The sequence below is a fragment of the Coffea arabica genome, chromosome 9e (assembly GCF_036785885.1).
Source record: "Coffea arabica cultivar ET-39 chromosome 9e, Coffea Arabica ET-39 HiFi, whole genome shotgun sequence".
Classification (NCBI taxonomy): Eukaryota; Viridiplantae; Streptophyta; class Magnoliopsida; order Gentianales; family Rubiaceae; genus Coffea; species Coffea arabica.
In genome coordinates, this window is record NC_092327.1 from 167,073 (window position 1) to 239,161 (window position 72,089).

A 72,089-nucleotide genomic window follows, 5' to 3' on the forward strand; every position below is an offset into this window, starting at 1 on the left:
GTGCATTGAGAATATAATTTGATAATTGATGATGGATTAAAATGATAAAAATAGAATATGAAGTGTGAAAGAAGAAATGCAATTAAAGTCAAAAGGAAGAAAGATGTTCAGCTTTGACACGTTTTTGTATTTTGACTATATCTTGAACCATTTTTGAAGCTAAGAGACAGATCTACATTTGGTATGAAGACATTAAAGTCCAATTCGGCTGTTTTCCTGGTCAAAATGTTGAAATACAGAAGCAAAAGTCTGCTGCTGAGAGCTGAAAATGCGGAATTGACCAGTCAGTGGTATTTTTATCATATCCAGGTCCTCAGAACTCCAAATTGGATGATTCTTGATGCATTGGAAAGCTAAGTCAAAGAACTACAATTTTTGTGTTTTACACAAGAGCTATTTCGGATTCCAACATCATGAAAATATCAGTTGAAAAAGTGCATGATAGCTGTAATTTGCTGGCCAACTTGCCTTGGTTTCACACAACCTTTCCAACTCAATTCCAACCATCAATTTTGATTGTATTTGACTGAAAAAACGTTGGAGAGTTGGAAAGACAGCTCAAGAGAGTTTCGAGAGTCAATTTTGTCAACTAGAAATAACTCCTTTTGAATTCTCTATAAATAGCAGCCTTGGAGAACTATTTTCATAACTTGGGAAGACTAGAGAAACTCACCAGAAATGTAGCTTTCACTAGTTTTTAGTTCATTAGTTAGGGTAGTGCTTCATTCTTGTATTCGTAGCTAAACTTAGATGAAGATAGAGAGCATGGAGTTCAAGTGACATGGGTGACATTCCACCCATCACTTTATTTCTTGTATTGCATCTTATGTTTAGTTATAATATAAGTATGGATCTTTCTTTTATTTTCTTCATGTTTAGTTAAAGTTTATGCCTAGAGTTATGGTTGAACTTGCTATATTTTGTTTGTGATGTTTACTTGGCTATTTGGTGATATTATTTTGAGAAAGTTATTTATCACTTTTGATTTTCTAATCATAATTAACTGGCCATTAATTGTGATTATCCAAAGGTGTTAAATTTGCAATGAAAATTGAAATTTAACACTAGTTCAAAGAAGTGATAAACCTAGGGAGTACACTCACGAGAGTAGAGGTGCACCTATGTGGCTTAAGTGACTTGTTCATGTAATTTCATAGAAGAAATGAGCTTGTATTTAATTCATGACCACGAAAGTAAGTATGACTTATTTACAAGTATAGATGATTCACTACGAGAGTTGGTTTCACATACATGAGAAAATTACGCCATAACTAGCCAAGATAATAGCATTCACTTAACCGGTAACTTCATTTGCATGAGTAGTAAGGAATTCCATATCTCTAGGAGCTTTTTAGTGTTATTTTCATTAATTTTATATTTATGGTAGTCTAGATAATAAAGGAGTTCGAAAAACACCGATAATTGCAATCTTCTCTGTGGGATCGACCCTTAATATCCTATACTCGCTCACGATTCGTATGCTTACGATAAATCGCGTGTGGGGTATTTAGAAATTGTAAATATAAAACTTGATTGTGGATGAACTTATTGTACATGTATACCCCGCGCACGTCAAGTTTTTGGCACCGTTGCCGGGGAAGATTTGTCAATATCGGTACTAAGAGCAACTTTATTAATTTAGACATTTTTTTTCTTGTGTTTGTTGTGTCTATTGTCTCAATTTTTATTTTTAGTGTCTTTGTGAGTTTTTGTGTTTTTTTTATTATTTTTTTTAATTTTTTTATGTTAGAGTTATCTATTCTTCTTGACTAAACTTTATTTTTGAATTATTTTAAAGACATGTTTAGAGGATCGAGGAGAGTAGAAAATATGAGGAGACAATGCATGAGAAGTGGAAGATCGGCAATGGATGGTTACCAAGTGCAAAACTCCTTCAATAGAGGTAACCAAGAAATTACCGAAGGTATGTCTTTCGAAAATGGTTTAAAGTGTTTAAAGGCTAAATTTGATGTTATAATGTTAAAAGTGCAAATGGACACCATGATGCATGAGATTGAGGAAAAGAGGAATGTTAATGCTTTTAATTCTAATCAAATGATTTGTGACTTGTGTGGAGGTTATCATGCTATTCATACATGTAGACAAGCACAAAATATGAATTATTATGATGAATTTGGGCATTGCAATCCTTATCTTGATCAATATGGTCCTAATTGGGACAATTCTTGTGCTTATGGTTGGGATAATCAATGTGCTAATAGTGCTTCTTTTTGTTTATATGATTACCAATCCGAATGTGTCCACTATGAATCAAAACCATCTTGGAAATTGGCAATAGAGAAGTTAGCTAATGCACCTCTACCTTGGGAATTAGAAAGTGAACCATTAGCTAATGATTCTAATGCATCTTGGGAGCTAGCTGTAGAAAATGCTTCTAATCAATTTGATTTAGCCATAGAAAAGCTAGCTAATGTGACTTCCGATCGTCTTGATAGGATTGAGGAAAGATTAGATGAATTAACCTCTCACTTTTGTAGAATACAAGAACAATTACATGTATTGTGTGAAGTTATTTCTTCTAATAATATGCAAAATGACCCTATTATGAATGGTGGGAATATTGTAAGTGAAAATGGATTATATTTTGATCAAAATGATGAATCCAATTTGTGTTTCAATGGGAAAATGTCCATTTCACAAGATAGTACCTTTGGAGTTAACATTGAATCTCAAGAGATGAGCCTTAACGACTCATTTTTCACCCTCTCTTGAGAAATTTGTTGATTGTATAGGTTCTAAAGGTATTATAACCCAAGAAAGCTATGTAGATGTTTCTTTGGTGAGTACTCAAGTGGTGCATGTTCAAGATAATATGTATGATTCACTTGAGATAAGCAAACTTCTTCCACCTCTCATATCATTTGAACATGTAGCTTTTGCTATTAAACCATCTTTTAATGATCCACCACGACCAAAAGTGGTGGATTATTCATTAACAAAGCCTCCTTGAGAAATGAGGTGCAAAAGTCGAGCCAACGACTATAAATAAAAGCGCTTATTGGGTGGCAACCCAATGTTTTGACTATTTTATTTTGTGTGATTTCATGTTTAAATTATATGTTGAGTTATTTTTTTGTTTTTCATTTGTTTCTCATTTTCCATCTTTAGGTTAATATTACTAATGGTTATCAAATGGAATGCATGAAGCATTGGAGATAAGTAGACAATGGTTTGTGAACTTCATGCTTTGACATTTCGATCGCAACAATAGGGGAGTATTACTTTTCTTTATCTTGATTTTTCTGTTTACAAATTGAGGACAATGTGCATGTTAAGTGTGGGGGGAAGAATTGAGATTATATACATTTTATGTGATTGACTTGTTGGTTGCAAATATTGAACTTGTGTTTAAATTCAAATTTTTTTGATTTTATACTTTTCTTGGAAATATTAAATTTTCTATGCATTTTTACAAGCAAGTACAGTTTTAAATTCATTTTTCTAGTATGAGTTAGTGTACGTTAAATTTGAAATGCATTATCGATGTGAGGACCCGTAAAATTCCTTATATTTTTCTTAAAATACCATTTTATTTGGAAATTATTACTTTATAATGGCCCTACTACCCAATCACCCCACTTGACTACCACTTTCTTATCATAAAATATCCTTGATAGTAATACAAAATATCAGCCCTTAAACCAGCTCAAGTCAGTCGAAATTGTAGACCAAAATAAGGGAGAAAAGGAAAAAAATTTGACTTCCAATCCAAGGGTGACATTTGTCCACTTTGACCCAAATCAATTCCTATCCTTTTAACCTTCTTGAAGCTTTAATTGCACTTTATTTCAGCCTCCATTTCTGCCATATGAACCATGAGAAAGAGAGGGAAAAGCCAAGAGAAAGAAACCATAATCCATCTTGAGTTTGATCCACTTAAATGAGAAAACAAGAAATCTAAACCGATTAATCAATTGTTTGAGAGCTTGGAAAGCTTAAGGAACCAAAAATTTCAAGGAGTAGAGGAGAATCACTCTTGCAAGGCCTTGTCTTGAGGTATAGTGGCTGATCACCCTTTCTTTTCCATTAATCATGATTGAGTTGGGTATTAATGTTAGAATTGTGCTTGTGATGCTTGTTTGAAATGATTTTGATGATTGGAGGGATGAATTTTGAGTTAGGGTTTCGATTTATTCACTTATAATTCTTGTTGGTTAGGTGTTATATGGTGTATAAATATGGTATCTAATCTTGTAAAGGAGAAAGTAGTGGTGGTTTTAAGGTAAAAATGTGAATTATAGCTCGATATAGCAAAATTCCAGATTTCTGGAAATTGAAGCTTCAGTTCTGCCCGGTTCTAGTTCCCTATGTTAGAGGCCGAATTAGGCTTAGTATAAAACATAAAAATTGTAGAAAATGATGTTTTACAGTTTCCTGCAAAATTTCAGCTCAATCAGAGCAACGTATCCTATGAAAAGACCGAAATACCCTTGACTACCATAGGTTTAGTCCAATGGACAGTTTTGACATTTCATCAATCTGATAATGTCTTTTCACCTTGATACATACTGAACTAGCATTTAGCCAAAACACGAAAGTTGTAGTGCTATGTCTTAAATTTCCAACACCCCTAGAATCACCTTGTTTGGACTTCGGTAACCTGAGTTATGGTTGTTTACGTATAGTACGATTAACTAGCCTGAATGTGAGATTCTGGTTCTGTTATTTGAGATTTTGACTTAGATACACTACAAACTGGACTGAGTGGTCTTCATCAAAGTTGTAGGCCTTTGTCTTAGCTTCGAAATGGTATAAATTTTACCCAAATCCGATAAGCGTAGTTTCGGTTGTGTTCGTTATGTAAAATAACGTCAAATCTGTCTTTTGTTTCTTGACTCAACCTTCATTTCCGCACATGCTCCTAGCTTAATTTTGTACTTGTATGACTTGGAGTCTATGGAATGGCTATTGAAATGAGATGATTTTGTATATGACTTTGGATTTGATTGAGGAAAAGAATGAAGCCATAAATGGCTGAAAAATAGATAAATACAAAGGGCGTGCTGCCCAAATTTACGCTCGAGAACTAGGTCGATATACTTGCGACTTGAGTAAGGCTTGAGAGCGAATACCACGTGAATCATCTAGGGTATTTACGTTTTCTTTGCCACTTCAACTCAAATAGCGATTTTAAAGTTTTACAAGTGAGTCTAAGTTTTACAAATATTTTACTTATGTTATTTGGTTTCAATGTACTCTTTTCACTACCAAAACCATATTTATACTTTGTACTAGTACGTATTCGACTTGTCTTTGACTCACCTACATCTTTGATTGTTGAAGCATAATGTGTTCGTTTGATTATTAGGGTTCCTTGGTGATTGAGAGTATTATCCGGAAGGAAACTTTGGACGTTATTTTGCTTAAATAGGTGAGTGTTCCTTGTTTGTTATATTTTCATTGACTATGTGGCTTGTTCTTGATTATATGACTTGTTATGAACGAATGACAACATGTTAAATGTTTTCAATGATTGTTTCAAATGAGTTTTCTAGGCGAGTGTGTACTTTATCGCACTCGACCTAAATGAATGTGAAATTTTCAATGATTAAATAATGAAATGCTAGTTGCGCATGATGTAAGCCTTTTGGCTGAATTGGGCCCTGCCCTTCGTTACCGATCGACTCGAGTCAGAAGCGGACTCGGTCGGGCGATATAGTGACCCTGGGTGTGAACGTTTGGTATACTCGAGTATTACCTTGTTGTCGGGTGGAGCCTGGCCAACGTCCAGGAGGGGGTGAATGAAATGAACGAACGAATGTCAATGCAAACGAGGGTTTTACTTACAAAAATGTATTTTTAAATGATTGGAGGAATAAGGGGAATGACAAGAGAATGAACAAACGAACGAACGAACGAATAGCTCCCTGTGAGCCCGTATCCTTTTAATGAATGTGTTATTATCGCTTTCCATTGTAAATGTTTCTTGAACTATTGATACTCTATGATTAATGAATTGGATTGAATGTTTGATTATGTGTTTGGAACCTCACTGAGCTTTTAACTCATTCCTTTAGTTTTGTTTTCCTTAACAGGGACGGCGAGCCAGGATGAGAGTTCCGTATAGACTAGCCTAGTCGAGTTCTTTGATTTTGTAATGGTTCTCGCCCTAGTGCTTGGCACGGGTTGGTTGTATGGTGAATTGAGAACCTTTGTATATTTGATGTTTGTACTCCCTTTTGAGATAGTAATGTACATAAGTTTTGCTTTAAGTTTTGGATTGTTATTTCGTTTGATCTTGTGGTTTTATTTCAGATTTGATTGAGGTTTGACTGAGTCCCGACGAGAGCAGGGCAGGCGGTCCACCGAACCCTTTGGTTCGCCTTAGGGTGAGGTAGGGCTGTCACACAAAATCTTGTCCAAATTTGTGAATTTGCCCCAAAATGTTTCAACTTTTTTTTAATTTTATCCAAAGGGGTAACAAGTTTCATACCATTAGTAGTTCAAATTCCTTCTATATTTGAGATAAATATATGTGATTTGGAAACTTCTTTTCTCATTTAATTTGGAAATAACTATTATGTGATTATAATTTATGCATTTACAGGAAAGTATATCTTGTAAAGTGGAGAAAATTATGCCTATTTTTTTGCATATTTAATGAAATTTCTTTTCTTTATTTGATTTTACAAGTTAAATGATAAATATGGTCAATAAATGCAATACTCTTCTCATGATTATTCTTTTGAGAAAATTATTATTATCTTTGTTGTTACAAAAAAAAAAGTGGAAAAAAAAGAGAAAAAATAAAAAAAAGAAGAAAAAAGAAAATAAGATTTGTTCTACTCCAATGATTCTTGTACTTAGTAACCGGGAGTCTTCATCTACAAATGTCGACTTTCACGTAAAACGGTACTTGAATTAAGAATATGCAAAGCAATTTGAGTATATGAAATATTGAATAACCGGTGATCTTCATCTAAAAATGTCGATTCTCGCGTCAAAAAGCATTCTCACGTCTGAAGTAATATTTAGATATGCTATATGAATAAATATCTTTTTAAACAGAATAAAAAGATGATCATGAGTTTAGGAAGCATTATGATCGATCATATGAGCTGCTTGCTTGTGAAATTAAGTAAGGATGAGAAATTGAATTAAACTTGTTATAATTATGGTTTAATTGGCTCTCCTTTACTTAGTATTATGAGTACTTGAGTTTAATTGAATGATTGCATAATAGTTGTTTACCTTGTTTTTAGAAAATGAAGTGGAATAGTACACATATTTATTTTCAAAAATTGAATCATTGTTAGTTTGTATTTTTTATTACTTGAGGACAAGCAATGATTCAAGTGTGAGGGTATTTGATAAGAGTATATTTTACGTATTTTTAGTGTGTTTTATTGGTTAGTTTTGGTGTGTTTTATTTAATTTTATAAACAATTAACTAAGATTCTAGTGAAAATGTGTATTTTGTGGTTTAAAGTGTGAAAATTGCATTTCTATGAATTTTTATGATAAAAATTTCGTATTTTACAGGTTTATTGATTCAATCATCAAATAGAGTGCATTGAGAATAAAATTTGATGATTGATGATGGATTAAAGTGATAAAAATAGAATATAAAGTGTGAAAGAAGAAATGCAATTAAAGTCAAAAGGAAGCAAGATGTTCAGCTTTGACACGTTTTTGTATTTTGGCTATATCTTGAACCATTTTTGAAGTTAAGAGACCGATCTACATTTGGTATGAAGACATCAAAGTCCAATTCGGCTGTTTTTCTGGTCAAAATGTCAAAATACAGAAGCAAAAGTCTGCTGCTGAGAGCTGAAAACGCAGAATTGACCAGTCAGTGGTATTTTTATCATATCTTGATCCTCAGAATTTCAAATTGGATGATTCTTGATGCATTGGAAAGCTAAGTCAAAGAACTACAACTTTTGTGTTTTACAGAAGAGCTATTTCGGATTCCAACATCATGAAAATATCAGTTGAAAACGTGCATGATAGCTGTAATTTGCTGGCCAACTTGCCTTGGTTTCACACAACCTTTCTAACTCAATTCCAGCCATCAATTTTGATTGTATTTGACTGAAAAAATGTTGGAGAGTTGGAAAGACAGCTCAAGAGAGTTTCAAGAGTCAATTTTGCCAACTAGAAATAACTCCTCTTGAATTCTCTATAAATAGCAGCCTTGGAGAACTATTTTCGTAACTTGGGAAGGCTAGAGAAACTCACCAGAAATGTAACTTTCACTAGTTTTTAGTTCATTAGTTAGGGTAGTGCTTCATTCTTGTATTTGCAACTAAACTTAGATGAAGTTGAGGATGAAGATGGAGAGCATGGAGTTCAAGTGACATGGGTGACATTTCTCCCATCACTTTATTTCTTGTATTGCATCTTATGTTTAGTTATAATATAAGTATGGATCTTTCTTTTATTTTCTTCATGTTTAGTTAAAGTTTATGCCTAAAGTTATGGTTGAATTTGCTATATTTTGTTTGTGATGTTTACTTGGCTATTTGGTGATATTATTTTGAGAAATTTATTTATCACTTTTGATTTTCTAATCATAATTAACTGGCCATTAATTGTGATTATCTAAAGGTGTTAAATTTGCAATGAGAATTGGAATTTAACACCAGTTCAAAGAAGTGATAAACCTAGGGAGTACACTCACGAGAGTAGAGGTGCACCTATGTGGCTTAAGTGACTTGTTCATATAATTTCATAGAAGAAATGAACTTGTATTTAATTCATAACCACGAGAGTAGGTATGACTTATTTACAAGTATAGATGATTCACTATGAGAGTAGGTTTCACATACATAAGGAAATTACGCCATAACTAACCAAGATAATAGCATTCACTTAACCGGTAACTTCATTTGCAAGAGTAGTAAGAAATTCCATATCTTTAGGAGATTTCTAGTGTCATTTTCATTAATTTTATATTTATGGTAGTCTAGATAATAAAGGAGTTCGAAAAACACCGGTAATTACAATCTTCTCTGTGGGATCGACCCTTAATACCCTATACTCACTCACGATTCATATACTTGCGATAAATCGCGTGTGGGGTATTTAGGAATTGTAAATGTAAAACTTGATTGTGGATGAATTTGTTGTACATGTATACCCCGCGTACGTCAAGTTTTCGGCACCGTTGCCGGGGAAGATTTGTTAATATCGGTGCTAAGAGCAACTTTATTAATTTAGACATTTTTTTTCTTGTGTTTGTTGTGTCTATTGTCTCAATTTTTGTTTTTAGTGTCTATGTGAGTTTTTGTGTTTTTTTATTATTTTTATAATTTTTTTATGTTAGAGTTATCTATTCTTCTTGACTAAACTTGTTTTTGAATTATTTTAAAAACATGTTTAGAGGATCGAGGAGAGTAGAAAATATGAGGAGACAATGCATGAGAATTGGAAGATCGGCAATGGATGGTTATCAAGTGCAAAACTCCTTCAATAGAGGTAACCAAGAAATTACCGAAGGTATATCTTTCGAAAATGGTTTAAAGTGTTTAAAGTCTAAATTTGATGTTATAATGTTAAAAGTGCAAATGGACACCATGATGCATGAGATTGAGGAAAAGAGGAATGTTAATGCTTTTAATTCTAATCAAATGATTTGTGACTTGTGTGAAGGTTATCATGCTATTCATACATGTAGACAAGCACAAAATGTGAATTATTATGATGAATTTGGGCATTGCAATCCTTATCTTGATCAATATGGTCCTAATTGGGACAATTCTTGTGCTTATGGTTGGGATAATCAATGTGCTAATAGTGCTTCTTTTTGTTTATATGATTACCAATCCGAATGTGTCCACTATGAATCAAAACCATCTTGGAAATTGGCAATAGAGAAGTTAGCTAATGCACCTCTACCTTGGGAATTAGAAAGTGAACCATTAGCTAATGATTCTAATGCATCTTGGGAGCTAGCTGTAGAAAATGCTTCTAATCAATTTGATTTAGCCATAGAAAAGCTAGCTAATGTGACTTCCGATCGTCTTGATAGGATTGAGGAAAGATTAGATGAATTAACCTCTCACTTTTGTAGAATACAAGAACAATTACATGTATTGTGTGAAGTTATTTCTTCTAATAATATGCAAAATGACCCTATTATGAATGGTGGGAATATTGTAAGTGAAAATGGATTATATTTTGATCAAAATGATGAATCCAATTTGTGTTTCAATGGGAAAATGTCCATTTCACAAGATAGTACCTTTGGAGTTAACATTGAATCTCAAGAGATGAGCCTTAACGACTCATTTTTCACCCCTCTTGAGAAATGTGTTGATTGTATAGGTTCTAAAGGTATTATAACCCAAGAAAGCTATGTAGATGTTTCTTTGGTGAGTATTCAAGTGGTGCATGTTCAAGGTAATGTCTATGATTCACTTGAGATAAGGAAACTTCTTCCACCTCTCATATCATTTGAACATGTGGCTTTTGCTATTAAACCATCTTTTAATAATCCACCACGACCAAAATTGGTGGATTATTCATTAACAAAGCCTCCTTGAGAAATGAGGTGCAAAAGTCGAGCCAACGACTATAAACAAAAGCGCTTATTGGGTGGCAACCCAATGTTTTGACTATTTTATTTTATGTAATTTCATGTTTAAATTATGTGTTGAGTTATTTTGTTGTTTTTAATTTTCCATCTTTAGGTTAATATTACTAATGGTTATCAAATGGAATGCATGAAGCATTGCAGATAAGTAGACAATGGTTCGTGAACTTCATGCTTTGACATTTCGATTGCAACAATAGGGGAGTATTACTTTTCTTTATCTTGATTTTCCTGTTTAAACATTGAGGACAATGTGCATGTTAAGTGTGGGGGGAAGAATTGAGATTATATACATTGTATGTGATTGACTTGTTGGTTGCAAATATTGGACTTGTGTTTAAATTCAAAATTTTTTCAAAATCTTGTCCAAATTTGTGAATTTGCCCCAAAAAGTTTCAACTTTTTTTAAATTTTATCAAAAGGGGTAACAAATTTCATACCATTAGTAGTTCAAATTCCTTCTACATTTGAGATAAATATATGTGATTTGGAAACTTTTTTTCTCATTTAATTTGGAAATAACTATTATGTGATTATAATTTATGCATTTACAGGAAAGTATATCTTATATATAAAGTGGAGAAAATTATACCTATTTTTTTGCATATTTAATGAAATTTCTTTTCTTTATTTGATTTTATGAGTTAAATGATAAATATGGTCAATAAATGCAATACTCTTCTCATGATTATTCTTTTGAGAAAATTATTATTATTTTTGTTGTTACAAAAAAAAAAGTGGAAAGAAAAAAAGAGAAAAAATGAAAAAAAAAAGAAGAAAAAAGAAAATAAGATTTGTTCTATTCCAATGATTCTTGTACTTAGTAACCGGGAGTCTTCATCTATAAATATGAAGTGTTGAATAACCGGTGATTTTCATCTAAAAATATCGATTCTCGCGTCAAAAGCATTCTTACGTTTGAAGTAATATTTAGATATGTTATATGAATAAATATCTTTTTAAGTAGAATAAAAGGATGATAATGAGTTTAGGACGCATTATTATTGATCATATGAGCTGCTTGCTTGTGAAATTAAGTAAGGATGAGAAATTGAATTAAACTTGTTATAATTATGGTTTAATTGGCTCTCCTTTACTTGGTATTATGAGTACTTGAGTTTAATTGAATGATTGCATAATAGTTGTTTACCTTGTTTTTAGAAAATGAAGTGGAATAGTACACATATATTTATTTTCAAAAATTGAATCATTATTGGTTTGTATTTTTTATTGCTTGTGGACAAGCAATGGTTCAAGTGTGAGGGTATTTGATAAGAGTATATTTTACGTATTTTTAGTGTGCTTTATTGGTTAGTTTTGGTGTGTTTTATTTAATTTTATAAATAATTAACTAAGATAAATTGAAAAGATAAAAAATGATGTAAATTAAATCTAATAAATAACAATGTTATTAAAATTGAAAAGATAAAAAATGATGTACATTAATGATAATGTATCGTTTTGTTCTAACCGTGATTTCTTGACTTATTTTGACTGATTTTAGCACATGTTCACTAACTTGTATGGCTCGAATCACTAATATTGTTAGCAAATTAATGAAATAAAGGATGATACAAATTAATGACAATGTATTATTTTGTTTTGCAAATCTCTTGGCTCGTTTTGACCACTTTCAACATATTGTCATTGATTTGTAGATCCTTTATTCTGTTAATTTTGCTAATATTGTCATTGATTAGGCTTAAATGGAACACATTAGAGAGTTTAGGTGTAAAGTATTTAAAATTAAAATTTATAATGCAAAATGAAAAAGTGGTACAAGTTCGGGGATGTAAAGTGGAGTTAGTCCTAGTAACTAACTATGCATAGGAAATGTGCCCGTTGAGTGAAAATATCGTAAAACATAATTAAAAATTCCTTAAAAGACTTTGTCCAATCGAACAAAATCATTGGAGAAAATATCATGCAAAAAGTTGAACGACACGAAAGGGAATGCTCTCACAAAAACCACGAGGGATTAAAAACACCCGTGAAAGAGGTTGAAAGAGGAACACAACACACAAAGGGACACGAAAGCATTGAAAATTTATTAAGAAATTGAAACCTCTGAACCATGGTACAGCAAACAATCGAGTTTAGAAGAGTTAGTGTATATCGATAAAATGGTATTCAAATATACTTGTTTTTAAAGGTATAGAGCGAATTGAGAACCAAAAAAGAAAAAATAAACTATTAAACAAAGTACAGAAAACCATCCATCCATGGAATAATAAACACAACAAATGAACTAGCGGGCTCAATACCTATTCAAATATTTAACTTGTATGTTCAATAAAATCCTCTTACTGACATGGTTATGGTCGGGAGCTAAAGCATTATTAGTGGATGTATCAATATTTAGGTCTGCAAAGAAATCATCTCTAACTGCATCAAGGTCCTCAAAACATGCCCACGTTGAGTTCAGTTTACAGCTTTTGAATTGTAAAGGCAAGAACAGCGCCAGCCTCACGATTTCACACTGCTAAACAAAAGTAATTTCAAGTTGATATCGCATGTGGTTCGGATATGAATTAGTCAAGAACGAAAATCTAATCCTCATTTTCTATTCAAAAGTTTCTAAACCTTTCACCATCTGCCGGAATAGAAAATGTTCACCTTGCACCTGATACAATAGTATATTCTCTGAGAATAATTTACTATATATCAACTTGTATGATCCTTGAATGCTTCAACATAGTATATATCTTAAGCATTGAACTTGACGAGAAGACATTAAACGCTAAACTAAGATTTATCTTTTGAGAAATAAATGAAAGTTAAATTATCAACAGTCGCAAGGTTATATATAGATTATTAAACCAACTACGAATATTTTTCCCCGTAACTAAAGACTACAGATCAGTTTGGTGGAGTAAACATCCTAGTTTATGCAGATATATAAGAGTACTATATATGAATGTACCTTTCTATTCTGATTAGTAAAACTCTTTTTTTTAGCCCCAGTGGTATCATGAACTTATTGACAATAAGAAATCCTTCTCATGTCACTGTTATGCTTTTGTCTTCTTGATCAATTTCCAATTGCAAGTTGATATAGTGACGAGCTGCTGCAACTCCATTAAACGATGCATGGTCAACCAGTTGTATTAAAGGCAAACTAATACGTTTTAGGAATTGATTATTTGGTTAGTTAACTCAATATGGAATTATAGTATTGAAAATTGGCTCATCTATATCCATAGGCCAGCTAATTATGTTAAGTAACTTTTTGTTTTGTATCAATGTTAATTAACCAAAATTCTGAAGTACTGATTTAGCAACATAGGTTCTCCCTTTCGACACCAGCCCTTCCACATCTTTTTGCCTCGTTTTCAGCTTTGTGGTCGAATAACAGTTATCTACTATAAGTCAAAAAAAATTACTAATTGTTTAAGAGTAAATCTTATATATATATATATACACTATCACTATTTGATTCATGACATATGTGCAAAAGTTGAATTTCAAATTTAAATTTTACATAATTGTTATTCATCCAACGCTGATAGTGTATGCACTGTCAGTGTAGGAATGGTTAATTCATTGTTAAATTCTCTGAAATAACTTTTCATGATTCTTAATAACTTTTATCTAGAAGACGTTTTAACAGTGACACTTTCGCGATATTTGACAAAAGAAAAAGGATAAAGGCAATATATGCAAAATACTGAGTATGTGCATTTTATATTTGGCCCTAAACAGTTTGAGTGGGTTCGGTTCATATACTACCACTAGTAAGGGCATGCTAAAGTTTTAAATTTCAAAGTCACTAGAGAAATTCTTGCTATGTTCTTATTGAATATATTAAAAGGAGTGAAATTTTTTTTTCTATTTTCAACTTTTACTACTAATAAAGCACATTAGAGTTTTCGGTTAATTGATTTCTTTTGTAATGTTAAATAAATATACTATCAAAGTTTGTATTTGAACAATAATAGAAGGGAAAAAATGTCATTACAATCAGTCTTGTGGATGGAGTTAACTATTCTAATGTTTGACCAGTTCACATGTAGGGAGTGAAGTGCTTATTTTTAAAGTTGATGTGATAAAAGGTGACTACCTTCAAAACTTAGGGGGCAAAGTATTATTAACCTTTCTTGCTACGTAAGGGTGGCGAAGCACAACAGTCATGAAATTACGAGGAAAAGAAAAGAAATGTACCGTTCCTTTCAAAATTTGAATGTCCCAATCACAGCAGAACTATTAGGCAGTTGCTGATGTTTATGTAAAATTAAACTGTATATATAAAGGGAAATGTTATTTGTACTCATTTTTTGGTTAATAACACTCTCACTATTATTTTTATCATATGATTTTTATTTATTAGACCATATAATAATACAAATGGTGGGAGTGTAATTAACAAAAAATGGAGTATAAATAACATTTTCCTATACAAATACTGGTTGAAAATTCTTGACATTGACTTAATCATGCTTCCTACTTAGTCATGGCCAACCGTTAACATACATGTTTTTGTTAATTTGGGAGAAGACTTTCAGCCCAAGTTTTTATCTCTTGGTGAACTTTGAATTGGCCAATTCCATGGACGTATGTTATGGAAAAATGAAGTTCCATATGAGAATAAAAATAGTAAATCGAGGGCATACTGCCGATTCTTACCCTTTAAATATAATGATGGAATAGGCAAAGTTCATCATCACGAGTTGCAATTTCAACAAAAGATTCATGGAGAAATATTTGGCTGTTTTATGCTTTCTTTTCATTAGTCTTCATATGAAAGCCTTATGTGAAGAACGGCAGGTGAAGTCTTCACTTCATATCTCCTGAATTATCAACTTATTGATTGGCTCTCTCTGTAGTTTAATTAATCACTCCATTATTGCAATTCTTGCAGGTGTATATAGTGTACCTTGGAGAGCACAGTGGGAACAGAAACTTTGAAGAAATAGAGGAACACCATCGCTCATTTCTACGTTCTGTTAAGGGTTCAAAACAAGAAGCTGAGACATGTCTTATTCATAGCTACAGACACATAATCAATGGCTTCTCGGCATTCCTTACACCACAAGAAGCCTCCACGGTATCAGGTTAGTAGGGAAATTAAAAAAAAAGGGAAAAAAAGAAGAAAAGGGTGTCCAAAACCAATATAGGGCCTCGTAATCAGGGAAAAGAGGAAAACTGTTAGCCACAATAATCAGGGAAAGCTACCTAAAGGGCCATAACTCTTCACATAACTCACCATGGGCGATTGAACTATTTTTTCCCTGTGTCCCATGCTGAACTTTTCCAGCAATATAGTAGTAATCATTTCTTTTAATTTCAGCAGACACCAACCAGCACACATTTAAGAATCACTAGTGGGTTGTGTGCATATTTTAGAAAAAAATAATAAAAAAGATATAGAATAAAGAGATTTTTGAGAGGTGATGCAATGTACATTAATGGATTAGTTAATCAGTTAATGAGGGAGTGCAGTGATAGTTATGTATGAGTGGGAGGTTTTTCAAATAAGATGGGTATAGATAATAGTAAATGTTGGAAGGGTATTTTTGCAAAGGTAAATGTTAACACTCTCTATTAACACCAAACCCCTGCTAGTGAAATGCTGGTTAACCTCCTATTGATTTTAACCGCCAAATTAGAGCGAGTGACCAAACACATTATTCTAAATTTTGATGGTGTGATTTGAGAATATATGTACAGGGAAACAAACTAATAATCCCCTCAGGTTTTGCATATTAGTACATCACTCTCTTAACATTTCAAAATATACTCATAATTCAAGAGAAGTTTCTTATAAAGTGAAAAACCGATTGAAAACATAGTCAATTATGAAGATGGGCTCAGTTATGCTCCAAAACGCATTTGATGAAATTATAATATCCACTTAAATTTCCTATAATTTTGCATGTATCAACATAATCTTCCATGATTTTATGCTAAGTGGTTAGATCCTCTTTCCATTTAGTAGTTAAGAAAGAGTATTATTGGTATTTAAATTAAAAAATTATAACGGCTTCTATCCATCAGAATTCCACTTTACATAAAATCACAGGAGTCACCTTGATATTTTGAAATATCATAATACATGAAATCATAGGAGTTTCTAGCATTTACCCTAAATGAGTACAATTTAGTTGCGAAAAGTGAACTATGCGGATAGTTCGAGGGCCATCACAAGTTATCACCATAGTTGATGGCGTATAGGCTGTATCAGCAAGTGTCCTTGGATAAGACATTTCAGCGTCTTATCATTTTGGGTTTGAATTCTACCCAGAGGCGGATTTAGACTGGGGCACTGGGGCACATGCTCCCATTGACCCTTAAAAATAGTGCAACTGCCCTTGTAGTTTCTATTATATTGTATTTTTGTACCCACTTAGTTATTAAGAAATGAAAATTCATGTATTCTGGTTTTGTAGTTCAATGGAAATAGAGTGTAAAAATCCAAAATCCTCTTGTTTCAATTATTTAGCTCCCTTGTAACTTGTTGTAGTTTATTTCTTATAAGCCAAAAAGGTTTTGTTGGACTCATTCAATAAAACAAATCTTAAATTTCTTATAAATAGGTGTGTTATTTATAAAAGTTAATCAATAATTGTGATACTTAGTTTATGAAACTTATGTGCACAAAAAAAAGTAAGTACTATCTATTTTCTCACTAACTCTTCTTCCCCTCTGATCAATTCCTTCACTTCGCCGCCTTCTTGTGGAGTTGTAAACAAAAAGGTTATAAAACATAAAATTTTGAAAATTTATCTTGACCAATTGTGAAAGGTTATACTATGTAATTTTTGAAACAAAATGAATATTATATTAGTGAATCCCATTATGTAATTTTTTGTAACATTATTCATTCAATAGTTTTATTTTCTTTTAAAATAGTTATATCATTTTCATTTATTACATGAATATTGTTGTTATGTCTTTATTTTTAGGGGCAAAAAAAGTAAATATATTCTATATTATCTTTGCTCCCAGTAAAAGTTATTTCTGGCTCCGCAACTGATTCTACCATTCATAAAACAAAAAATATGGTACTATATCCTAGACATCTAATGTTTAGGAGTATTTTAATGCCAATAGCTAAACATTCTGTTGCCAAATGGTCTTGTACCGTGCTTATGGAAAACAACCTACTCTTGTCTTGGCAGAAATGGATGGAGTGATTTCGGTTTTCCGTAGCCAAACAAGAAGATTGCGGCTACAAACTACAAGATCGTGGGATTTTACCAATTTACTTGAAGCAAATGGTGACTTAAGTCGTGTGAATGGAGAAAAATTACTTCAGAGAGCTAGCTATGGCAAAGATGTTATCGTTGGAGTCTTTGACAGCGGTAACTTTACCTAATAATTTTGGTGAATTCTAGTGTCAGTATACGTGCATACACACATACATATGAAACCGATTCAGTTTTCAGTATTAAGTTCAAAATTTGAATTTTTCTATTTTCAACTTGCACGCAAACACAATGATTTTGGCTAACATGAATAATAAAAAAAATGTTTTTTGACAAAGATACGTCGACGGGGTCAACATTACAAGAGAAAGCAAGAGAAAAAAAAAGGTGATAGCGTGCATGCTAATTTAACAGGAATGGTTGATTGTGGAACATATTTGACTTAGCACATCACATTTTTGGAATTGGTTGTGCATAAAATAGGATTGTTTTATCTATCTATACTTAATTTTGACCAGGTATATGGCCAGAGTCTCGAAGTTTTAACGATGAAGGGATGGAACCTGTTCCAAAATCTTGGAAAGGTACTTGTCAACAAGGGATTGCCTTTAACTCTTCCCATTGCAATAGGTGAGATCCCCTTTTCTTCATTCAATTCAATGGTTCCTTTCCATGATTAAATCATGCGAAAGAAGGCAGGCTAGGAGTTAATACATTATTAGAAGGGCTAAACGCACTAAACCCCCTAAAGTTTGGCGCCATTTGCACTTTCACCTGTAACATTATTTTTGTTACATTCCCCCCTTTGACCAACACTTTCGCAAAAAAAAAAAAAAACTAATGATTTTAAAATAATAATTAGTAGAAACAATACTTGAAAATAAGATCTCATTTTTTGTTTTTGGAGAATGTCCTTAAAAGTAAATTCTAACCAATTAAAAAAGTCACATGCCTTTCGAATCTATTTTAGAGTTTAAAATAAAATCATTTCATGTACAAAAAATAAAAAAATATTATTAAAATAATAATACCATGTAATTTTAACAATACAAAAATTTTCTATCAAAAGTTTCAAATATTCATGACATGCATATGAGAGCTATTTTATCACATTGGTATCTCACCTCCGCTTGTTAATGTTACTCTGAGGAGGAATATTTTTAACAATAACAAAGGTTTTGAATTTAGTTACGACGGTGAATTTTTTTGTTTTCCAATAAAAGTGGAATATATTTGGAACTTAGTTCTTGATTTTCTCAAAAGAAAAACTTGCACTGCTAAATATGGTGATATGAGAAGCTTGGACAAGAAAAAGAAGAATGGAGAAAAATGGAGATGAGGGTAAATTTGAAACATGGTAATAGCTGATATGGCTAAACAGAAGGGGTAAAGTGCAGCAAAAATAATTGAGAAAGTACAAGGGACATCAAATGTTAGGAGCCTTAGTGTCTTTAACCCTTGCAGAAATTCAATCATATTCATGAACACTTGTGTGAAGTATCTCGTAAAAGAAGATATCTAGGCTCCTTTAACATTGTTTTTTGAGCAAAAGGATCCCTAGGGCATTAATTTACTCTTCACAATTTGTGTTTCCTCACTACAATTCAGTGAGAGAAACATGAAAGAATATTAATTAAAAATGAATACCTTCAGTGCATTGGCTAATCACATCAGTTAATTTCTAGGGACTTCATTTTTTTCCTTTTGCAAGATGAGTTTTTGCTTGATTTTCTGGTGACTTCAAATTTTTGATTGAGATGTGATCATTGCCAATTAATAGATGGTTCCTTTTATTCCTTTATTTTTTATGGTTGGGTGGGGGATTGGGTGGAATTGTTCTAATATTGCCTGATGAAGAGATGAAATAATCTTGCAAAAAAAAAAAAATTCATTACATGTTGTAGGAAAATAATTGGGGCTCGATACTACCTAAAGCATTATGAGGCTGAACATGGCCCTGTTAAGGAAAAAATGGAATTCCGTTCACCTAGAGACAAAAATGGTCATGGAACTCATACAGCATCAACTATCGGAGGACGAAGAGTTCCTAATGCTTCTTCCTTGGGTGGATTCGCCAATGGTACTGCCTCTGGTGGCGCTCCTCTTGTTCGCCTAGCCATCTACAAAGTCTGTTGGCAACCTGATCCTCTAGATGAACCAGTATGCCCAGACGGTGATACGCTTGCTGCCTTCGACGATGCCATCAAGGATGGTGTTCATGTTATTAGCCTCTCCATTGGTAGCTACACTAGCTCTCCGTATGCTGAAGATGGCACTGCAATTGGATCATTGCATGCCCTGAAGAGAGATATCATCGTGGTATGTAGTGCTGGTAATTCAGGGCCAACTCCATCATCTGTGTCAAATGTAGCTCCATGGCTCATCTCCGTTGGTGCTAGTAGCATTGATCGAATATTTCAATCAACAATTGTGCTGGGAAATGGCCTGATTGTTCAGGTACTAAAAGATAATCCAACAATCTTAAGATTAAACATTAAGATTGCAAATGAACACTTAGATCTTTACCTTTCCTCAAAATATGATTTTGCCACACACAGAGAACACTTACTGTATATGTTAACAAAAGGATCACTAACTGTAAAAGAAATGGTGACAAGTGTACTATATCGTTTGCTATATAGTACTTGCCATTCATTACTTTTGCCAAAAAACTTTTCTTTAATCAGAAGAGTCATTGTCCATCAATTGCAACATGCATGGTAATTTATTTTTGTTTATATGATACTAAAAGTTGTTTTTAATCTTGACAACAGGGGCGTACAGTAACGCCATTTAGGAAGACCAAGAAGTATCCTTTGGTGTATGCCGTTGATGTGGAAATCCCAGGCAAAACCACCAATCTGACTACCGGGTTTGCATTTTCACCCTTTCTTCAGTTTCTTTACTCTTTTTTTTTTTTTTTTTAAGATTTCACCTTGGATAATATACACCCTTTCTACTCACTTACGAGCAAACCTTATAGGCGGTGCTTTCCTGGTACGCTTTCCAAAAAGCTTGTCAAAGGCAAAGTTGTTTTCTGCTGGGTAGGATTCATTTCTCAGGCATTGGAAGTAAGAAGAGCTGGGGGAGTGGCTGCCATTTTTGGCAACCCTTACGGCGGAAAAGGAGTAGATGAAACCCCTTTCCTACTCCCTGGAACAACTGTGCTTCAGAATGATAGAGCAACAATAGTGAGTTATATATTGAATAATGAAAATCCAACAGCAACGCTTTTCCCAGGAAGAACTATTATTGGTACTGGACCAGCTCCATTTATGGCTCCTTTCACAGCGCTAGGTCCAAATGGAATTGAACCAAATATTCTCAAGGTAATATTATTGTTTAACATGAAAATTCTCAAGGTAATTAGTTTGGTAACGAAACAATATTCTTGCACTCGGGGGAAGAATTCCAAAGATTCAAAACAATACTCGTTTTAACTCTTTCCTTCTTCTCTCAAATTTCGTAGCTTGGCAAGTGGGATATTCAGCATCCAAAGTTCTGGATTTCTCTACATTCATCAAAACACCGTTTCTCTACACTTCTTCTCTACAAAAGCAGACAGACATACTAAAAGGAAGAAACCGAGAGAATAACACTAGAGTAGAACAAACCAGTAGCGATAACTCATGATAAAAAAAAAAAAAAAAATCCTCTGTTAATAAGATTCCTGGAGAGCAATCAGTTGTCTTTGTGTCGTTAAAAGTTTCATGTCTATTACATAGAAAATGATATATTATCATTTGGAATAAGCTAACATACCGTGCTCTAAAAAAGTATTTCTCATCCAAATTTGGTATTCAGTTATCTTCTTTTTTTTTTCATCTCCAGATGCATAATAGAAAGAATTGTAGCTATTTTCTTGAACTCAATTCCTTAAAACTTATAACTCAACAAGTTTAACTCGTCCAGCACTTTTGACAAACATCCACGAGATTAGCCATTTAAGCTTATGATAGAAATACCCATTTCATTTTATTTTTTTCCAATCTAGTTTTGCTCAGTTCTCTCATGGATTTTAAAATTCAAATATTTAAATTGATTAGTTTTCTTTTCCACAAAATATTCATATTATTAACAATAGTTGGTTGAATTCTTTCATTCTACCAGCCAGATATCACTGCTCCAGGACTAAACATATTGGCCGCGTGGACTGAGGCATCGCCTCCAACTCAGCTTCTTCAAGATCATCGAGTTGTTAAGTATAACATTGCGTCAGGAACTTCTATGTCTTGCCCACATGTTTCTGCCGTAGCTGCATTGCTAAAAGCTATACATCCTGATTGGAGTAGTGCTGCAATAAGATCTTCTCTAATGACCACAGGTTGTACATTTTTATTACTTTTTACTCCTGTTCAATATAATCTCTAGTTGACATATAGGTTAGTATGTTATTTTCTTCTTCGCCTCATCTGTACAATTTTTTTTTAACTTTCTTTACACAGCAAGAAGGGTCAACAATGTACAGATACCAATAACAGATGCAGTTGGAAATATAGCAACTCCTTTTCACTACGGGGCTGGCCATTTTCAACCATCAAAAGCAGCAGATCCTGGACTTGTTTATGATGCAAGTTACACTGATTACCTTCTCTTCCTTTGTAGTAGTGGCACAGCTTTTCTTGATCCATCATTCAAATGTCCAAAGCATGTACCTCCTCCCAGTGATCTTAATTATCCTTCACTTGCAATTGCAAAACTCAATGGCACCATGACTGTGAGTAGAACTGTCACAAATGTTGGTACGGGTAATAGTAGTTACACGGTAAGCATTGTATCACCCCCGGGCTATACTGTTGAAATCCTTCCAACAAAACTCTACTTTAGTAAAATAGGGGAAAAACAAAGCTTCGGTATTACAGTAAAAGTTGCTGCAAGTATAAAGGAGACAAAGTTTGAATTTGGAAGGTATGCATGGAGTGATGGAGCTGGTCATGTTGTTAGAAGTCCTATTGTAGTCTCAGCAGCATAACTTTCTTGAAAATTCCAATTGTACTTGTGTTACTTGACCAATATAAGATGTCATTCATGTTTCTCTTGTTCTAAGTATTCAGGTATTGTAATTTCTTCTTGCATAATAAAATGAGAAGGAAATTATGTATCGGTTTGGATTGTGAATTATTTGAGATATTTTTACTGTAACACTTTTTGTGATGTGATGTATGTGAGATAAAAAGCTGTATCGGAAATTGTAATGGTGATATAAGAAAATATATTAGGGGAAATAACGTACTATCCAAACAAACGAGTTGCTTGCATCTCATTTGCAACATATATATATATACATATATATATAGTATTATTGACTATAGATGTTTACCTATCTCAGCATCCATCATATTGAATTGAATTCTAATGCTACTCGCCATCATAATTATCGACTATGTGTATCAGTTAGGTTATAGACAAGCCATTTGCATCTCATCCATCTTCAAGCCATTCTATTTTTTTTTTAAATTTCTTTTTTATTTATTACTTATGAAGAAAAACCATAGCAAAGTTACAGAATGTCCCCCACCCGGTCTGGCTGCTCCGCCTCCCTTACTATCCTTCTAACAGATGACATGTCTAGCTTATCTAACTGGATCTCCCCCTTTGCTAACTTTGGAATTATGCTGGTGCTGTCATACATAATGCAACCCTACTGTGGGTGAGAGACACCCACATTGGCCAGAATATCCGCCACACGGTTGGTTTCCCTGTAGCAGTGAGAAACTCTTGCCACGGCCACTGTCAGGTCCCAGATTTGCTCTATCTCAGTCCGAATCTGCCACGGGCACCGCAAACGACGCTGGATAATCCCCACTAACACCTGAGAATCCGATTGAAGGTCCACTTTTACAAACCCTTGTTTCACACACAACCGAAGGCCGGTTAGCATTGCGAGGGCTTCCGCGTGTAAGCTCGATCGTATGCCAAAAAAAGCCGAGAAAGCCAGTATAGGCCCTCCTAAAGCGTCACGTAAGATACCACCACCCCCACTGCAACCTGGGTTACCCTTGGAACACCCGTCCGTATTCATAGTTAAAAAGCCTGGCCTTGCCGTTCACCGCACTATCTGAAAGCTAATTCTGCTGCTTGGATGACCCGACCACTCGTAGAGCTGAGGGAATGAGAGCAAACCAAGCCTCGTATGAAAATGAATCTCCACCGCTGACCTTATATCGGAAGCAACGGCTTGGTAAATGGTTGTCGGGTGCATCCGGCTCCCTTCAAACATCGATGCGTTCCTCGCCCTCCAAATGTGCCAGCAAATGAAACTCGGCATCAACCTGAAGATAAGCCGCCTGTATGCTGAATGCGGAGACGACATCCACCAATCCACTACCCTAGCCCGCCAAGAAGGCCCTCCATACATAATACCACACATGCTAGTAAAATAAGTCCACACTTCCTTAGCGACCTACCCCTCAGAAAATGCATGTTCCACCGTCTCGCTTGCTCCCTCAGGGCAGCACCAACATTTTGATGGTCTCATCTGAAACCCCATCTTACACAAAACATCAGGGAATGGCAACCTCCCCAACACCAAACGCAGCATGAAGAATGAGATTTTCAACGGGATGCGAGGATGCCAAAGGTGAGAATGGACGAAAGAAGGGCTGCGAGCCTGTCGAACCTCCTCGAAAGCCGATGCCACTGAAAAATCACCAGACGTAGTCAACCTCCATATGGGCTCATCAGCTCGAGCACCGTAAGGAATCGGGAGTGATACAACAAAAGAAATTAAGTCAGGGGGGAGGGTTAGGGAGAGTAAACTTGAGCTCTACCTCCCGTTTTCAATGAAGTCATTAAAGGAAAGGGTTGGGGCCACCGTAGCCTTAAGAAACAAAGCGCCAGTCCCAAGCCAGTTGTCATACCAAAAATGACATGAACCCCCCTAAATCCGCTAGCTCACAGAAAGTTCTGCTTGCCTACTAATGTTTATCATTCTCCGCCATGTGCCGGAGGCGTGACGACTCAGTTCCACCTCACACGGATGGAGGTCCCGACAATATTTAGCACGCATAAAACTCGCCCAGAGTGATGAACCGGTCCTAAACTACCACCACAATTTACAAGGAAAAGCCATATAAATGTCACGCAACCATCTGAGGCCCACTCCTCCCTCCTCAACCGGGTAGCATAATTGAGATCACCCAATCCAGTGATACCTCGTGCCTTCCTCCAAGACACCTCATAGGAAGTTCGCGCACACCTTTTCTACCAATCTGAAAGCCGAAGGCAACACCGCAGCCGAGAGCAAGTGAACCGGAACAGACAGCAGCACATGCCTAATCAAAGTTAGCTTTCCCCCTGTGGACCAAAACCTCGATTTCCAGGACAGTATTTTGTTCAAGAGCACCTGAGCTACGTCCCCAAAATATGCTGTCTTACACCGTCCAATATATAAGGGGAAACCAAGATATCGAAAAGGGAATTCCTAATGTGTGAACTGCGTGACCCTTTCAATAGCCCTTCTGCGACCAGGGAGCAACGACGGATGAACTAAATAGCCGCTCTTTTGAGCATTCACCAGTTGCCCCGAGGACTGCTGGTATGCCCCTAGTATGTGCATGACGCCTGTTAACCCCGCAGTAGCCCCATTTGTAAATATCATTACATCATCTGCAAAGGCTAGGTGCGTGATAGTGGGGCAATCCCGTGGAACCCGAAACCCACAAAACCCTTCTGTTGAGCAAGGTTATTCAAACCCCTGGATAACATCTCTGCTCCAATAACAAACAATACAGGGGACAGAGGGTCCCCTTGCCTGAGACCCCTGCCAGACTTAAAAAACCCGTGTGACGCCCCATTGATGATCACTGAGAACCAAACGTTTGCCAGCAGACGCCATACCATGTCAATAATCCTTTCCCCAAACCCAAACTGCAGCAGAACAGTAGTAATATGTACCTAAGACATTCGATCATAAGCTTTTGTCATGTCCAACTTTAGCACTACATTTCCTCCCCTTGTCTTTTTACCCATGCCCGAGATCAGCTCCTGGGCCAGCAGATGATTTTCCGTGATACTACGCCCTTGGATAAAACCCGTTTGTTGGGGAGAGATGATTCTTGGTAAAATCGGAGCGATCCATTCCACCAGGATCCTGGAAATCACCTTATTGAAGAAATTGCACAGACTGATGGGCTGAAACTTCAAGAAATCATGGGGATTAGGAACCTTGGGAATTAGAACTATGGAAGTAGAAGTAATAAAGCGAGGCAACTCCGCCCCACAAAAGAAACTCCCGACCGCCCTGTAGATATCCTGAGCAATGATGTCCTAAGCAAAGGTGAAGAACTTCGCTATAAATCCATCCGGGCCCGCAGCACTATCCCATTGAGAACACCACTCGTTTAATTTCTTCCATGGTGGGAACCTCTTCTAAGACCAAATTGTCCTCCTCCGTAATCAACGATGGGATCAAATTGAGCAACCTATCCGATTGAGACGTTGCCTCACCCGAGAACAAACTAGTGAAATATGCAACTGCCTCGGTTGCAATGTCAGCATCATTCTCCACCCATGTTCCATCATATTTCTTAACCCTATGTATCATTCCTTGCACCCGCTTCTGCTTTACTACCGCATGAAAATACTTGGAGTTCTGGTCTCCATGCTGCAGCCATTTTACTCTGGCCTTCTGATGCTAGAACTGCTCCTCCACTGCTAGAACCCGTCTAAGTTCAGCTTGGGCCCCTTGAAGCTCCATCTGTGCCTCCTCAGAGGCGTCAGTCTCAACAACTTTCTCGGCTCTTTGGAGCCCTGCCTCCGCTCTCTTGACCGCATCAAAGATATTCCCAAAGACCTGCCTATTCCATCTCTGGATATTCCTCCGCACCGCCATCAATTTTGCACAAAAAATTCGCAAGGGGGAACCTTGAACGTCCCTATTCCAGGCCTCTCGAATCACCTCCATCAAGTCCGGCCTTGCTGTCCACATATTCAAGAACCGAAATGGCCGTGGTTTATTGTCAAGCCTAGATCGAAATGAGATCTTCAGAGGAGAATGATCTGACGGGTGCCTAGCAAGATGAACAACAGATACGGCCGAGGCTACCCCAAGACATTCCTCATTCATTACTAACCTATCAAGCCGCTTCCAAATCCGCGACCGTCCCCTCCTATTGTTGCACCACGTAAAACTTGGACTCGAGAAGCCAGCGTCAAAGACCCCTGCCTCCTCCATAAATGACAAAAACTCCACCCCTTCAGTCATGGCAAAGGGCCGGCCTCCATGCTTTTCGTGAGGGGCCGTTATGACGTTGAAATCCCCCCCAATACGCCACGGAGATGCCCGGGGTTTATCCCTTAGTAAACTAGCCCACAGCTCCCGCCGTTCCTCCATCGAGCACCTCGCATGGACGAAAGAAAATATCAGGGGACCTAGTAACCACGGGTGGTGCACAGATAATGAAATATGCTGATTAGAATCCCTCACAATTGACATACCACATGGAGCATTAAAGAAAATCCAGAGATCCCCCGATTGGTTGACAACAGTAAAATCAAATGCTAGTCGCAAGCGGATGCCCTCGATACGGGAAACATTCATTTTAGGTTCAGATATAGCTACCACTGAAATGCCATGCGTTCTCACTAAGCGAAGTAATCTACGTAGGTTAGGGCTTCTAGAAACCCCTCTGATATTCCACATAAGGACATTAATCATGATGGAGATAATGAGAAGAGTTTGAAGCACATGTTGCTGACCTGAGCTGCCTGTCTGACGGGATCCGGACCCGAGCTCCCCGTCCCTTTGACGTTCTGAGCCCCTTCCCTGCATCACCTGGGTGTTCAATATTCAGCTCCACAAACAGTGATGCCGAGCTGGGCTCTGGCACTACAACCATCCTTGGCGATAGATCGCCCGCAACCTGGGAAATTTCAATGGTCCTCCCTTCAACCGCTTCTACATCCCTTTGCTCACCCGACCTGCCCGTAGATACCATTAATGGTTGCTGGAGAGGCTCGGCCTCGCAGTGACCCAGCTGTAGTTCCCTCTGTTGCCCGTTGCGTTCCACTGTCGCCGTTTCCTCTACCACGACACGCTCAGCCACGGCCTGCATGACACTATCAGCAGCTCTCTCAATTGCCTCCTCCACCAACATCTCCATCACCGAGAGATTAACGTCAGTCAACTCCCGGGGGCCAGCGTGTCCCCTCTCCCCATTACTCAACACCCCCACCATGCCCCTTGCTGGTTCGGCAACCGTGGCCTCCACTTCCGCCTCCAGCGTTGCCTGGTGTTGCCCAACCCCAACAACTGTCCCGGCCACCCCCTCAGGAGCGCCCCCAACAGCGGACCTAATCCCTCCGTGCCCATTGCCTGGTCTGTGACCACACGTCTCCGTGCCCTCGCTCTTCTACGCCTCAGTAGATGGTTGAGCCACTGACGTCGCTGTTGCCTGCTTACTCACCAGCACTTGCGACTGACCCACAAGTTTCTTAGCCGCCTCCCTGCCAAGGCCCTCCAACGCCACTCTAGCGCCACCGTCACACTTTCCAGCCTTGCCCAACGCCGTGCAAGTCCCATGCCCAGCCATGGGATCCTTCTTCTGCTGGTACCGCTGCATTGTCCTCTCCACCTGCAGGCGACCCATCTGCTCAAGACGTGGCCCAGGATGCTTAAGTCGGCAGTCGTCCTCATTATGTCCCTGGTGTAGGCACAAACCGCAATATTTTGGGAGATTTTCCGCCATCAAAACCTGCCAAAAACCCATCCTATCCCCCACTGAAATCCAGACCCTTTCTGGAAGCTCCCTCTGCAGATCCACCTCAACACATACCCTTGCTACGCTTGGCCGCGAGCCCATAGCAGTAGCTGTATCCACGCACAGCGGCCAACCCAGGCATGCCACGATGGAGAATAGACACTCTTTGTGAAAGAGGTGGATCGGCAGCTTGGGCAGGGAAAACCAAACTGGCACAACCGAGGATTCTCTATCGACATGAAAATCCGTCGACCACTTAAAAATTCTCATCGAAACATCCTGAACATACCAGATATTACGCGACCAAATACGATAAAAATCTGCCTCATTTGATAACCGGATAAGAATATGCCGACGATCCATCAAACCCAGCGAAAAATCGTCTTTCAAGTCTAGCGCACGGAAGAATTTTTGCAGGTCCTCCATCGCTGGACGACCCCTGGAGAACTTTCCCACCAATGAAAACTAGAAAGAAACCGCAACTCTTTCGATGTCTTCCACGGAGAAACACACTGCTGGCTCCCCTCTATGAGTGGACGTAACAGCCTGTACCCTTGTTTCTCCAGCGGCAGGAGACATAAGGGAAGCGAAGGACTTGGACTGAAACCCCAGATTCTGCTTTGCCAAGACCACCTCTGCAAACGACCGAGGGGCAGCCTTCGTGCCTGTCGTAGGGGGAACCCCCTCCCCCACAGCGGAGGAGGGACATGCAGCCATAGTGCGCGGCAGCCGTATGGACCCTAATGGCGGCGCTGATGGTACCAATAGAGAGAGAATTAGGTAAAATGTTTTTTTTTTTACAAAATAATCAGCATATTATTAGTTTAGGTTCTTCAAGCCATTCTATTACATTGACAAATGGGCGATATATAAAGAAACCAAAAACTGCTCGAACTGGTTTAGTCCGAGTTGACTGAATACTGAGGCTTTTACTATACATATTTGACCGTTTTTCTAGTCATGTAAGATTGAGCTATGAAACCTACCTGCAGTTGTCTGGTTCCAGTGGAATCGGCTAACTGGCTACAATTGGTCCAATTTTAAAAGGAGAAATAATTAACTGAAAAAAAAAAAGAATAGCAGTAACTGTGAATAGATAGGACAAAAAAACTGAGGCCATTCCTTCTCTTTTTCTTTCATTCCCTATATATGTGGTATAAAATTCGTTATGTCCTTTATAACTGAACCCATTCATTGACTCAAAAAATAATCAGGACAAGGATCATTGGTTCAATTATTGGGTCAACCAAAAGTAGCTAGTCTGTAATTTGACCCGTGACGTCATATATACATTAAAGTATTATGTTGAACATATTGCACACACAAATTATGGCTTAGTTATAGAAATTTCCACTTGTTTAAAGTAATAATATGACTTTTCATTCCACTTTTATAATTGATACGGTTTTGGCTAACCTGCGACCAATGAACAATTGCTAAGAGAGGTCGTCTTCCATGTTAGTTTTTTAAAAAAAAAGTGTAATCAATTTGGAAAAGTGTCTAATCAAATAGAGTTGCAATAGTTGTGATTGTGTTCATTCATATGGCAATTTAAGTATATTAATGGAGAAAAGTTCTAATTGATATCATTTGAAATTTAACCAAAAGTTCTATGGATTAAGATGAAAACGGATTAAAGTATCATGCATATTATGTTTATATATTTTGGTCACTTAAGCCATTTTAGTTTTTAAACAATGGTGATTTTGACATTTTCATAGGCTCCATTACGGATGATCATTTCAGTTATTTTAACACTTTAATCTAAACTATGAGAGAGTTATATATAGTTTTTAAAATCAGGGGGATTATATGAAAATTAGCTATATCACAGGGGGTAAAGTGTAATTTATCCTATTTTTAAAGGTGTAAATACAAGGAGTGTTATTTTAGAAATTTTGGTCAAGTACATTATGCATTTTAGAGATTTGATTTATAGAAAGAAATCAAAACTTGACAATACGTAAGTAGGTTGTGTAATTGTGTACAAAAAAGACAAGTAGAGTTGAAGTATAGAGATATATTGATTAATATGTGTCTGCTTAATCGCCTTATATATATGAAAGAGGGAATGTGTGTCTATGTGTAAATTTAAGGACAATAAATGTTAATTACTAGTTTATTGGAGATAAATATGAATTTGTAATCAAATATAGTTTTGGCATTACTTTTTAAAATTTTTAAAAATTTTTTGGCATTACTTTGTAATGTTGACATTCATATAACCCAGTATTCTTTAAACCAAATCGAATGTTCAACAGCCGAATAGTTCACTTTTTACAGGTTCTAAGAAACTGATTCATATTTTGACCGTTGCGTGTTTAAACCTAAAAGTGGCAAACTGAATATATGATTGATAAATAGTCTTAGTTAAATGAATAATGGGCCAAAATGATCCAATCCTATTTAAACCATTTAACAAATGGATCTAAATGGATGCCATTTAAATGGATAGTGTAAAATTGTGATACATTCATTTATCCATTTACATTCCCATGTCTTAAATTTAAGATCCAAAGATTTTTTTTTCGGAAGTTCTATCTTTAAATCACCTAAAAACCTTTTTGATAATAACAAATGCTTGTGCTATTACTTTACTTCAATTTCTTCATAAAGCAGCTTCAAATTACTATTTTTAAAAAATCTAGCTACTGTGATCAATTTAGCCTTTCATTATTAGTTTAAGTATCATCTTGTAAAGTAATGAAAAATTAAGAACTTGGCTACATTATTACAACTTTTGGGGTGAATGAATGCTACTTTACAATGGAAAGAAGTTTACTTTTCCAATTTTTGTACTCTTGTACAATAGGGATAACTTGAATAAAAATGGAGTTCCAATAAGAGGTCTTGTGTTATTTGACAAGTAAAATATTTTCATCACATGAGCACACATTACCTAGAAATGTATGAAGCTCCTTATTATACCATTGATATACAAGCTAGCTTATTCTGTTTAACATAAATTCTTTACATAACCAATTTTTAATATCGCAATGACGTGTAATTTGCAATATCGATAAGCATCAAACTTTATGAATTAAAACGCATGAATTGAATGGCATCTATCAAGGCACCTGTTTGTTGATAGAAACTTTTTGTGCCTAATAATGATGATAAAACATCTAACACAACGCAGAGAAAAGTAATCCAAGAAAATATTCAAGCCAATGTAAACAATAATTATTTTTTACAAGCGAGTTCATAGACTTTTGTTCTTTTTGTTACTAGTGGTTCCAAAGTGATAGTGACAAGAATATATTTTACGTGTTTTAAGTGTGTTTTATGAGTTAGTTTTGGTGTGTTTTAATTAGTTTTATAACTAATAAACTAAGATTCTAGTAAAAATATATATTTTGTGGTCTAAGTGGGAAACATTACATTTTTATGGATTTTAACAGTAAAAACTTCATGTTCTTTCAGGATTAATGATTTAATCATCAAAGAGTGTGAATTGAGAAGAAAATTTGATGATTGGTGATGATTTGAGGTATTTAAAGAAGAAATGAAATGCAAAATAATCAAATGAAGAATTGCAAGAGAAGGCAATTTTGACATATTTCTGTATTTCGGCGATATCTTGAACTACACACATTGGATTAAGATGATTCTAGAACCATTTTGAAGCTAAGAGATAGATATACATTTGGTATGAAGACATCAAAGTCCAATTCAGCCGTTTTCCTGGTCAAAAAGTCAAAACACAGAAGCTTATCTGTATGGTCGAGAGCTGAAACACAGAATTGACCAGTCTATGGTATTTTGATCATATCTCCATCCACTGAGCTCCAAATTAGATGATTCTTGAAGCATTGAAACGCTAAGTCAAAGGGTTACAACTTTCATGTTTTGTATTACAGCCAGTTTGGTGGCTATCATAGAGAAAATTGCAGTTGAAGCGAGGTCAAAAGTGAATACGCGTATGGCAGCCGAATTTCTGCAATTTGCTCAGCCATTTTTCTCATTTTCATACTACTTTCTAGCTGTAGCTGGAGAGAAAACTTGGGCTGCACATGTTTCTGATGCACAAAAGAAGAAAAATAGCTTATTGTCAAGTCAAAAAGATACGGTAGAATCAAGAGGCTGAACACTGTTTTGTTGATTTTGTTAACACCTTAGATTTGGAGAATCAAGGGGGAGAAGAAAAATACGGTAGGAGAGGGAAGGGACATCAGATTTTAGCATAAAAATTGAGGTTGGTCATATTCTCTGGATAACTTGGGAAGGCCAGAGAGAAACTCACCATAAATGTAGCTTTCACTAGTTTTTCTTAGTTCAGTAGTTAGGATAGTGTTTCTTTCTTGTATTTGTAGCTAAACTTAGATGAAGTCGAGGATGAAGATGGAGAGCATGGAGTTCAAGTGACATGGGTGACATTTCTCCTATCACTTTATTTCTTGTATTGCATCTTATGTTTAGTTATAATACAAGTATGGATCTGTCTTTTATTTTCTTCATGTTTAGTTAAAGTTTATGCCTAGAGTTATGGTTGAACTTGTTATATCTTGTTTGTGATGTTTACTTGGCTACTTGGTGGTATTATTTTGAACAAGTTATTTATCACTTTTGCTTATCTAATCATGATTAACCGGCCATTAGTTGTGATTATCTAAAGGTGTTAAGTTTGCAATGAAAATTGGAATTTAACACTAGTTCAAGGAAGTGATAAACCTAGGTAGTTCACTCACGAGAGTAGAGGAGCACCTATGTGGCTTTAAGTGACTTGTTTCATGTAATTTCATAGAAGAAATGAGTTTGTAATTAATTTCATAACCACGAGAGTAGGTATGGTTTAGCTATAAGTATAGTTGATTCACTACGAGAGTAGGTTTCACATACATTAGGAAATTACGCCATAACTAACCAAGATAATAGCATTCAATTAATTGGTAATCTCATTTGCAAGAGTAGTAAGGAATTCCATACCTCTAGGAGCTTTCTAGTGTTATTTTATTACTTTTATATTTATGATAGTCTAGATAATAAAGGAGTTCGAAAATCACCGATAATTGCAATCTTTCCTGTGGGATCGATTCTTAATACCCTATACTCGCTCACGATTCGTATACTTGCGATAAATCACGTGTGGGGTATTTAGGAATTATAAATGTAAAACTTGATTGTGGATGAGCTAATTGAATATGTATACCCCGCACACGTCAAGTTTTTGGCGCCGTTGCCGGGGAAGATTTATCAATATCGGTGCTAAGAGCAACTTTATTAATTTAGACATTTTTACTTGTTTTTCTTATGTTTGTTGTGCCTATTGTCTCAATTTTGTTTTTAGTATCTTTGTGAGTTTTTTTTTTTGTATTTTTTTTATGTTAGAGTTATATATTCTTTTTTACTAAACTTGTTTTTGAGTTATTTTAAAGACATGTTTAGGGGATCAAGGAGAGTAGAAAATATGGGGAGACAATGCATGAGAAGTGAAAGATCGGCAATGAATGGTTACCAAGTGCAAAACTCCTTCAATAGAGATAACCAAGAAATTACCGAAGGTATGTCTTTTGAAGATGGTTTGAAGTGCTTAAAGGCTAAATTTGATGTTATAATGTTACAAGTTCAAAACGACACCATTATGCATGAAATTGAGCAAAGGAGGAATACTAATGCTTTTAATTTTATGATTTGTGACTTGTGTAGAGATTATCATGCTACTAATATATGTAAGCAAGCACAAAATGTGGACTATTTTGATGAATTTAGGCATTGCAATTCTGGTTTTGATCAATATGGATATAATTGGAGTAATTCATATGCTCATGATTGGAATAATCAATGTGCATATAATGTTTCTTCATGTTCTTATGATTTCCAATCCGAAAGTGTCCAACATGAATCAAAATCATCTTGGGAGTTGGCAATAAAAAAAGTAATTAATGATCCTAAGCCAACTTGGGCGTTAGCTTTAGAAAAATTAGCTAATACAACTTCTGACCGTTTTGATAGGGTTGAGGAAAGAATAGATGAATTAACTTCTCACTTTGGTAGAATACAAGAGCAATTGCATGCATTGCGTGAAGTTATTTCTTCTAATGATATGCAAAATAACCCTAGCATGAATGGAGGGAATGTTATATGTGAAAATGGATTGCATTTTGATGAAAATGATGAATCTCAATTGTGTTTCAATGAACAAATATTCATTTCACATGATAGTACCTTTGGAGCTAATTTTAAATCTCAAGAGGTGAGTTTTAATGATTCATTTTTCACCCCTCTTGAGGAGTGTCTTGAAAGTATAGGTTTGAAAGGTATTATTGCCCAAGAAACCCATATGACATCTCCTTTGGTGAGTTCTCAAGTGGAGCATATTCAAGATAATATCTATGAAACACTTGAGATAGGTAAGTTACTTCCGCATCTCACATCATTAGAATATGTGGTTTTTGCTATTAAGCCACCTTTTAATGATCCACCACGACCAAAATTGATGGATTATTCATTAACAAAGCCTCCTTGAGAAATGAGGTGAAAAAGTCGAGCCAACGATTATAAACAAAAGTGCTTATTGGGAGGCAATCCAATGTTTTGGCTATTTTATTTTGGTGTGATTTCATGTTTAAATTATGTGTTGAGTTATTTTGTTGTTTTTCATTTGTTTCTCATTTGCCATCTTTAGGTTAATATTACTAATGGTTATCAAATGGAACGCATGAAGCATTGGAGATAAGTAGACAATGGTTCGTGCATTTCATGCTTTGACATTTCGATCGCAACAATATGGGAGTATTACTTTTCTTTATCTTGATTTTCCTTTTTACACATTGAGAACAATGTGCATGTTAAGAATGTGGGGAAGAATTGAGATTATATACATTGTATGTGATTGACTTGTTGGTTGCAAATATTGGACTTGTGTTTAATTTCAAAATTTTTTCAAAATCTTGTCCAAATCTGCGAATTTGCCCCAAAAAATTTCAAATTTTTTCAATTTTATCCAAAGGGGTAACAAGTTTTATACCATTAATAGTTCAAATTCCTTCTACATTTGATATAAATATATGTGATTTGAAAACTTCTTTTCTCATTTAATTTGGAAATAACTATTATGTGATTATAATTTGTGCATTTGTAGGAAAGTATATCTTGTAAAGTGGAGAAAAGTATGCCTATTTTTTTTTTGCATATTTAATGAAATTTCTTCTCTTTATTTGATTTTATAAGTTAAGTGATAAATATGGTCAATAAGTGCAATACTCTTTTCATGATTATTCTTTTGAGGAAATTATTATTATCTTTGCTGTTAAAAAAAAAAGAAAAAGAAAAAAAGTGGAAAGAAAAAAGAGAAAAAAAGAAAAAAAAAAAGAAAATAAGATTTGTTCTACTCCAATGATTCTTATACTTAGTAACCGGGAGTCTTCATCTACAAATGTCGACTTTCGCGTAAAATGGTACTTGAATTAAGAGTATGCAAAGCAACTTGAGTATGTGAAGTGTTGAGTAACCGGTGATCTTCATCTAAAAGTGTCGATCCTTGCGTCAAAAGGCATTCTCACATTTTAAGTAATATTTAGATATGTTATATGAATAAATATCTTTTTAAGTAGAATAAAAAGATGATCATGAGTTTAGGAAGCATTATTATTGACCATATGAGCTGCTTACTTGTGAAATTGGGTAAGGATGAAAAATCGATTTGAATTTGTTATAATAGTGGTATAATTGGTTCTCCTTTACTTGATATTATGAGTACTTAGGATTAATGAAAGATTGCATAATGATTATTTACCTTGTTTGGAGAAAATGAAGTTGAATAGTGCACATATATTTATTTTCAAAATGTTAGATCATTGTTGGTTTGTATTTCTAATTGCTTGAGGACAAGCAATGGTTCAAGTGTGGGGGTATTTGACAAGTAGACATTTTACATATTTTTAGTGTGTTTTATTGGTTAGTTTTGGTGTGTTTTTTTGAATTTTATAGTTAATAAACTAAGATTCTAGTGAAAATATACATTTTATGGTTAAAGTGTAAAAATTGCATGTTATGGATTTTTATGGTAAAAACTTCATATTTTGTAGGTTTAATGATTCAATCATCAAATGGAATGCATTGAGAAGATAATTGGATGATTGATGATGGTTTAAAGTGATAAAAATAAAATATGAAGTGTAAAAGAGAAAATGTAATTTAAGAACAAAAGAATGCAAGACGTGTAATTTATACCATTGATATACAAGCTAGCTTATTTTGTTTATCATAAATTCTTTACATAACCAATTTTTAACATCGCAATGACGTGTAATTTGCAATATCGATAAGCCTCAAACTTTATGAATTAAAACGCATGAATTGAATGGCATCTATCAAGGCACCTGTTTGCTGATAGAAACTTTTTGTGCCTAATAATGATGATAAAACATCTAACACAACGCAGAGAAAAGTAATCCAAGAAAATATTCAAGCCAATGTAAACAATAATTATTTTTTACAAGCGAGTTCACAGACTTTTGTTCTTTTTGTTACCAGTGGTTCCAAAGTGATAGCACCATTTTTGTGTTTGCAAAAATTCATAACTTTTCAGCAAAATTTCAAATTGAATTAATAGTTTCCTACCATACTATGTTGACCTGGATTCTAACATTATAGCCCAATCGAACTAAGAGTTTTTTATTCACTGTGTACCTTGATTCTAACATCAGCCAGCTTCAAATTTTTTTTAAAAAAATTTTTTTAAGAGTGAAACTATATTCGAGAAAGTATTTAAATACAAGGGGGAATAAATACGAATGCATGTATTTGCTTGGTAAATTAGGTGTCCTTTTTTTTTAAAAGGGTTGGGTTGGATGGTAAAAGAACAGTGATTGTAATAGGAGATCATTGATTTAAAACCTTTCACTTATATATAAAAAAAAGGTATCATTTATTCATCTTAATCAGTGTCGTGGGGACACTCATTAGAAAAATCCTTTATATAAAGTAAAAGATAAAAAATAAATAATTACTTTGATACTGTATGATGCATTCTTGCACCTTCCTTACTTAAGAATGTGCAAGTTTACTGCCATTACTGTAGAAGTTTAATTTAAAAAAATTGAGAAAAGAATAAAGCCTAAAATATAATTTTGAAAAAGACAAAAAAAAACTCTAAAATCTAGAAATGAAGAAAATGTAATTGATGCTATTGGGAATTTGGCATGAGAAAGATATGAAGGAAAGAATTGGTGGTCTCACAAAATTTCATTCCACTTTTCTATAAATATTTGCAACCACAATGTGTGTTTTCTCTTTTTTAAATTAAGTGGATATATATGAATGACATGGATAATCCATTTAAATCCACCAGCATGATTGGGTATAGATGATTATACATTTAAAACCATTAAATATATATGGGTCATCCAAATCCATTTAAAGTTGGTTTATATGGATGGATTGATGGATATGAATCCATTTTGCCGCTACTTGACGTTAAAAGTACAAGTTTTATTCCAAAATATATTCATTTGACTGTAAGTATACACGTCAAATAATAGTTTAGGGCGTATATCGAGTTGATCCCAAAAGAAGCAACTAAAGCAAGTACTAGGTCCTTACTTACTGTATTATTTAAACTTACTATTAAATATAACAATAGAAATCACAATACTTATTAACTAACTTAATTCTATAACTTGCAAGATAACAATGGAGAAATATCTAACAAGTGTCAGGCCTGTGCAATAATAAAATCCTACTCACAAGAATATAAATGAGCATAGCGGCAAGTAGGATCGTCTACACAGGGATTAGGGGAAATTTGTTTCTTTTCAAGTGAAAATTAGTTGAGGGTTTTGGAAAATTGAAATTAAAAATAAACAATAACGCAAATTAAAAATAACTAAACTAAAGCAAATTAAATTCAAATCAAGGATAAACGAGCTCTAGCCAAAGATATAACTTTGAAAGTGGTTCATACAACTGATTATCGCTGCAAGAATTATTTCATCTATTCGTTAATAAGCAGGTTATAGTTGCCAAACAAGCAATGATAACCAGCTTTTTCTTGCCGCCTCAGTAGTTAAGGTACGCCCATTAACTACTTCCTTAGCCAAGAAATTACCTTACGTAAGCTCGTAGAATTTAATTTCTTGATTGTATTAGAAACTAGAAAAGCCCTGTTCTAATCAATAAACACACTACCAAGGTTTATTTAAATTAGATCATATGTCTCTCTAACATAAAATCAATCACATTAGTTGCCACTAATTTAAAACAATTAAACAGTTACAGATTTAACTGTCCTAACTGGCAATAGTTTGTTAAGTTGAATTAAATATCGAATGCCCATGATATCCAAATAACAAAACAACCATAAGAAATTAAATCAGAAAACATATGAATACTAACGAATAAAAGAAATTAATAAAATAATTAGATCTCACAAACGTAGATGAACCATATCATTGTTATTCCTCGGCTAGAAAAGAGAATTAACTATTCATCGCGTGGGAAATCTCCAACGCAGAAGTATAGAAAAAAATGAAAGACATGCGGCTACGGGAGAGAACCAAAGAATCGTTGAGGACGTCGTTTTCTTCTTTTTCTAGCAAAGAGTCCCGACCCCCCCCCCCCCCCCCCCCCCCACCCCTTCGATTTCACTTTGGCTTCAAAGTACCAATCAAGTGAAAAACCAGCCAACCAAAGACTTCACTCCCTTCACGTTTCTTTTCTTTCCTAAACTATTAATATTTCCTAATTTTCCTAAGGAAAAAAAGCTATTTCCTAAATCGACAAAAGACAGCTATTGTTTCCAAATACAAAATGGAAAACTGAATATTTTGGAAAAGGACTTCAGTTTAAATTGGGAAACCACCATGCGCGTAAATTCCGAATCGTCTGGATTTGACAGTAATTCTTGAAAAATCACTCCTTTTATCAGCTTTTGATCCACCTCCCTATAATTAGCACCATTAACTAAATATAAATAGAATTTATCAATTAAAACAATATTTGGTCCAAAATAAAGGAAAAAATATCCACAAATATACCAACAAAATACACCCTATCAATTTTTCCACACCTAAATCATGCTTCTTCTCAAGCATGAGAACAACTAATCAGCAATTAAGCGAGAACAATGGCTATCGCTCCAAATAATCCATTGCCAATATACAATTAAAATACATGTCAAATATTATTGACTAAATTCTAAGAAATATCTCTTTGGTTAGTTTTCAAAATCAAAGATTCTTCCAATTTCTAACTAACTAATTTAAGGATATAAAATATTCAACTAGCATTTGACTGCAAATGGTTCGACTATTAAGCAAAATCTCGACATTAAAATCCATGGATCAGTAGGCTAACATAATGATTCACACTCTCGTACATTTTTTTCATTATTAGTACAAATTTTTTTCTTTCCTCCAATTTTTTTTCACTTTTTTTTTAAAAAAAATGCTTAGTCTTTAGCCATTCAAGCCTTTGACACGAACTGCGACATCTACTAAATGAAGAAGTCTGGTTACTCAACTTTTCATCGCTTTAGGGCCACATACTCATAGCTATCACCACTTTTTGATACGAAAGTCGATACTTTTGATGAAGACCCCCCGGTTACTAGGCAACGATAATTAGCGGATTACAGCTAAATATTATTCACAAATAAGCAACAAAATAAAATTAAAGATCACAAGCCTACTTCATTTTCCAAACATGGATAATTAAGATTAATAATTGAACCAATTTACGTGAAAAAATGCCAAACAAATAATTAAAATGCCTAAAAAAATTAACCAAAAATTGTAAAAGTTATAAAATCGCAAATATTCACCAGAGAGATAGCTTTAGACCTAACCGTGTCATGCTTGACCCATTATCATATAAAACCTTAGCAATAGAAAATTTTGAAACATCTAGCCATTGTTGATTAGGAATAACCACAAGAATGCACAAGACGTGGCAAAAATTGGATAAACTTCGACAAAGTCGAACGAAAAAATTCCAAGAAAAATGCCTATACTTGCATGGAGGGGAACCGTGGACAACTATAGGTGAGAGGCAAACGACATGTGGAACTCGACATTGGCCAACCGATCATCCATTCGATGAACATGGGTGCATCAACTCGGCATTCCATTTAGTGGTCTTAGACTTACAGGGTGTTTTTGTCATAGCCATTTACACACTCAATCAAGAACAACAATCAACAATGATAGTTAACAAGTTCCAAGCACAACGGTTAAATACAAGCCTCTTAGGGACTCCCATCACCCAAGACAACTAATCAACCTCAAAACAAAGTGTAACAATAATGAACCACTATGCATTAGCAGAACTGGAAAGTCAGCCATAATACCCGATAGCAACAATCGTTAATTTCCAAGTGAGCAGCTTCAACTTCACCACCATTTCCAATCAATAATCAAATCAAAGGCATCACCAACACGTATACAAATTAATGACTATAGGATTACCAAGCCTTTAAGAACCAATATTTCAATCATAAAACTGAGAGTTGAAATTAATGAGCAAACGGAAGTTAAACCCAAGAAAATTGTCAATTGTAGTCCAAAGCACCACTTACCAACATAGAAGGAGTAACTTACTAATTGTCGCCAAAAGTGAATCTCATAGTGAACTAATAGGCCGCAGCGACAAACAAGGCAACTCACTGACAATGGTCACCTAGGACATGGCTGCGATTGGCGTTGTTGCGTCATGGCCAATGAACGAGATTTGCCAAGCATGGGCCTGCAGTCAAACAGCGGCAGTGGAGTTGACCAGTGAAATGGTGGCTGGCGGCTTTGAAGGCAGCGAGGGGCGAACGAGAGAGAAGGACTGATGGGTGGCAGCGCAACAGTTGAAGGTGAGGGAATGACGTCAAACCTGATGGCAGACAACAGAGACGGAACAGCGCGCAGACGTTGATCGAGGTTTGTGACCAGTAGCAAGCGGTGGCCAAACGGATGACGACAGTGAAACGAGCGACGGGCTGCGACTGACAGACAGTGAACAGATAATGGCGACGAGCTGCGGTGGTGTGACCTGAGGGTTTGTCGTGTGGTTGGTGGGGGAAGAAAAAGAAAAAGGAAGAAAGAGAGAAGAAGGAAAGAAGAAAGAACAAAAAAGAGAAAGAAAGAAAGGAAAAGAAAAGAAAAAGAAAGAGAAAAGGAAAAGGAAAATAAAAGAAAGAAAAGAAAAAAAAATTGTCGTTTTTTTTACTTCCCCATCGTTGGAGCAAGATGCGAGCACGTTTTGTTGGTTTGGAGTCTTCTGATGGTGAGGTTGGTTAGCATGTGCCCATAAGGCATGGGCACATCTTATCGCTTAGTTGTCTGTCAGAATTTCTGAAATTGAAATATGAGCTCTCCAATCTATTAGGCATGGGCACGTCATATTGGGCAGTAGTCTTTTGATGGTAGAGTTCGGTATTTACGCGTTACAACGTGCCCTTAAAACGTGGGCACGTCTTGTCGAGAAGAAGTCTGCTAACCATTGAAACATAAAATAAAATGAAAATTAAACACACCAAATATGAAAAACCTAAGATAGACGTAATGAAACACATAATAAAATGAACAAATAACAGAAAATGAATTGGGTTGCCTCCTAATAAGTGCCTTTTTTTTAACGTCTTTGGCTAGACATGAAGCTTCTCAATCTGGATGTAATTCAAATTTTCTTGCAATCGTTGTCATTCCTCTAAGATCGAAATAGTCATTGAGTGCAACCATCTTCTTTAATTTTCTGTCCATTTTCACCTCATAAATTACTTTCATCTCATGATACTTGTTCGCAGCAACATTGAATTTACCCCTACCATTAAACTCGAAAAATTCTAGCATAGAGAAATTAATAACACGAATGGCAAACATAGATTGAGAGTTAATAGGATGTTTCATTTAATCAAAAATATTAAAATGAACTGCTTCTCCATCAAATTTCATTGTCAACGTACCCTCACTAACATTAATTTTTGTGCAAGTTGTTCTAAAAAAGGGTCTTCCTAGTATAACAGGTGATGGATTAAGAGAGCGTTCATCATTCATGTCAAGAATATAAAAGTCAGCAGGAAACAATAGTTTATTAACTTGGACCAAAACATCTTCAACTAACCAGACGGGATATACATTTGTACGATCAACTAATTAAATTATGATTCCAGTTTCCTTTAGTGGTCCTAGATTTAAGGAGGTATGGATACTTTTGGGCATTACATTAATTGAAACTCCTAAATCTATCATTGGCTTTTTTTATTTTAGTGTTTCCTATTTGACAGGGAATAGAGAATATACCTGAATCTCCACACTTTGATGGAGGCTTCTTTTGTAGCACTGCTGATATATTCTCCCCTATCACAACTCTCTTATCGCCTCTCAATTTCTTCTTCTTGACACATAAGCTCTTCAAAAATTTGGCATACTTTGGCATTTGCTTGATCGCATCCAACAAAAGGATAATGATTGCCACCTTCCGAAACACTTCCAAAATTTCCCTCTCTTCGTCTTGTTTTTTCGATTTCTCTAACCTGCTAGGAAAGAGAGCCAGGTTAGGTTTAACTTGAATCACGGGATTAGAAGTTATCTCAGGAGTTGCTTTGATGAATCCCTCTTCTTCCATCTCTTTTTCAACTTGAGCATCACTCTTATCTTTTGGACTTGTGGATTTTCGTCCTTCAATCTTCGTCCTATTTCTGAGGGTCATGGCACTAACGTTCTTTTGATTCATCTCAAGTTGAGATGGAAGACTTCCTTGCCCTAGGGACTCCAGGCGATTTATCGCAGAGGTCATCTGACTCATCTGATTTTTCAGATCTTAGATACTCGATTCCATGTTTTGTTGAAACTGTAAAGTTTTTTGCTGAAATTGCAACGTGTTCTGCTGGAGTTGTACGGTGTTAGAAACCAATGTCTTAAACATATCCTCAAGAGATGTTTCTAAATTAAACAAACAGGGTGGATGTCTTGATGGATACTGCGGCTGGAACTCTTGCTGTCTATTGGAGAAAGAATTTTACTTATCCCCCCCCCAATAACTAAAATTTGGGTGATCCTTCCAATCCAAATTATACGTGTTGGAGTAAGGGTCGTACTACCTATTAGCCGCGGGCACGTTTCCAGCCATGTTTACTTGTCCAATGCTATCATCTTGTAGTTTCGGGCACCCATCAGTAGGATAGCTAACATCCTTGCAAATTTCGCACACTTTAACTTGTTGCTTGTTGCCTCATTTGCTCGACGAGCAGGTACATCATCTCATGTGCTAAATTGCTGAGAATTTTTAGCCATCTCTTCAATCAAATCCCAGGCTCCTCGAGGAGTCTTGTTCATTAGTGCTCCTCGACTTGCGGCATTAATGATGCTTCTATCTCTATAGAGCAGGACTTCATAAAAGTATTGGATGAAGAGTTGCTCACTTATCTGGTGTTGAGAGCAATTGGTACACAATTTTTAAATCTCTCCCAATATTCATAGAGAGACTCCCCAAGACTCTGCTTGATACCACAGATTTCTTTTCGTAGACTGATAGCTCTAGAGGCAGGAAAGTATTTCTCTAGAAATTATCTCTTCATGTCCGTCTAGGTTGAAATACTCCCCATAGGTAGGTAGTATAACCAGTCTTTGGCAGCCCCTTTTAGTGAAAAAGGGAAAACTCGCATCTTAATTTGCTCCTCTGTCACACTTGGTGGTTTCATACTTATGCAGACAACGGTGAACTCTTGGAGGTGTTTGTGGGGCTCTTCACCTGACAAACCATGAAAATTAGGTAGGAGATGGATTAATCCTAATTTTAATTCGAATGTTAAATTTTTATCAAAATCAGGAAAAGTAATGCATAAAGGCTACTGATTTAAATTAGGAGCAGTCAATTCCCTTAGAATCCGATTATTGTTTGCCATTATGACTTTTCCTATTCAGAATCGCTCGAAGAATCCAATAAGTCCATAGCCAAATTAAGCCCTGGAGATGCAGTAGGTGACTGCTCTCCTCTTCGTATTCTGGTTTCTTTTCGCAACCTACGCACAGTCTTCTCAACCTCGGGATCAAAAAAATTCACCTGTGCCAGAAGAACGAAGCATAAACGAGCAAAAATACCAAAAAATAAAATAAAATAAAACAAACTCAAAAAGAAACAAATTAACCAAAGCCAATTCCCGCCCATGGTGCTAAAATTGATAGGTATCGGACCTGTGCAATAATAAATTTCCACTCACAAGAATATAAATGGGTATAGTGGCAAGTAAAGTTGTCTCTACAGGGATTAGAGGAAATTTGCTTCTTTTCAAGTGAAAATTAGCTGGGGGTTTTGAAAAATCGAAATTAAAAATAAATAATCACGCAAATTAAAAATAACTAAACTAAAGCAAATTAAATTCGAATCAAGGATAAACGAGCTCTAATCAAGGATATAATTTCAAAAGTGGTTCATGCAACTGATCATCGATGCAAGAATTATTTCATCTATTCATTAATAAATAAGTTATAATTGTCAAACAAACGATTATAACCAATTTTCCTTACCGTCTCGATAGTTAAGGTACACCATTAACTACTTCCCTAACCAAGAAAAAACCCTAGGTAAACCTGTAGAATTTAATTTCTTGATTGCATTAGAAACTAGAAAAGACATGTTCTAATCAATAAACACACTACCAGAGTTTATTTAAATTAGATCATATGTCTCCCTAACATGAAACCAATCACATTAGTCTCCACTAATTTAAGACAATTAAATAATTACGGATTTAATTATCCTAACCGGCAATAGTTTGTCAAGTTGAATTAAATATCAGGCGCCCATGATATCTAAACAACAAAACAACCATAAGAAATTAAATTAGAAAATATAAGAATACTAACAAATAAAAGAAATTAATAAAACAATTAGATCTCATAGATATAGATGAACCAAATCCTTGTTATTCTTCGGTTAGAAAAGAGAATTAACTGTTTGTCGTGTGGAAAATCTCCAAAGCAGAAGTATAGAAAAAAATGAAAGACAAGCGGCTAAAGGAGAGAACCAAAGAATCGTTGAGGCTGTCATTCTCTTCCTTTTTCTAGCAAAGAGTCCCGACCCCCTCCCCCTTCGACTTCACTTTGGCTTCGAAGTACCAATCAAGTGAAAAACAAGCCAACCAAAGACTTCACTCCCTTTACGTTTCTTTCCTTTCCTAAACTATTAATATTTCCTAATTTTCCTAAGAAAAAAACGTTTTCCTAAATCGACACAAGACATCTATTGTTTCCAAATACAAAACAGAAAATCAAATATCTTGGAAAACGACTTCAATTTAAATTGGGAAGCCACCACTTGCGTAAATTCCGAATAGTCTGGAGTTGACAGCAATTCTTGGAAAATCACCCCTTTTATCATCTTTTGCTCCACCTCCCTACAATTAGCACCATTAACTAAATATAAGTTGAATTTATCAATTAAAATAATATTTGGTCCAAAAAAAAGGGAAAAATATCCACAAATATACCAACAAAATACACCCTATCAATGTCACTAAATACTTGAGTTTAGGGATGTATAATCCATTTATTGCACAAAAGATACAAGTGAATAGATTTACTTCTTGTTACTACTCTTGTTTAACTAGTGATTCATTTCCATATTTACCAAAACTCATTCTCATGATGTAGTGGTTTAGAATATAGTTTTCCCTATTCTCATGGTGAATAACTAGATTAACTAGATCTACTCTCTAGTTCTTCATGAAATGCAAAGATAATCCACTCAAGTGCACCTCTATTCTCATGAGTCTACTTCTTAAACTCCATTTATGTTGTTCTATCATTATTACCAATTTTCATTGAATAACAACAACTAAAAACTTGCCATTGGTGATCAAGCAACAACAAGTGATAAGTATACATAAATGGATAAGTTAATATAAGAGGTAGCAAGTGTAAATCATATTCAACTCATATCAAGTAGGCATAAGCTTTATCCACTCCTTAAATCTAGAAATTTACCTAATCATGTGATATAAAGTAAGAAAGAATATAACTTCATTGCATGCACACATATTGAATCACAAGTAAAGAGAAAGATAGAGAAAGGTTAGCCAAGGTGATGAACAAACTCCAAAATCTTCTATTTCTTCAACAAAATGAGTGGTACAATGAATTTTCCAATTGTTTTTTACAAGTTTCTTGTTAAAAAGAACAAGAAAAAGCTATAACTAAGCTCTCTAGCTAAAGAGACTAAGAATTATCACTAATGACTAATGACTAAAGACTATCTCTTTTTTAATGATTCTTATATATATAAGGTTAAGAGAGTCAAAAAGTGGTAAATGATATGACATAAATCTCCTTTTCTCTTCCCTAAGGAATCTTGAGCATGTGCAGCCAAACTTCAGAGCTAGAATTGAGCTGGAAAGCAGTGTGAAACTAGAGCAAGTTGCAGGACAAGTTGCAGAGAAATCGAGAACAATACGCGAGCTCCAAATATGCGACCTAAACCCGCATATTAGAGGTCTGTTGCATTTTTTTGCTTTTTTTCTGCTCCAATTCAATTCTAAGATCCAAGACATGATGTCCACATTTGTGTTCATGCATTGCTCCAATAAAATTTTCATTGAATAACCTATTTCCTTTCCATATCATTGTTGAATCAAGCTCTAATAGAGTTGAAGTGTATCTGTCATGATCCAATGTTTCTATTATGTCTCAATTCCTACAAATATAACCAAAATTTACACATTAAATTGCTCAAGCAAAACTCGCAAAATTAAGAGACTTAGAGAGCAAGTTATCTCATAAAAACCCTAAATTATACCAAAAATACACACAAAATGCTACTGAAAAACACTCATAATAAACTCTTATCACTTCTATTTAAACCAGTTGCAGCTCTACCTAGCCGGTCGATAGTATTTTATTTTTTGGTATTACTTTATAGTGTTAATTATACTTTGCCCCTTGAACTTGATCTTTGGTAACACTTGCCCCCCTGAACTCGACCTTTAGTGACACTTTACCCTCTTGAACTCCAAATATGTACACTTTATGCCTCGTGGTTAATTTGTTGACGAAGTTAAGAAGAAATTTTAGTTTGCATGACCAAAATATCCCTAGCTTATTATTGAACACATATAATAATTGTAACATAACAAATAGCTATTTCTTCAATAGTTGCTAAATGCATTTAAACACATTTACACCATACATTCGACCTTTTAGTGTGAATGAAGATTATTTGATAATATTATTTACTGTAGTGACGAGCATGGGGTATACGTATCACAATTAGTTCATTCCATAGTCAAATTTTACATTTATAAAATTCTAAATACCCCGCAAGCGATTTTTCGCAAGTATACGAGTCGCTGTTGAGTATAGGGTATTAAGGGTCGAACCCATAGGGAAGATTTTCAATTACCGGTGATTTTCGAATTCCTTTATTATTTAGAATATTATAAGTGCAACAAATTAAATCTACACTATAAACATGAAGTAAAAGTAATAAAAATAATACTAGAAAGCTTCTAGAGGTATGGAATTCCTTATTGCTCTTGCAAATGAAGTTACTATTTAAGGAATGCTATTATCTTGGCGAGTTATGGCGTAAGTTCCTAATATATGTGAAACCTACTCTCGTAGTGAATCAACTATACTTGTAATTAAGCCATATCTACTCTCGTGGTTATGAAATTAACTACAAGCTCATTTCTTCTATGAAATTACATGAAATGAATCACTAAAGCCACAAAGGTGCTCCTTTAGTCTCATGAGTAAACTCCCTAGGTTTATCACTTCCTTGAACTAGTGTTAAATTCCAATTCTCATTGCAAACTTAACACCTTAAGATTATCATAATTAATGGCCGATTAATCATGATTAGAAAAGTAAAAGTGATAAATAACTTACTCAAAATAATATCATCAAATTACCAAATAAACATCACTAACAATATATAGAAAGTTCACCCATAACTCTAGGCATAAACTTTAATTAAACATGAAAAACAAGATCCAAACTTGTATTATAGTTAAACATGAACCTAAATACAAAAAAGAAAATGATAGGAGAGAAGTCACGCTTGTCACATGAGATCTAACTCTCCATCTTTGCTCTTCAAATCTTCATCCAAATCTAGCTACAAATACAAGAATGATAACCTACTCTAACTATACTATACTACCCTAACTAATGAACTAAGGAAATTCTAATGAAAACTACATTTTTTATGAGTTTCTCTAGCCTTCCAAAGTTATCAAAATGGTCTCCAAAGGCTGCTATTTATAGAAAATTCAAGCTCAAGGTGAGTTGTTTCTTGATTGGCAAAGTTGGCTTTTGAACTCACCAAGAGTTGTTCTCCAAGTTTCCACACTCTTCTTGGTTAGATACAGCCGAAATTCTGAGTTGTAGATGAGTTGGAAAGGTTGTGTGAATGCAAAACAAGTTGTAAAGCAAGTTGCAACAGAAAAACTAGAATACCCAACCCCGAATACGCGACCTTAGGTCGCATATTGTATCCCACATTTTCTCTTTTGTAGGTTTGCACTTTTTGGGCAGATTTCATCCTTGCTCTGTTTTCGATCCAAATTCAACTGATATTTTCTCGATGTTAGAGGCTGAACTAGCTCTTGTATAAAACATAAAAGTTGTAGCTCTTTGAGTTAGCTTTCCAATGCATAAGAATCATCCAATTTGGAGCTCTGTGGACCGTTAAATGACTAAAATACCCTCAAATGGTCATAACTCTATTTCAGCTTCCGACAATGAAATTGCACTTCTGTATTTCGACCTTTTGACTAGGAAAATGACTAAACTAGACTTCGATGTTTTCATAACAAATGTAGATCTATCTCTTAGCTTCAAAATGGTACAAAAATCATCTCAACCAAATGCTTTGAGCTCAAGATATAGCTGAAACACTACAAGGTGTCAAAGCTGGAAAACTTCCTTTAATTGCATTTCATCTCTTGCACTTCATATTCTCTTATCACTTCAAACCATCATCAATCATCCAATTATCTTCTCAATTCAAACCATTTGATGATTGAATCATTAAACCTACAAAAAATATGAAGTTTTCACCATTAAAATCCATAGAAATGCAATTTTTACCACTTAAAACATGTAAAATATGCAGTTATCATATAGCATTTTTTTAAATGTGTTTTAAACAATATAAAAATGTGATTGAAAAAATAAACAAGTGAACGTGTTTAGAGAATCTTGAACTTTTTCCAAAATAATGTAATATCCAAACAAAATGTAGACACAAAAATTTTGTGTCATTTATTTTATTCCTATTTTATTTTATTTTTATCTTTATTTTTGTTTTTATTTCTTAATTTTTCTAAAAGAAAATCGTGTCACTTCATTTTTAGTTTAGTTTTAGTTTTGCAGAAAAATTAGAAAAATCAGAAAGAAAGAAAAAAAAATTCCTTCATGCATACGCGCATTATCTTCCGCTTCGTACCAGAAGCAGGAAAATAGTACAGGGAGGAAATCGCAGCAGCAAATTTGATCCCATTTTCCACTCGACTTTTTGCCTTTTCTTTCTATTCAAGCCCCTCAGTACAAGGGGACAGCTCACCCATTGATTTCTATCAAGAAAGTTCCAGAATTAAAGCCATCTAATGGCTCAAAGTTGCCAAAAAAAAATTCCAGCACCATCCTCACCATTGCTTCTAGGGTATTGGGAGGGGTTTTGTTCCATATAAAAGCTTCAAAAATGCAGCACTAGGTAGAGGAGGCGGCAGGAAGAAAAAAGAAAGAGAGAAAACTGGGGAGGAAAAGAAAAAAAAAGAACAAATTTCTGGAGAGAAATTGTGTAGCCAGGTTGAGGAAACAGCCGGCTTCCTCATCAAATTCTGACTTCACTTTGAGCTTTTAGAACGAGCTCTTGGTTTTTCTACACTCTCTAGTGGTAGAGGGATAATCTTTGTTCTGAAACATTTTGAGAAAAACATCATTACAGGCTTCGAATTCAAGTCTAAAGTCTCCATACTTGCAATCCTTCACCAAAAGTCTGCAACTGGTTTTTTGTTCTCCAGTGAAGCTCCCTCATCTGCCTATCTCTGTTGAGATTGGGCTACATAAAGTGGTGGAGAAGGTTAGAAATGATTTCGACTTGGATCATTATCCTAAATTAGTTTCTTCCTCCTTCTTTTGTTTATGGACATTGCTGCTTCTCCATTGTCTTCCTCACTTTTCTTTTTCTGCTTCTTTTTGCATTTTTTGGGCGTTATTTTCTTCTCCGTTCCTCGTTTTCTTTTGGTGTTGGGTTATGAAAACAGAGGACATGAATTATTTGATCTTGTTTTGTTTGGAGATCGTTTTGTATGATTGTTGGGTGAGGAACTTCCACAGCTTCAGAAGTTGCTGCGATGAGCTTGCATGAACAGATCTGAAAATTTGTATTTTGGCCCTCCAATGTTTAACTAATTTCATTGTGGCTCAAAATCTGGAAAAACTGAATCAATTTTGCTCCTTTTAATTTTTAATCCTTTTTGGCATATTTTAGGTATGTTTCCGAGCATTTTATTTTCAGATTTTAGGGCACGAATAGAGCCTAATTTTTTTAGAAGATTTATTGTATTGTTGGACTAGGTTTTGACTTAAGGAATATTTTAGTTCGGTTGTTCTTTTCTTTCCTTTTTGGGTTTGGCATTGGGTTAAGAGGGTAAAACCCAATCTTTTTGTTGGATTTTTGTTTGATAGAAAAGTAGGCTAGCCCGCCTCTTTTCTTGGGGTTTTTCGTTGGACCAGAAGAAGTTTTGGCCCAAAGAAATAATAGAAATGGCTCATTTTCTTAAGAAAATCTGATGGAAATATTACAGATTAGTCCCTATACGTTTGCGTAATTTTGCTAGGACATTAAAAACTTTGGATTTATTTTAATTAGGTCCTTAATTTAATTGCAATGTGGTACCTAAACTTTATTTTTCTTTGAATTTGACCTCTAATATTTATAATAATTATAATTTGACCCAAAAACTTTCTTAATTTTGCAATAAAGTCCCTAATAGCTTTGATTTCTTAAATATAAGTTGTTTATCTTCTTTAATTGTTAATTATACTTCATTTAAATGCTTTAATTGGTAGATTTCATAGTTATTTCCACTTTTTTTATAATTTATTTGTTAATTAAATTGGTGTCTTGACTATTTTTGTTGATTTTGGAGTATAAATAGGGCAAATTTCACCCCATTTAATCACTATTTCAAGGGAGATACCTTCTTTTGTTATTTTAAATTCTCTTATGTGCTCCTATATATTTTTTATGTGTAATTGCATGTTTTGAATGCTTTTTTCTTTAATTACTTATTTTATTCATTTTAAATTTCATTTATTTTATTTTATTTTGATGATTATTTGTGAGGCATTTAAATGTCAAATTGTAATAGATAGGTGTTCAAAATATATATTTAACTAGATTATGTAATAGATAGGTTTTAGTTTTTGCCAAAAAAATGTAATTAGTTAGATAAATGTAATAGTTAGGTTATTATTTTTTAAAATTTTCCCCTTTAAATTATAATTAGGGCTCCGAAGGTAATAGTTAGGCTGTTATTTGCTTGTGTGCTTACATGTTTATTCGCTTTCACTAGGGTTTTGCATTCAGAAATTATGCTTATGTGCTATATGTTCTATGTGCACTATGTGTTTACTTACTTTAATTATATTTACATGCTTTATTTAGTTATAATAAATACATGACGTCACCACACTTGTCCAACGCTAATTGTGGTCATTCTTCCCGATTTATCACTAGTCCAACACTAGTGAAAATTTATAAAAATGAGTTAACCCAATACTAGATCCTTTAGGCCGTTTTCGCCCTAAATTCACTTTTTGCGTGATATTTATCGCATTTCATACATATTTTTTGATTTTTTAGGATATTTTCTCATCTTGCATGACATTTCCTATATATTACCTCCCTTCTCCCTATGTGCAGGAAACATGACATGTAGACTTATATTTCATTTAGGAAATTAGAAGTAGACTATTACATTCGCTTGACTAGATTAGAGAGTCAACCTTCAAATATGAGAAATGAACAAGTGTGACTTCTTAACCTTAGCACACTCTTATCCTCTCTATAAAAAGAAAAATCGAGTCACGAATTTTAGTCTCCCGTACTCATTATGTTGCATCCCTCTCTTATGTCATATATACTAATATCATAATTTTTCTTTTCTTCGAGTCTCATTCTTTGCATATTCGTGACCTTTTTAAAGAATCACTCTTGGACATCGCAATTAATGTGATTGCACCAATTTAATTTTGAAAAAATATCTCGATTCTCTCGATATCCCTAGGTTTAGAAAATGCATCCATATAAGAGTATCCTAATGTGATAAGTTCATAGGTTAGATTAGAAAAATTTTCGACTAAATCTCGCAACTAACCTTAACTAGATTGAAAGTATTAGGCCCGAAGACAATCTAAGAGGGGGGGTGAATTAGGTTGATTAAAAAACCAATCAGATTATGGGTGCTTTTTGTTCAATACGAAATTTACCCTCTTTTCTAAGTGATCACGCAATGAATCAATCAATAAAGGAGCAATATCACTTGAGAGAAGCAGAAGAGATATGCAATTTAAGAATCACAAGATAATAGATAAACAAAAAGATAAGAAATGCAAACCAATTGACTACCAAATTCCTCTTAAACTCAAAGATCAATTCACAAGACAAGTTTCTTCAAATTGATGAAATACAATCATTCTTGTGTATAAAGGAAGGCTCACTTCCTCCTTGCCCCAAGTTACACTCGGTCAAATTAGGAAGTTTTACAATCCCTCAGGATAACCCTCACAAAACTATACTATTGAAGTATTCTCTCACAAATGAAAAACTTACAAAGAGTCTTACACCACAAAGAGTACAAATGTTCCTTGGAGAGTATTTTCTCACTAAAACTACTCTTGATCTTTTGTATTCTCAGTGTGCAAGCATTTTTTGAAGTTTCTGACCATGCTCTATTTATGGGAGACTAAGAAAGTATTTCATTAAAACTTTCAACGGATAGAAGGTAGCTAAAGAGTCAACTAGTCGTTGGGAGTATCGGACGTCCGATACTTCCGATGCTTCCGTCCGAAAGTAGACAGAAAGTTTGTAAAATCATTTCAATTCTTTCGGACGTCCGGTGAAAATGTTCTTTGTCCAATATGATCGTCCGGTACTTGCCCTGTCTATCGGACGTCCGGTATTGTCATTGTGAGCGTCCGATAGCTTTCGACTTCTTTTTTCTTCTTTCAATTACTTTTTGAATCAAATTTCTTTAGAGCTGAAATGCTCCCTCATTGAAAAAATATTAGTTTGAATTATCCAATTATTTTACAAACATCAAAAAATCGGGATCAAGATCATCATTCTCCTCCTTTTTAATGACGACAAAACAATGGATGATATTTTGAAAATTTTGAGCAAAAACTCCCCCTTCCACATAGCATCCATAATCAATTCAAAATCAATAATTTCTCCCCCTTTTTGTCATCATAATATCAAAAAGTAATTGTCATCAAAAGTAACATCATCAGCTAACATCAAAATCAATCAATGGCAACCATCACCAGCCAATATCAACAGAAAAATAATATCAAAGGATATCAATGAATATCAATGATACCAATATTCATATCAACTAACATCTATTAATGGTAACATTCAAAAATGTCAAAGGAAACACAATACTGAACATCAAAAACATAAAAAAATATTACAAAAGAAAAATTGAAAAATGCATCCTAATATGAAGTGCAAATGACCCTAGAGTACTGTCGGACACCAGTTCATCAACTATCGGACGTCCGATAAAGCTTGACTGAAAAATTTTTTTAAATAGTCTTTCTCAAAACACCCAATTTTATCCTTAAAAATATAAACTGATTCAAAGGTAAAGCGTTTGTAAGAATATCAGCAATTTGGTCTTTCGAACAAACATATTTTACACAAATTTCACCATTTTGGAAAAGATCACGAATGAAATGATGCTTTATGTCTATGTGCTTTGTTTTAGAGTGTTGAATAGGATTCTTTGTTAAATTTATGGCACTCGTGTTATAGGCACATAGTCATACACTAGTTGTAGACACCAAATTTTTGGTGTAATTTCGTTTACTGTTTATTTTTAGTTTTTTATTTGTCGTGTTAGTTTTATTCGATTTTTAGTTTTTAGTTTCTAGTTTTATTTTTATTTTTAAGTTTTTAGCATAGAGTTTCTTGGAAAAAGGAAAAAATAGAAATTTTGTTTTATTCAGCTTTATTTATCTATTTTAGTCATTTCTGCTTAATTTATCTTTTATTTGGTTCATTTAGGAAAAAAGAGGAAAAGTGAAAAATGAGAAAAATGGAAAAAGGGAAAATGGAAAGTTGCATTTTGTTGCTTCTAGTTTATTTATTTTTTTTTATCCAATGTTAATTAAGTTGCTTGTGTTATTATTATTATCATTATTATCAATTTTGTTTAATTAATTAATTAGTTGAGAAGTTAAAAAAAAAAAAAAAAGATGTCGCATGCATGCTGCATTTTTTTTGCAGCTTTGCAAGAGAGGACCGAGCGGCTCCTTTAGCTGCAATTTCAGGAAAGATGTGTAGGGGCTTAGGGTTATGATACCCCATATAAATAGAAAAGAAAAGGCAGCCGCAAAAGGGGAACGAACGGGGAAAGAAACAGAAAAAAAGAAGAAACCCACCCGAGAGCTAAGAGTGACGGGCATCAGGAAAAGAAAGAAACCGAGGGAGAGAACCAGAGAGTTTGGGGAAGAAACTGGCGGCTAGGTTTTGAGGGGGGATGAAAGCAGACAGCTAAGAAATAGAAAAACAGCAAAGGAACAGGAGGGAGAGCCGGAGGGGAGAGCTGAGGCTTCGGTGGGCTAAGGAAAGAAACCAGAAAAACGGAGAGGAGGAGCTTTGAGAGGAAAAAGAAAAGAAAGGGCAAGGTGGCGGCTGAAGCAAATAGATGTAGAAAGAAAGAGATTGACGGCGTGGGTTCTGGAAGAAGGAAGAAGGAAAGCAGAGAGAGGAAGAGCTTGGGGAAGGAACCGTGATAAGCAAGGAGGAAATGAGCAATGGACGGAGGAGAAGAAGGCTACGAACAAAATTGGAACAGAAGTGATAAAGCTGCAATTTTTCTGACCAAAGGCCGGCTATGAGCCATGTTCCGGATCAGATTTCTCTTTGATCTCTGGTTCTTTTAAGTAACTCTCAGTTTCTGCACTAACTAGGAAGTAAGGGGAGGAAGTTTCGTTCAGAATTTGTTGGCAGAAAACATCGAATGATCCTTTGAATTCGCCCCCAAAGATCGCTGCTTAATTTTGCTGGTGCGGTTTCGGAGCCGTAACGGGACAGCTTCGGCCGCTCTTTCATGACGTTTCCTGTCCAGATTTTGATCCAAAAACGTTTGGGCAGGTACTCTCCTAGATTGGTGTCTTAGTCCCTTTCCTTTTTGTTCTTTGTTGAATCGTCATTTTGATTTTTCTTTCTGTTTATTGTTGCTGTCTACGCTTTCCGTTTCCATTCATTTCTGGTTCCTCCATGTTAGCTTAATTTGCCGATCCTTTTGTTAGGATAATTTCTTAAAGATAAAATCCAGAAATCTGGTTGTTGTTTCTGTGCTATTCGTTGGGTTCCTCGTTTGGTTTTTAATGGTTTGGTTTTGCAACTGGTTTGCGTTCATCAAAATGTTCAGCTTGTTAAAGGTTTCGAGTGATGGGTCTGCTGGTTTTGGTTCGAAGTTTGACATGAATTTTTCTGCTTCCAAATTACAGAATGTTGTTCTTCGATACTTACACAGTTTTTGTTCAATTTATTGTGCTTAAACATAAGGATTTTATGGTCCAAAAGTGCATATGCTTGGCTATGAAATCTGGTTTTGGAGGGTAAAACTAGAAAGGTTGCATTAGTTTAGTTCATCAAATGCTTGCATAATTGCCTGGATTTTTTTTTTGCGTGGGATGTTGCTAAGATTTCTGCTTGCTAGGATGATGTTAATGATGTAGTATACTGCCTAGTTTGAAGCTGTGAACCTGGAAAATTGCGTTGAGCTTGGCAAAGGGCCGCAAGCTTTGTTTTTTTTTTAATTGCAGAAACTTTTGTTTTTCAAGCATGCTGTCCAGAATTTCGCATGATGTTGCTTTTTCTAAGATTTTGCTTGTTTGAATCGTGGGGGCTGTGTAGTTTTTTGCTTGCTTAATCTAAAGTGGTGATGTTGGGTTGAAAATATCTAATCAAAGCTGGGATTAGAAATCAGAGGTTGAAAGGAAATGCAGCAAGTCTCATTGCTGAAATCATATGCCGAAAATGCAGAATTTCTCTTGCTGTTTGTATATTCAAATGTTTAGCTTTGTTTTCTTGCTAGAAATTGCGGTTTGATGTTGGATTGGGATGTTGGGCTGTGTTCGGATGAAGAATACATTTTTGTTTCATTTAAGACAATGAATTGAAAAGCAAGCTACGGCTAGAATAGTGCAAAAGGCTTTAGAAATGGCTGAAACCTTGTTGCAGAATATAAGCTACGTTCTTTGCATGAAGATTGCATGAAATAATTTTCTAAAATTGCATTTTGACCCCTTGGCTTCTAACTAATGCTACTTTGACCCAACTAATTGAATAATGTCTTCAACTTGGTCCTTGGTAGTTTTAACTTTTGCAATTTCATTGTTTGTTCGATTCCAATTAGCCACCTTGCTTTGCTTAAATTGCACTTAAGTTATGACTTTAGGGACTTTATGGCTAAGTGAGCTTTGTTTTGCCCATTTCTTTTATTTTTTCTTAAATAAAGTGGTGCCTTGACCTTTTTATTATTTTGGAGGGTAATTGAATAATTTCACTTCGTTGGGGCGTCAATTCAAGGGAGGTACACTCTATCCCTCATTTGCACTACATTTGACCTTACGTGCTCCTACGTGTTATGTGAATATGCCTGTCTACTTCGCTTTCCTTACCTCCTTGCATGCATTTACTTACTTTTACTTTCATTTAAGTTTTATGGGGTATGTGTACACCTCTTGGCTTGTAATAGATAGTGCTCGGAGAGCATCTGGTCCATTTCCCCTTCCCCTTTATGCTTTTATGGGGTATGTGTACACCTCTTGGCTTGTAATAGATAGTGCTCGGAGAGCATCTGGTCCATTTCCCTTTCCCCTTGGTTGCTTGTTTTTGTTGTTACATGTTAAATTGCTTTAGTAGGCTCTTGCATCTAGTCGAGCATGCTAAGTGCTACGTGCTACGTGCTTACGAGCGTTTTGGCATGTCTACTTGCTTTCATAACCATGAATGAATGGAATGGATGAATGTACGTCACCACACTAGCCTAATGCTAGTTGTGGCTTTTTTTTTTCATTAGGAATTCATAGAAAGGGCTAGTCCAACGCTAGACCCAATAGGATTTTCCCTTTGTTTTTCATTAATGCATTATTTGCTTGTTCACCACATATCACGCATTTCCTTTAGATTTATCATTTGGCATGATCCTCGAACCCCTTTCCCCTCATTTTAGGTTTCGCATCCCATACTAGCTATAGGGTTCATTTTGCTTGAGTGTCCCCTTCCGATAAGGGAAACGAGCGAGTGTGGCTACTCGATAGCCTTAGCACGCTAGTTTCGCCTTCTAATCAAAGGGAAAATCAAGTCACGATTTAGGTCTCCCCGTCCCAATATGCATGAATTCCCTAGGCTCATGCATTCTCAATCCACTCTATCATTACACTTTCACTTTTGTCTCATTTGCACACATGCATCTTTTTATCACCTTCACTTGCACACGAACACTTTTTTGTCTCCACTTGCACACGAACCCTTTTATCTTCGCTTGCACACGAGCATTTTATCTTCACTCGCACACGAGTACTTTCATCTACATTTGCACACCTTCACTCTTATCTTATTACTTTTATCATTTTTCTCACTTCACACAAACTCACACTTTCACATGGCATGCATTCCACTCATTTTTCACGTCATTTAGGTTTAGGTGTGACCTCTCCAAAAGGATCATTATTGGGCTTCACAATTAATGTGATTGGCACCACTCAACCTTTGAAGAGAAATTTCCCCCAATCCCCCTAGGTCTAGGTTTTTGCATTCATATAGACATATCCAATACGCGATACATACCTTGGGTAGAAAAATTAGGAAAAATTGGTTTGAGTCGCGCAACTAGCCTTGGCTAGGTCAAAGGGGTGCCTTGGATTCTATCCTTGCCTTCCCCTTTGTCAAACGTGACCCCCGAACCTTTTTCTTTGGCTTACGTGGACTAGGAGTCGTTTTAAAAAGGGTTTTACTACTTTGTCTTTAAAAATCACTTTTTGGGTGACTTGGTACACCCCAAATCTATACCAAGTGGCGACTCCGTTTTCATATTTAAAAAACCCTTTTTAAAATTTCATTTGGCCAAATCGTCGCTTTCCAAAGTCCCATGGCCTTTTTACTTTTCATTTTGCACACGTTCACACCACACTTCACACACACATAACAATTCATTCGAAAAGTGGGGCGCGACAGTTGGCGACTCCACTGGGGAATTCCTAAGTGGGTCCGAGCATTTGACTTGGCCATTCGTTTCCTTTTTCTACCCTTTTTATGCATTGCATTTGGATATTAGGATTGCATTTTTGTTTTAGGGCCTTTTGCCTCGCGCGCGTATCAAACTTTTCCCTCACTCACGTATGTGTGATTGGTTGATTGGATGTATGTTTATTTAGTTATCTCGCGCTTGCATTGCATTTGGGAGGGGGCGTGTCACCTTTAGAGCCTCACGTTGGTTCTCAACCCCTTCCCTCAAAATAGGGGAGCACTTCATACGTGCACGTTTACTTGCTTTTATCCCATTTTATTTTGTTTTTCGTGGGCGTTTCCCACACCGCCTTGTAGGATTAGGATCGATTGCCTTGGGTAGGCGGCTGGTGTGCTCTGCGCCCATAGCGCTACCTAAGGGATCACTCGAGCCACCGATCAAAGGCCCTGGGAGTGATGACCCTTCGCCTTTAGGTCTGAAGGCTTGGGAGCCGAAGCTTTATCGAGTCTAGGCATTAATGAACCAAACCTCATGCATCCATGTTAGCATTTGCCTAGGGTAGAGTCAGCCTCACCCTTTTTAAGCACAATTAGGCACAAGGGAAGGGGTTCCACCCCTTTTATTGGCTTTTATCGTATTTCTTTTCTTAATTGCTCCCAATGTGTTATGTGTACTATCAACTGCACTAACCATTTCATTGTTTCCTTGGTTTGCATTCATGTGCCTTAGCAATAAGAGGCCTCTTTGGTACTCTTTTAGTGACTCACCCACTAGATAGCTCACATGTCTAAATTTCAGTCTTTGCACTTACTTTTCAGTAAATACATTTCATGTTTAGACCTTTTTCCCCCGTTGCATTATTTATATCCTTTAGGCCATGTTTGTCACATGTTTATATCGCTTTAATAAACTGGCATCATGCATAAACCCTAGAAAGGGAATGCCATTTAGGGGATCCCGTGTTAGGAATAAACCACCCCATGTCTCGGATATATAATCCAAATGAGACTTGCACGTTTACCTTTCTCGTACCGTCCGAAGGGGTAGTGCACAAGGTAAGGTAAAGATCCGATCATTTTCATGAAGCAATTTTTGGAATATGAGCATCTAATAATCACTTTTTGGCCATTTTCTCAAAATTGGTAAAATTCCCTTGCGTAAAAGGACGTTAATTCGAAGAAAATTCACAAATGATTCCTCATTGTTGAGACGATAAATATAGAGGCCAAATTTTGATTTTAGAAGCTCATAGACCAAGGCATTGTAATGATATCTTGAAACCACCCAGTGGGGCGAATAATTCAATCGATTTTTGAACAAATCATCCATCTTATCCAATCCATTTTTTTCCAATTCATTCAATCTTAGTTCAATCTAATCATTTTTGAATAAATTCATTTCATCCAACCCATTTGACCAATGTACCCTTTTTAGGGTCATCCGGTCGATTTTTGAATAAATTATCAATTCAATTGACCAAATTACCCTTTTTAGGGTCTTTTGACCAATTTACCCTTTTTAGGGTCATTCGGCCGATTTTTGAATAAATCGAATTCAATTTCATTCATTTGGCCAATTTACCCATTTTTAGGGCGACCGAGCCGATTTTGAATAAATCATGTTTCGTTCAATCTATTTGATCAATTTACCCTTTTTAGGGTGATCTGATTAATTTCGGATAAATTTCATTCAATTCATTTGACCCGTTTCCCTTTTAGGGTAATTCGGTCGATTTTAAATAAATTGTCAATTTCATTCAACCCATTTGCCCTATTAGGGTTTCATTGTCAAATTCCAAATTGGGAGATCTAGTCAATTTTGAAAAATCGTCCATTGCATCCAATCATTTGATCAATTAGGGTTTTGACCCGTAATTCACTGAGAAAATTTGTTAAAACGAATTCCAATCTTTTCGATGGGAGGTTCGTCAAGGTTAAACCCGTGCCTTTTGCAAATCAAAGGTGATCAATCTATTCGGACGTTGACCTCATTTTGACAAATCTCTCGTCACCCCAATTGACCAAATTTTTCAAATTATTTTTCACTCAATGAGTTGATCGGATCCATCAGGTATTGTATAGTGCCTACTCTAGAGGATTACATTTTCATGTTAGGCCTACCCTTGGCACAAAAAGGGTCCCCCCATAGGACATGCATACCGATTTTATATTCTTTCTTACTAACTCAAGGTATTTTTCTTTTGTTTTCCCCCTTCCCCCCTGCATTCATAAGAATATTTCAATAAGGCAAAAATATTTTTCTATAGCCGATGATAATTTTGATCTAATAAAGTTTGAAAATCACAAGTATTATGTGATTCTTGGGCAAATCCAACAACGGAAACCTGAAAGACCCATCTGAGAGCTCTAGGCTAAGAGCTTCTGAGAGATTTCATAATTGTTTTCAAAGAAAATTCTATATGTTTGACTTGTTAATATATTTTTGTGTCAAAAGAAAGGGAGACAAAAAATGTATATGTGGAGCTCTTTACAAGTCTCTCTCTTCTTATTTGTATCATAATTGAATGAGAATTTTTGTTTCAAACTTTTCTTTAGCAATAAATTTTTTGGGACAATTATTGTTTTGTGTATATTTATGTACACTTCATTCTTTATTCTTACTCATTGGAGATTTCATGATGAATTTTGAGAAATAAAACAAATTGAGATTTTTTCAACCTCTAGCCTGAAAATTCACAAGTGTATGCTTCTTAAATTCTTACACTTGGTCGGTGATCCGAGCTATACAATAAGAGTGCTCAGAAAAAGGGTGAATGGCCACTCAAAAAGCCCGATGAGATACCTTTTCTCCTTCACTTAACCCCAGAATAAAATCAGTCACATTGATTGATAAATTGCAAATTGGGGCCATCTTTGCTTGAAAATATCCATTGTGTAACCGATTCAATTCACATCTAAGTGAAAGCAAAAATGTGCATTATTCTTGTTTGTTTTGAAAATTTGGAATGATACTTCAAGCGTTCGTTTCTCTACCCATACAGATTTTATCATTTGCTCTCCCGTTTGAGCCTTTAAAAGAATAATTTCGTTTCAAATAAGCGCCTTGATTATCACTACCCTACATGGAAAATTTTCAAATATCAAAAGGGGGAATGGATTCTCAATGAACATTGCGTTATGTTGATTGTCATGAAGTGTAAGAATGATGCTTTGGCCATCGTTTCTACAACCTAAACACTGATCATCCCTTGCATCCTTATTTGAGCTAAAAATTGGTGGTTCTTTTCTAATGCACTCATGGTTCTTTTCTAATGCTAGAATAAGGAGGGAACTGCAAATTGGGAAAAAATTGATTCCACTTGGGTTCCAATTCAAAAAAAGGGAAGAGATTTGTCCGCGTGGATCGTCAACGTTTTACAAATATGGATGGACAAGGGTCTTCCTCAATCAGTCAATTCGGATACATGCCAGAAATTTCCCATTAATGAAAGTTTCCTTTCAGAGTTATTGTAAGGAGCGGAATACAAGTCAGGCCATCTTCTTTTCCAATCAAACATTCTATCCCTAGTCATCTTTTTTGAGCCTTCAGAATAAAATATTTTGTTTGGCAACCCCTGAGGATCGCAAACCCCACACTGGGGGCGAGTTTGAATTGAAAAGGAAAAGTCTCAAAAAGTGAAAAGCCACAAAATCAAAAGACAAAGGAAGAAAAGAGAACCTCAGTTCAAAAATAAATTGGGGCAAATTTTGTGAAAATTCAAAAGAATGGCAAAAGGCCGAAAAATCAAAAGGGAAAAGAAAATGAAAGAGAAAAAGCCTCAATTGAGCAAAAACTGGGGCAAATTCTGATTTTACCCTAAAATAGGGTTGACGCGACAATGCGATCTCAGATTCTTCAAACCAGTGTTGAAATCCGTTTTCAAGCCTTAACTTTTCTAAGCACCCCACCTGACCCCATTACAAAAGCCGAAAGTCCTGACTTCTGTTCTTTGCAATGGCCCTGTCAAGAAAATTTCTGATGCCGGAAAATTTTAGCTGTATTTCTGAATTGCTTGAGTATGAGGTTGACGCTACTCACCATGTGAAAACCCATCAGCTCGAGGGAAAGGGAAAAGAGGCAAAAAGCAAAGAAAGAAAAGTAAATGCAAGAAAATGCAGAAAATTCGGCGCTGAAGTCTCTGTTGAGTGATGACAAAAAGTCAAACAAAGTCCAAGATCTCGGAGTCCAAAATGAGGGTAATTTTGAGAAAAACGCGATCTTCGGTGCAATGTCCTTTGAAAATTATTTCTTTTAACTATCGTTTTCAAGCCAAATTACAAGCTGATAAAGTCCATCGTTGACTTATTCCTTCATGACAATCCAAAGTGAGGATTATGCTCAAAAAAATCCATCGATCACTCATGATCATAAGGGTATAACCCGTTTTCACAGGTTTAGCTATCGCTTCTACCCATTTTGTTGCAAACCTACAAAGCTTATACGTTGACTAAGTTTTCTTAAGAAATAAGGGTGACAAACTCTTTGCTTTCACTAAGATGTGGTATTGAAGGGATTACATACCGTTTGGGCACAAAGAATAAGACAAATCTTTACCTCCCATTTCCAAATCAGACATAACGCCCATTACCCAAAGCTTCGATGCTAAGGTAAGGAAGAAATATCCTGTAATTTGGCATTATTTTGAGAAATTCATCATGAAATTTTCTTTCTTACAGTGTTCGAATAAATGGAGGGGCATCCAAACCAATTTTTACATTCAAATGGGCCCATGCTGGGGCAAAATTTTTATTGGCAAGATTTCGCAAAATAAGCCCACACTGGGGCAAAATTTTTTATAGTTCATTTGAGCATTTCGTCAAAGAGCCAAGTAATATACTTTCAAATCAATCACACTACTCTGTCTATGCATAGTAGTTGCAATATTTTGAAATTCAAGTGCATGTCATGCTTTGTTAAGTCCCCTGTGCAGGTATACATAGTTGAAATCGACGAAGGAGCATCCGGTGATGTGGAAGGCCGATGCCGAAGAAGAAAGAAGGGAAAAAGGGCCCTACACTGGGGCAATTTTTTTTTTTTTTTTTTTTTTTTTTTTTGAAAAAATTCCCTCGAAAAATCAGAAAAATTCAAAGTCAAAAATCAAAAATCAAGTTCAAATTCTTGTCTCTTGGAAAGTCAAATTTAATTTCTTGTTTCTTGACAAATCAAATTCAATTTCTTGACCAATTGGATGGCAGGACTGGGTCTTATCCCACTGACCATTCACCAAATCCCGTTGGGCTTGGTTTTCGTGCCACCAACTTCACTTTATCACGTTGGGCCTGGACTTCGTGCCGCCAACTTCACAACGATGACGTTGGGCCTGGATTTCGTGCCGCCAACTTCACAACGATCATGTTGGGCCTGGACTTGGTGCCGCCAACGTCACTTTATCATGTTGGGCCTGGACTTCGTGCCGCCAACATTTCAAACATCAAGTTGGGCCTGGATTTAGTGCCGCCAGCTTCACTTTATCACGTTGGGCCTGGACTTGGTGCCGCCAACATCACTTTATCACGTTGGGCCTGGACTTGGTGCCGCCACCTTCGCAAATGTCACGTTGGGCCTGGATTTTGTGCCGCCAACTCCACGAAAGTCACGTTGGGCTTGGTTTTCATTCAACCACCGTTAGCATCGAGTCCACCGTTACGCATTAACCACCGTTAGCATTGAGTCATCTCACTTGTGCGTTTCTATTTCACCACCGTTAGCATCGAGTCTATCTCACTAACGTGTTGGGCTTGTTTTCATTTCAACCACCGTTAGCATCGAGTCTATCTCACTAACGTGTGCGTTTCTTTCACCACCGTTAGCATCGAGTCTATCTCACTAACGCGTGCGTTTCTTTCACCACCGTTAGCATCGAGTCTATCTCACTAACGCGTGCGTTTCTTTCACCACCGTTAGCATCGAGTCTATCTCACTAACGTGTGCGTTTCTATTCACCACCGTTAGCATCGAGTCTATCTCACTAACGTGTGCGTTTCTATTTCACCACCGTTAGCATCGAGTCTATCTCACTAACGCGTGCGTTTCTTTCACCACCGTTAGCATCGAGTCTATCTCACTAACGTGTGCGTTTCTTTCACCACCGTTAGCATCGAGTCTATCTCACTAACGTGTGCGTTTCTATTTCACCACCGTTAGCATCGAGTCTATCTCACTAACATGTGCGTTTCTTTCACCACCGTTAGCATCGAGTCTATCTCACTAACGTGTGCGTTTTCACCCTACCACCGTTAGCATCGAGTCTATCTCACTAACGTGTGCGTTTCTTTTCACTCTACCACCGTTAGCATCGAGTTTATCTCACTAACGTGTGTGTTTTATTCAATAATCTCGGCAGGACCGGGTTTTATCCCGCTGACCGTCCACACCCCGTCAGGCTCAGATGTCGTCTCACTGACCAATTCGTCATACTGGGGCAAATTTTGAAAAGATTCCCTCAAAAAAAAATATCAGAAAAATCCAAAAATCCAAAAATCCAAAAATCCAAAAATCAAAAAAATCAAAAAATCAAATCAAGTTCTCACGGCAGGTTCGGGTTTGATCCCACTGTCCGATTGTCAAGACATTTCATTTTCACAGCTACTGGAACGTGGATCAGTCCCATTAACACTTCATTTCGCTTCTTTCATTTGCATCACCAATAAACATGGGTCAACCCCACTAATACTCCATCTCACTTCAATTCATCCCATTTAAATTTCTGTTCGGGTCTATCCCGTGGGTCTATCCCAAATTTAAATTTCTGTCCGGGTCTATCCCGTGGGTCTATCCCAATTTTACATTTCTGTTCGGGTCTATCCCGTGGGTCTATCCTATTTTACATTTCTGTTCGGGTCTATCCCGTGGGTCTATCCCAATTTTACATTTCTGTCCGGGTCTATCCCGTGGGTCTATCCCAATTTTAAAATTTCCTGTCTGGGGTCAATCCCCATCGTTTGAGTAATTCGCAGCCGAAGAATGCAGGTAAGTATTTGGTGTCTACTTCTTTGTCTCAAGTTTTTTCAAAACTCAGACAAAGAGGGGCAAACTGTAGACACCAAATTTTTGGTGTAATTTCGTTTACTGTTTATTTTTAGTTTTTTATTTGTCGTGTTAGTTTTATTCGATTTTTAGTTTTTAGTTTCTAGTTTTATTTTTATTTTTAAGTTTTTAGCATAGAGTTTCTTGGAAAAAGGAAAAAATAGAAATTTTGTTTTATTCAGCTTTATTTATCTATTTTAGTCATTTCTGCTTAATTTATCTTTTATTTGGTTCATTTAGGAAAAAAGAGGAAAAGTGAAAAATGAGAAAAATGGAAAAAGGGAAAATGGAAAGTTGCATTTTGTTGCTTCTAGTTTATTTATTTTTTTTTTATCCAATGTTAATTAAGTTGCTTGTGTTATTATTATTATCATTATTATCAATTTTGTTTAATTAATTAATTAGTTGAGAAGTTAAAAAAAAAAAAAAAAGATGTCGCATGCATGCTGCATTTTTTTTGCAGCTTTGCAAGAGAGGACCGAGCGGCTCCTTTAGCTGCAATTTCAGGAAAGATGTGTAGGGGCTTAGGGTTATGATACCCCATATAAATAGAAAAGAAAAGGCAGCCGCAAAAGGGGAACGAACGGGGAAAGAAACAGAAAAAAAGAAGAAACCCACCCGAGAGCTAAGAGTGACGGGCATCAGGAAAAGAAAGAAACCGAGGGAGAGAACCAGAGAGTTTGGGGAAGAAACTGGCGGCTAGGTTTTGAGGGGGGATGAAAGCAGACAGCTAAGAAATAGAAAAACAGCAAAGGAACAGGAGGGAGAGCCGGAGGGGAGAGCTGAGGCTTCGGTGGGCTAAGGAAAGAAACCAGAAAAACGGAGAGGAGGAGCTTTGAGAGGAAAAAGAAAAGAAAGGGCAAGGTGGCGGCTGAAGCAAATAGATGTAGAAAGAAAGAGATTGACGGCGTGGGTTCTGGAAGAAGGAAGAAGGAAAGCAGAGAGAGGAAGAGCTTGGGGAAGGAACCGTGATAAGCAAGGAGGAAATGAGCAATGGACGGAGGAGAAGAAGGCTACGAACAAAATTGGAACAGAAGTGATAAAGCTGCAATTTTTCTGACCAAAGGCCGGCTATGAGCCATGTTCCGGATCAGATTTCTCTTTGATCTCTGGTTCTTTTAAGTAACTCTCAGTTTCTGCACTAACTAGGAAGTAAGGGGAGGAAGTTTCGTTCAGAATTTGTTGGCAGAAAACATCGAATGATCCTTTGAATTCGCCCCCAAAGATCGCTGCTTAATTTTGCTGGTGCGGTTTCGGAGCCGTAACGGGACAGCTTCGGCCGCTCTTTCATGACGTTTCCTGTCCAGATTTTGATCCAAAAACGTTTGGGCAGGTACTCTCCTAGATTGGTGTCTTAGTCCCTTTCCTTTTTGTTCTTTGTTGAATCGTCATTTTGATTTTTCTTTCTGTTTATTGTTGCTGTCTACGCTTTCCGTTTCCATTCATTTCTGGTTCCTCCATGTTAGCTTAATTTGCCGATCCTTTTGTTAGGATAATTTCTTAAAGATAAAATCCAGAAATCTGGTTGTTGTTTCTGTGCTATTCGTTGGGTTCCTCGTTTGGTTTTTAATGGTTTGGTTTTGCAACTGGTTTGCGTTCATCAAAATGTTCAGCTTGTTAAAGGTTTCGAGTGATGGGTCTGCTGGTTTTGGTTCGAAGTTTGACATGAATTTTTCTGCTTCCAAATTACAGAATGTTGTTCTTCGATACTTACACAGTTTTTGTTCAATTTATTGTGCTTAAACATAAGGATTTTATGGTCCAAAAGTGCATATGCTTGGCTATGAAATCTGGTTTTGGAGGGTAAAACTAGAAAGGTTGCATTAGTTTAGTTCATCAAATGCTTGCATAATTGCCTGGATTTTTTTTTTGCGTGGGATGTTGCTAAGATTTCTGCTTGCTAGGATGATGTTAATGATGTAGTATACTGCCTAGTTTGAAGCTGTGAACCTGGAAAATTGCGTTGAGCTTGGCAAAGGGCCGCAAGCTTTGTTTTTTTTTTAATTGCAGAAACTTTTGTTTTTCAAGCATGCTGTCCAGAATTTCGCATGATGTTGCTTTTTCTAAGATTTTGCTTGTTTGAATCGTGGGGGCTGTGTAGTTTTTTGCTTGCTTAATCTAAAGTGGTGATGTTGGGTTGAAAATATCTAATCAAAGCTGGGATTAGAAATCAGAGGTTGAAAGGAAATGCAGCAAGTCTCATTGCTGAAATCATATGCCGAAAATGCAGAATTTCTCTTGCTGTTTGTATATTCAAATGTTTAGCTTTGTTTTCTTGCTAGAAATTGCGGTTTGATGTTGGATTGGGATGTTGGGCTGTGTTCGGATGAAGAATACATTTTTGTTTCATTTAAGACAATGAATTGAAAAGCAAGCTACGGCTAGAATAGTGCAAAAGGCTTTAGAAATGGCTGAAACCTTGTTGCAGAATATAAGCTACGTTCTTTGCATGAAGATTGCATGAAATAATTTTCTAAAATTGCATTTTGACCCCTTGGCTTCTAACTAATGCTACTTTGACCCAACTAATTGAATAATGTCTTCAACTTGGTCCTTGGTAGTTTTAACTTTTGCAATTTCATTGTTTGTTCGATTCCAATTAGCCACCTTGCTTTGCTTAAATTGCACTTAATTTATGACTTTAGGGACTTTATGGCTAAGTGAGCTTTGTTTTGCCCATTTCTTTTATTTTTTCTTAAATAAAGTGGTGCCTTGACCTTTTTATTATTTTGGAGGGTAATTGAATAATTTCACTTCGTTGGGGCGTCAATTCAAGGGAGGTACACTCTATCCCTCATTTGCACTACATTTGACCTTACGTGCTCCTACGTGTTATGTGAATATGCCTGTCTACTTCGCTTTCCTTACCTCCTTGCATGCATTTACTTACTTTTACTTTCATTTAAGTTTTATGGGGTATGTGTACACCTCTTGGCTTGTAATAGATAGTGCTCGGAGAGCATCTGGTCCATTTTCCCTTCCCCTTTATGCTTTTATGGGGTATGTGTACACCTCTTGGCTTGTAATAGATAGTGCTCGGAGAGCATCTGGTCCATTTCCCTTTCCCCTTGGTTGCTTGTTTTTGTTGTTACATGTTAAATTGCTTTAGTAGGCTCTTGCATCTAGTCGAGCATGCTAAGTGCTACGTGCTACGTGCTTACGAGCGTTTTGGCATGTCTACTTGCTTTCATAACCATGAATGAATGGAATGGATGAATGTACGTCACCACACTAGCCTAATGCTAGTTGTGGCTTTTTTTTTTCATTAGGAATTCATAGAAAGGGCTAGTCCAACGCTAGACCCAATAGGATTTTCCCTTTGTTTTTCATTAATGCATTATTTGCTTGTTCACCACATATCACGCATTTCCTTTAGATTTATCATTTGGCATGATCCTCGAACCCCTTTCCCCTCATTTTAGGTTTCGCATCCCATACTAGCTATAGGGTTCATTTTGCTTGAGTGTCCCCTTCCGATAAGGGAAACGAGCGAGTGTGGCTACTCGATAGCCTTAGCACGCTAGTTTCGCCTTCTAATCAAAGGGAAAATCAAGTCACGATTTAGGTCTCCCCGTCCCAATATGCATGAATTCCCTAGGCTCATGCATTCTCAATCCACTCTATCATTACACTTTCACTTTTGTCTCATTTGCACACATGCATCTTTTTATCACCTTCACTTGCACACGAACACTTTTTTGTCTCCACTTGCACACGAACCCTTTTATCTTCGCTTGCACACGAGCATTTTATTTTCACTCGCACACGAGTACTTTCATCTACATTTGCACACCTTCACTCTTATCTTATTACTTTTATCATTTTTCTCACTTCACACAAACTCACACTTTCACATGGCATGCATTCCACTCATTTTTCACGTCATTTAGGTTTAGGTGTGACCTCTCCAAAAGGATCATTATTGGGCTTCACAATTAATGTGATTGGCACCACTCAACCTTTGAAGAGAAATTTCCCCCAATCCCCCTAGGTCTAGGTTTTTGCATTCATATAGACATATCCAATACGCGATACATACCTTGGGTAGAAAAATTAGGAAAAATTGGTTTGAGTCGCGCAACTAGCCTTGGCTAGGTCAAAGGGGTGCCTTGGATTCTATCCTTGTCTTCCCCTTTGTCAAACGTGACCCCCGAACCTTTTTCTTTGGCTTACGTGGACTAGGAGTCGTTTTAAAAAGGGTTTTACTACTTTGTCTTTAAAAAGCTCTATCCTCTGCAGTCAATTCATTTCTTATTTTTAGTTTAGATCTATGAGTATTTTTATCTACTATTGAGGCATCATATGAACCTTCATTAATAATAAACCACAGTTCAATGTCAATCGATTGCAAGAAAATTACCATTCTTTCTTTCCAACCCACATAATTTGACCTATTAAACATTGAAGGTCTAGTTACAGATTGTCTTTCAAAAAACATGACACTGTTGATTGTCATCTTTGCTCCTAAACCGCTTGAACTTAATCTTTAGAAGATCAAATTCTGATACCAACTTTTAGGCCCGAAAACAACCTAAGAGGGGGGTGAATTAGGTTGATTAAAAAACTAATCAGATTATGGGTACTTTTAACTCAATACGAAATTTACCCTTTTTTCTAAATGATCACGCAATGAATCAATCAATAAAGGAGTAATATCACTTGAGAGAAGTGAAAAAAATATACAATTTAAGGATCACAAGATAATAGATAAATAAAAAAATAAGAATGCAGACCAATTGATTACCAAACTCCTCTTAAGCTCGAAAATCAATTCACAAGACAAGTTTATTTAAATTGATGAAATACAACCAATCTTGTGTACAAAAGAAAGCTCACTTCCTACTTACCCCAAGTTTCACTCGGTCAAATTAAGAAGTTTTACAATCTCTCAGGATAACCCTCACAAATCTACACTATTGAAGTATTCTCTCATAAATGAAAAGCTTACAAAGAGTCTTACACTACAAAGAGTACAAATGTTCCTTGGAGAGTATTTTCTCACTAAAACTACTCTTGATCTTTTGTATTCTCAGTGTGCAAGCCTTTTTTAAAGTTTCTGACCATACTCTATTTATGGGAGATCAAGAAAGTGGTTCATTAAAGTTTTCAATGGATAGAAGGTAGTTGAAGAGTCAACTAGCCGTTGGAAGTATCGGACGTCCGATACTTCCGATGCTTGCGTCTGAAAGTAGACGGAGAGTTTGAAAAATTATTTCAATTCCTTTCGACGTCCGGTGATGATGTTCTTCGTCCGATATAATCGTCCGGTACCTGTCCTGTCTATCGGACGTCCGGTATTGTCATTGTGAGCGTCCGACAGCTTTCGACTTCCTTTTTCTTCTTTCAATTGCTTTTTGAATCAAATTTCTTCAGAGCTGAAAAACTTTCTTATTGAAAAAATATTAGTTTGAAGTATCCAATTATTTTGTAAACATCAAAAAATCGGAATCAAGATCATCAGAAAAGGGTGTCTTAGATTTGAATTTATCAAATCTTTGCCTTTCGTTTATTCAACCGTGACACCCGAAATTCTTTTCTCGTATTTTCTAAGATTTGGAGACATCTAAAAAGGGTTTTATTTATTATTTATTTATTAAAATATATTTTGGGGGACTTGATACACCTAAACTTATTACCAAATGGCGACTCTTATTTTTTCTTAAAAATCCTTTTTAGACTATTATTTTAGGTCCAAATCGTCGCATATTTTAAGTCCCATTCAAGGCCCTTTTTCTTTATTTATTTATTTATTTTATAAAATCAAAAACTCATTGAGAATAAAATACTAATTTTCAAATAAATTTATTTATTCATAATATACATTTTTCCTAAATTTATAATTTTAGTTTTCAAAAAATGGGGCACAACACAAAATATAAAGCAAGATATGGCTGTGGTATAAAAATACCGATTGGCATCCTATTGACTCGTGAAGAGTAAATATATATAGCTTGTTTAAGGGTCTGTTCTTAACTAATCTTTTGGATTTGCTTTTGACTTTTAGATTTAGAAATTTATTTAGTACATGATATGGAAAATCAATATATTGGAATTTCTTTTTCTAGTCTGATCTTTTGTGCACTCTCAAACTTGTATCACTTCCTTATTTTGCACATTAAATTTTAATTTTGAACATTTTACACTATAAACTCTTAATTTTGAATACTTTGCACTCTAAAATCTCAAGTTTATCCATTTGAAGTCTAATAAATAACAATAATGTTAGTAAAATTAATAAGATA

At 35.7% G+C, this 72,089-nt stretch overlaps 2 protein-coding genes across 2 annotated transcripts; one reads left to right on the forward strand and one right to left on the reverse strand.

Annotated features, from left to right (window-relative positions):
* Window positions 1–15,065: 15,065 nt before the first annotated feature.
* Window positions 15,066–22,804, forward strand: LOC113710134 (subtilisin-like protease SBT5.6). Its single transcript, XM_027232970.2, has 9 exons — window positions 15,066–15,322; window positions 15,417–15,609; window positions 17,677–17,859; window positions 18,222–18,333; window positions 19,608–20,160; window positions 20,478–20,575; window positions 20,687–21,032; window positions 21,814–22,027; window positions 22,149–22,804. The coding sequence occupies exons 1-9, from the start codon at window positions 15,248–15,250 to the stop codon at window positions 22,673–22,675; spliced, it is 2,301 nt and encodes a 766-aa protein (XP_027088771.1). The 5' UTR covers window positions 15,066–15,247; the 3' UTR covers window positions 22,676–22,804.
* A 3,534-nt stretch (window positions 22,805–26,338) lies between these two features.
* On the reverse strand, window positions 26,339–28,829 carry LOC140014857 (uncharacterized). The gene is made up of 3 exons (XM_072066483.1): window positions 28,110–28,829; window positions 27,403–28,055; window positions 26,339–27,332 (listed from the first exon to the last, which is right to left on the reverse strand). Exons 1-3 carry the CDS (start codon window positions 28,827–28,829, stop codon window positions 26,339–26,341), a joined length of 2,367 nt encoding a protein of 788 aa, XP_071922584.1.
* Between the last annotated feature and the right edge of the window lie 43,260 nt (window positions 28,830–72,089).

Excerpts from the sequence above, each read along its gene's own strand:
- LOC113710134 (XM_027232970.2), top strand. The coding sequence starts at position 15,248 with ATGGAGAAATATTTGGCTGTTTTATGCTTTCTTTTCATTAGTCTTCAT. Across the intron at positions 15,323-15,416 it reads CCTTATGTGAAGAACGGCAG|GTGTATATAGTGTACCTTGG; the intron begins GTGAAGTCTTCA and ends CAATTCTTGCAG. Across the intron at positions 20,161-20,477 it reads GAAATGGCCTGATTGTTCAG|GGGCGTACAGTAACGCCATT; the intron begins GTACTAAAAGAT and ends TCTTGACAACAG.
- LOC140014857 (XM_072066483.1), bottom strand. The coding sequence starts at position 28,829 with ATGGAGGACCTGCAAAAATTCTTCCGTGCGCTAGACTTGAAAGACGAT. Across the intron at positions 28,056-28,109 it reads TGGGTCAGTCGCAAGTGCTG|AAGAGCGAGGGCACGGAGAC; the intron begins GTGAGTAAGCAG and ends ACTGAGGCGTAG. Across the intron at positions 27,333-27,402 it reads CCGTCAGACAGGCAGCTCAG|AGGGGTTTCTAGAAGCCCTA; the intron begins GTCAGCAACATG and ends GTGGAATATCAG.